The sequence below is a fragment of the Siphateles boraxobius genome, unplaced genomic scaffold (assembly GCF_051911475.1).
Source record: "Siphateles boraxobius isolate OS27281-9 unplaced genomic scaffold, OSU_SipBor_1 50, whole genome shotgun sequence".
NCBI classification, from domain to species: Eukaryota; Metazoa; Chordata; class Actinopteri; order Cypriniformes; family Leuciscidae; genus Siphateles; species Siphateles boraxobius.
Window position 1 is genome coordinate 1,757,746 of NW_027509142.1, and position 60,948 is coordinate 1,818,693.

Genomic DNA, 60,948 nt, shown 5'->3' on the forward strand with positions numbered 1-60,948 from the left:
GTTCAACGCATTCACATGGTCCTTGCTTGCTCTGTAAGATATGACATACTCGTATGCCCTCAACATCTCATCATTCTTTGAGAGGCCCTCTGTGGCACAGCTTTCAGTTCTGAGCAAAGGTTTGCTTTGTGACACAAACCCAATGGGTCTCTCAGTTCCATCTGCCATACGATGTGCTAACACGGCTCCCACAACGTACGCTGAAGCATCACAGGAAAGTACCACCGTAATTCTTTTTTTTTTTCATCATTGTGTATTAACACACAGTTAGACTACTGCATCTCTTGCTTGTTTGTTCATCTTTCCAACACCAGGGGACGTCCTTCAAAAACCTGTGCAACAGAGCAAACAGTGTTGAGAGGTTTGGCTCTCACCAGAACCGGTTATAGACATTACAGAAACAGCTCCGTTACTGACAGTGGTGTTGGTGCATCCTGTACTGATTGAACTTTTATAGGAATGGAATGAAAATCACTTTATGTCCCTGGAAAATTACTTCCTTTTTCCGAGAATTTACACTTTTTACCCTTTTCAACCGCAAACCATACTTCTCCCACTGCTGCAACACTTGATCCAGCATCCTCAAATGCTCTTGGCAATCTCGTCCTGTCAACAAGATATAATCCAGGTATACAGTTACCTTTGGGATGTCTTTCAGGACCCCTTCCACAGTCCTCTGGAAGATTGCTGGACTGGAAGTACTAAAAACGATCACCAGTTCCTCATAACCCTTTGAATCCTGCTCTCTCAGGAATGAAGAAATTCCTCATCGGTGTGTATGTCTGCGCTTCAACACAGCTCAAAAATATGGCTTGTTTTTTTCTCTGATTCCTCAACATCATTTTGCCACGAAAATTTTTTTTCAATATTTCACAATACTCCTCCCATGATTGTGACTTATTATCAAATGTAGCCACGGATCCCACCATGCCATTCATCGTTCTGTTCAGTCTGTACTTCACCCGGTAGCTATTAGATTGCATCTCACCCCGTCCACATCCTGCTTTTCTCTTGCACTCTGGAAACAGCTGCTCCTCAATTCTGACTTTCTCTATATGTTGTATCTTAGATACAAAGGAAAATTAGGAGAGAAGGCATCTTGATGGTCTCTTTTATTTAGGACTCATCTCAGTAGCCAGCAATACACACACACAAGTACGCTTACACTGTGTTTTTCTCTGCTTTTAACAGTGCTACAGCTCACAAACACAATGTGCCACCGCCCCCCATAACATTGACCTTTATTTTCATAAAAAAGGCTTATTTCTGCTATTGTAGGCTCATTTTGTAAATGTAAGCAATTCATTTGGACGAGCGCAAGCTGTGTGCCTGTAAGATGTTACAGATGTACCTGATCGGCCAGCATCGGCTTGAAGTCGTGCATCTTCGGAAGCGGAGCCGCGTGCAAAAAAATGCCGTGCAAAATGTCACATGCCAACAGAATGATACATTAGCCGAACTCTGTCTGTCTTACGCATTGTTATTTTCCACAAACCATATTATAGACACGTCTACAGTTTTAAGATGATCGCGGAGCAAGTGTGTGCCAAACCATGGGTGGAAAAGGGTACGGTTCGTTTTATTTTACCGAGAACTGTTACACCTCTAATGGTTAGAGTTATTAAAATCATAAATGAATGCTGCTTTGGGACATTACTTGTCCTTATCCCCAAAGCCCTCCCCTACACTTAACCCTAACCCTACCCAATAAACACTTTATTCCCACTTTTCGAATATTCTTATTAGGGCTGGGAAAAGATTAATCGATTAACCTTTTGACAGCCTGGATAGACAGCTGACAGGAGGAAAGAGACCCCAATGGGGCTGGTAAGGTTTAGTTAACCTTGTCGGCAGTATCCAGGAAAAAGTACAAACTACTCCTGCTGTATCTAGACAGCAGCAGAAAATTGAAGGGTTAGTTAGAGAAAGGAGACAGCTGAGGAAGCAATGGAAAAAAGCAGAACAAAGTCAGAAGGAGGGACTCAATCTCTTACAAAGGGCCATAAAAGATAAGCTTGCAACATTACGCAGAGCTGAGCGTCTACGGAAACGCTACAAGAAGGAGCGTGCGAGGGCTAATTTCTATAAAGACCCATTCAAATTCGTAAAGAAGTTATTCACCAGTGAGAAGAATGGCACTTTAAAAGCATCTAGGGTTGAGCTAGAGAGATATTTGGAGGAAACGCATACAGATGCAAAAAGGCATGAGCCTATGTCAATTCCGTCAGATATCCCACCTATCAATCCACCAGAATACCAAATGGAGGTCTGTGCACCTAAGTGGAAAGAGATAGAGCAGGTTGTGGGAAAGGCAAGGGCTTCATCATCCCCAGGGCCTAATGGAGTTCCATACAGAGTGTACAAGAGTGCTTCAGGAGTTCTACGAATTCTGTGGAAATTGATAAAAGTGGCATGGGAAAAGCAGGTTGTACCTAGAGCATGGCGCCGAGCAGGTGGAGTCTTTATACCTAAAGAAAAAGATGCTACAAGCATCAGTCAGTTTCGTCCTATTTCACTATTAAACGTCGAAGGTAAGATTTTCTTCAGCATTATTGCGCAGAGATTGTCAACCTACCTATTGAAGAATGGCTTCATTGACACTTCAGTTCAAAAAGCGGGCATTCCAGGATTCTCAGAATGCTTAGAACACATCAATGTTATCTGGCAACGAATTCAATCAGCTAAAAAGGAGAGGAAGGAGCTCCATGTGACATTCCTGGATTTGGCTAATGCATATGGTTCAGTGCCACATGAGCTTCTTTGGGCAGCATTTGATTTTTTTAGAGTACCAATGTCAATAACAAATTTAGTGAAAGCCTATTTTGGAGATTTGCAATTTAGTTTCTCAACTCCAAAATTCAGCACCGCATGGCAATGCTTAGAGGTTGGAATAATGGCAGGATGCACCATTTCTACACTGGCTTTTACCATGGCAATGGAAGTAATCATTAGGGCATCAAGATGGGTAGTAGGGGAGAGCGCTTGGCTTCTGGGATGCGACTACCACCAATCAGAGCATACATGGATGACATGACAACCATGACTACAACAGTAGCCTGCACTAATCGGTTATTGGGGAAGTTAATAGATACTATTGAATGGGCACGAATGCAATTCAAGCCCTCTAAATGAAGGAGCATCTTGATAGTTAAAGGAAAGGTAGTAGATAAAACATTCTTCATTAATGGTGAGGCAATACCAACAGTTTCTGAGAAGCCAGTGAAGAGTCTTGGGAGATGGTACGATGGGGATCTAAAGGACACAGTTCGAGTGGGAGAAGTTAGACGACAAGCAGGGGAAGGGTTGAAGAGCATAAACAGCTGTGCTCTACCAGGCAAACTAAAACACTGGTGCTTTCAGTTTGGTCTACTGCCAAGGTTGCTGTGGCCACTGACTGTGTACGAGGTTTGTTTGACAACAGTGGATAAGCTGGAAGCGTTAATAAGTTCATACATCAGGAAATGGTTGGGAGTTCCACGCTGCCTCAGCAGAGTGGGACTTTATAGTAATGGAGTATTGCAGCTGCCAGTCTCTGCTTTAACCGAGGAGTTTAAGTGTGCCAAGGTCAGACTGGAAATGACTTTAGCAGAGTCACGCGACAAATGTGTAAGGGAGGCAGAGAAATCTGTAGTAGAGGCAAAGGCTGACCTTCAAATTGGGGATATTGTGGGACAGGTACAGCATGGAAGAGGGGGTTTTGGCCTCAGTTTAGCTCCTCCTAAATGGCACATGGCAGGCCCAGTTCAAAGGAGGAAGCTGGTAGTCAACGAGGTGTGAAAGCAGGAGGAGAGGATGAGCTGTATAAGGGCCATTTCCCAGGCCAAGCAGGGAGAGTGGATGAGATGGGAGAGTGTGGAACAACGCAAAATGGGCTGGCAAGACCTTTGGTCAATGGAAGAGAGTAGGATCAGTTTCCTTATTAGGTCAACATATGATGTCCTCCCATCACCGCAGAACCTAAACCTCTGGGTAGGAGAGGATCCCTCTTGTCCTTTGTGTTCATCACCTGCCACATTAAGGCACATTTTGACAGGATGTAAGGTGGCTCTTAGCCAAGGTCGGTTTACTTGGTGCCATGACCAAGTATTGCGATGTTTGGCTTTAGCATTGGAAGGCAAGCGTAGTATGATCAATAAGTTGCCGCCTGTTCTAGCAAAATATTACACACAGAAGACAATATTCCTCCGCCCAGGCGAGCAACCACCAAGAAAAGGTGCTAACACCAATTCTTGCCCAGGACAACTGGAAGCTGCTAGGGACTGGAAGATGCTGGCTGATCTTGATCAACAGCTTATTTTTCCACCTGAGATTGCCACCAATAACCTACGACCAGATATTGTTTTGTGGTCTGGATCAGCACGCATTGTTCAACTGATGAGTTAACAGTGCCATGGGAGGATGCAGTAGATGAGGCATACGAGAGGAAGAAACTGTGGTATGCTCATCTGGCCACTGAAGCAGAACAGCGAGGATGGAGAGTCCAGGTTTATCCAGTAGAAGTGGGTTGTCGAGGTTCTGTGGCACACTCTACAAGCCGGTTCCAGACGTCGGATTCAGTGGCCAAGAGTTGCGTCGCACAGTAAAGAACTTATCTGAAGCCGCAGAAAGGAGCAGCAACTGGCTGTGGTTGAGACGGAAAGATTCTAGCTGGCTGTGTACAGGCCGCCATGGTACGGTTTCGTAGAATTCTTGAAAACTTGAAGAGTCTGTTGGTTTATTTGTATAGGTTGTATAGCATTTACAGTCATTACGTTCCTGTGTATATTGCGTGAATGACGGGTGGTTGGGCAGATATTGTGTTTTGCGGTAGGTTGTATGCCATACGGAACCGTTGCCACTGAAACTGCATATTAACGCACCAGTGGGGCTCTACAGCCTTAGTCAAACGGGTTGGCGCGTATGGTTGGGTTGCGGAGAGATTGTGAGATTGTGGTTAGGTCTCAGCAGCAAGAGGGAAGTAGAGGTCAGTAAGCTGGGCTGAGTTGAGTGGGGGACGGAGGGGGTTGACTCTGGGACGCCAGAGTCACTGTCGAGCCCTCTTGAGGTGTCGTGGGCTAGTCGACGAAACAATGAGGACGGAAGGTGCCCACTTGAAGACCCTAGAGATGTCCCCTACTCGGCTCAATCCAGACGGTTGTCATGGGGGGACCGCACTGTGGTTGCAGCCGTTGTGTGTGCTGACACGTGTTAACACTAGACAGAAGGAAATTTACATCACCATATGGAAAAAAGCGTAAATGGATGGAGAAGCATAGGTTACTCTAAAGCTATGTCTTAGTTGGTGCTTATCTTGGCGAAAGCCGAGTACAAATCAGCATGAAGTTTTAACATCTACTCTCGTGTAATGGAAATCTTGTGTGTGCACTGTGTGTAATTATTTTGTATATATATATAAATACACACACATGCATGTATATATTTGCATGCATGTATAGAAATATTTCATGTATATACTGTATATATTTATTTATAATTTATATTATATATAAATATAAATATTTTATATATAAATAAAAAAAAATCTTATATGTATACATATATGTGTGTGTATTTATATATATAAAATGATTATACACAGTGCACACACATATATTATGTAAACACAAACTTTTATTTTGGTTGCGATTAATCGCGATTAATCTTTTCCCAGCCCTAATTCTTATTTAAACTAAAGACCTCTCCGAGCTAATGTGTAATGGGGACATAGACTCTCCTGAATTTCCTTAATGGCTTTATCTTCATTTGTGACAAGTTAAATATGACAAGTAAGGCCGTAATGTCCATGTGAAGTAATCGGGGAGAACAGAAACAGGTGTGATGAACTAATTAACAACCTAGGAGACTAACTAGGGAACTAAGGAAAATGGGAACACAGAAACAGAGCATACATGTCCCATAATATAAATCATAGGTGAATTATTTATGATTGCAAATTTTTGCTAAAATTACTAATACTGTTACTTCTAAATGTATTATATTATGTAACAATGTTGTTTTTTCCAAGGTCGTATTGCACGGACATACAGTGAGAAGTGTCTGGATATACTGACCGGACTGCTCACATTGAAACAAGATCACATCACTTCAGGTATGAGAGAAATCTGAGCCACACCTGTGCATGCTTCTGGGGTTTTATATATTGTAGGTAGAAGATTGTTTACCTACGGCCCATCCCCCCTAAAGGAAGTACTGTGTGATTAACACTGTTTGCTTTCCACAAACCTTTTAGCGGGTGCTTTCTCCAGCCTGGATAAAAGCTTTGTTTGCTAACAAACATGATCAGTTCACAGAATCAACCCGTTCTCCTATCGTACCTCTAATCTGTTGCTTTCTGCTTCCCTGCATGTCTGTTTAGCCGTGATCCAGACGTTCAGGGATTTGGTGTGGTTCTGTCCTCAGAGTACAGCTGCTGTTTGTCAGACCGTTGAGGCCTGTGTTGACAGTCCTCAAGATAGTGAGGTGAGATCATTCACCTGCTTTCTATTTTGATCTGACACAAGCTGAGCACCTTATTCTGCTTTTCCTTCATAATCCCATCCAACTCATCCATAACAAAATGAAAAAAATATAAGCGTTTTAAAGAAATGCATTCATTGGCAAATTATTTATTTGTCTGCTAATATAATTTTAAGAATTTCAGCATAAGCCTTGTAATCAAAAAGCTTTTAAGATCATGAGATTAATAAACTAAACACTCAGTCAAGTGGGTCCAAACTTTTCAAACCGATGAATCCTGGTTCACCATTAGATTTAAGGGACCCTAAAAATGATGCTGTAGGATCAGTTTCATACACTACTATTTTAAAGTTTGGTGTCAGTAAGATTTTTTTCTTCTTCTTTCTATTCATCAAAGAATCCTGATAAACAATTATCATTAGTTTTTTTCAAAAATACTAAGAATCACAATTTTGATAAAAATCTTAAATGTTTCTTGAGGGTCAAATCATCAAATTAGAATGATTTCTGAAGGATCATGTGACACTGAAGACTGGAGAAATTATGCTGAAAAATCACAGGAATAAATTACATTTTACAACATATTACAATAGAAAACAGTTCTTTTAAATTGCAGTAATATTTCACAATATTCACTGTATTTTTGCTCAAATAAATGTAGCCTTGGTGAGCAGAAGAGACATCTTTCAAAAACATGTAAAACCCCCAAACTTTTGAACAGTAGTGTATATATTGTTGAACATATGATAAACATCTCATTCTCCTCAGTTTTGCATCTTAAGCGTGATTTATACGTCATCCTTACATGATAGCACTATATTCTTTCACCATTTATAATAAATGGTCTTTATGGACATATAAAGATTTTAAAATATAGAGATTGTAAAGGTTTTGGGTCAAACTAGTTGGGAGCAGAAAGCTTAGTTTTGCTAAAGTTTCAAGTTTGTAATTATTTATATAGCACATTTAGAAACAGCAAACATGTCTGACCAAAGTGCTAACACAAGACAAACTCACAATGAGTTAAAAGCAAAAGAAAAAAAGTAGGTTTTAAGAGAAGATTTAAAAACAGTGCCGGTCTGATGTAAACTGGAAGGCTGTTCCACAGCCTAGGGCGGGCAGTAGCAAAGGCTCTATCTTCTCTATGTTTTAACCGTGATCTGGAGACAGACAAAAGTCTCTTATCATCAGACCTCAGGTTTCGTGTGGGGTTGTGTGGACAGAGTAGCTCAGACAAATAGCTCGGTGCCAGATTATTTAAGGATTTAAAAACAAAGAGAAGAATTTTAAACTCAATTCTAAAATGCACAGGTAGCCAATGCAGTGATTTTAATATGAAACATTGGAGACGAGCAATAGAATATTTGGGCATGCCATAGTAGAGAGAGTTCAAACGCAATGTAATGAGCGCATGAATAGCAATCTCAATGTTTTATCAGAGAGAGAGAGAGGATTTGACCTTAGATAGAAGACGTAGCTGGAAAAAACAAGAGCTAATCACCGCATTTATTTGTTTTCCAAATTTGAGGTTCGGATCCCAGAAAACACCTAGGTTCTTAATGCACGATCAAGGAGAAGGAGAAAGGTAATCCAGGTCAATGTTGCTGTTCCTAAAGTTTTCATGGGGGCCAAAGACTATAACCTCGGTTTTAGATTCATTCAGAAATAAGAAATTTTGAGAAAACCACATTTTCACTTCATCTAGGCATGCAAAAAGAGACTTCAGAGCAGCATGTTTGTTGCGTTTCAGAGTCAAATCAATTTGGGTATCATCTGCATAGCAGTTAAATGATATACCATGCTTTCTGAAAATGGAGCCCAGAGGAAGTAAATACAGGGAGAAAAGAATGGGTGCGAGAATTGAACCCTGCGGCACTCCACAGGAGAGTTGAGCAGGCGAGGAAGAAAAATTACCCAGTCTAAAGGTGATGATACACAGGGCAACTTTTTGAGCAATGTTGCTGAGCAAAGTTGCTCAAAAAGTTGCCCTGTGTATCATCACCTTAACAGAGAAACTTCTATTTGTTAAATATGATTTAAACCAGCTGAGGACAGTTCCCTGGATGCCCACAGAACATCCTAAACATGCTAAACCTTTACAGAGCACTGATCCTATCACATCTGGACTATGGAAGCAAAGTTTATGACCCATATACAATCACATATCCGGCATTTAGACTCTGTACCTCATTAAGGCGTATGTCGCAAGGCGCAAGAGTCCTTCGGATCATCACCGATTCAAAGTCTGTTTGTAGAGGTAAATACATTTCTCTGCAGAACAGATGCTTCAAATTAGTTTTACATGCAGAACACTAAAGCTAAAAACCCACAAACACAATGCAGCCTATCATGCGGACTTCTGAATATTCATTTTAGAGTCGACATGAAACGGAAGTTGTGAAAGACTTTTCTTTTCTATTGTGATTAATATCCGAGTGAAATGGCTTCTTGAACGAGAACAAATGTAGGGCCGGAGCTTGATTTTGTCCATGAGGAATTCATTGGATGGTTATGGTTTGTTAAAGAGCGGTGCATGGATTACGCATTTTTGTATGGCAAAACGCGGAAACGAGTTAGCATTTCAGCACTTCCGGTTCCATTGTCTCGAAGTCAATGGGTTTTTTGAATGGGTTTTTTGTCAAATGGCTGAAATAAGGTCTGTGATGAACACAAGCTCAAGATACTTTCACCTTTTATTCTACGACATAAAACCAGTATCACCCCACTCATGATTTATTAAAGCTGTGGTTGCTAACAAGTGGCTAAATGAGACTAAAGAGGCTGTCAGGGACATTAAACGGCATCACGCCGAACAGGGAAACTCAGTTTGCTTTAACTGCCTCATTGTGCTGATAATCGCGCTCTTACAAACTATCCTGTCGGAAGCTTAATGGTTGTGACCTTGAAGTCATGTGACCATTGTGCAGTTCGTTTCCAGCGTACCTTTAGATTTTTACTTCTGGCGAGTGACAATTATTTTGGACAAAACGTGTTAGTCTCTTAAACTTTTGTTGATCACAGAGCTATTTTTTGCTATAATCGAAAAGCCTATGGAAAAATCCTGTTGGGTTTTTGTCGAGGGAACCAGTCTGAATTGGCCTACAAATGTATGTCATCCCTGCACAACTCTATTGGTGGTTCTCATGTGAGTGACAGGTTATTAAGGCACATTTTTAAAAGCTACTGAAATGTCCTAGTTGAACTAAGACCTAATCCTGGCTTAACCTATGCCCTGTCTGTGAAACCAGGCCTTTAACAGCTGATCTAAACATCCTAAAATAAAAACGTTTCATAGAGTTTTCATTACATATGCCTGACCTATCAGAGATCAAATCCTTCTGTCGTTTCTCACAGGGAAAACAGGCTCTGCTATGGCTTCTGGGAGAGCATGGTGAGCAGATCAGTAGCGCCCCCTATGTTATGGAGGGCTACATAGACGGGCTGAAGACAGAGCTGTCCTCGGCGGTGAAGATGGAGCTGCTGAGCGCCTCCGTGAAGATGTTCCTGTGCCGTCCTGCTGAGACGCAAGACATGCTGGGCCGTCTTTTACATTACTGTATTGGTGTGTAAAACATGTTTATAGATAATTTAGTCAAATAGAAGCACCATTGGACAACACTAGTTGTGTTCCTCTAGCTGAACACAAAAACACTCTCTCTCTCTTTTTATATATATATATATATATATATATATATATATATTAGGGGTGTCCCCGACTAAGGATTTTCATAGTCGAATCAGAATCGTAAAGTCTTCCCTATAGTCGACTAATAGTCGAATCGTGTGTGGGGTTGGGGAGGGGGCGGGGCTTTAACATTTTAAAGCCGCGATGTACAGAGCATCACAAAAAGATATAGAAAAAAATGTAGAAAAACATTTCGGATCAATACAACTAAGAAATAACATAAATAACTGCAGAAAGGCCACACTGCAGACAGGATTTGCATTTCACATTCAAATCAAATTAAATCGGCTAAATTGCCTGTGCGAGCAGGCTCTAAGTACCTACAGAGCGCAACATCTATGCACCGAAAAATAATCAACAATTAATTTACAGAATTAAATTAGAACAGAATATACCTTTCTAAAAAAAAAAAAAATGAAATAACTCTGAAACAAGTCACAAGATGCAGAACAAATGTGTGCAAAGTGCCTAAAGTGCAGGGGAACATATATTCAAAACACAAGCCACAAATAGTTACATTAGATTACCCTGAGTGATCAATAAATAAAGATATTATTAAAATATTGAAAGTATAGCCAGAATGGTCAACCTTGTCTTTTTAACTGCAGAAACAACAATAAACGCTGAACTCGAAGTGACAGTTTATCTAAACATGTTCACAGCATCCTAAAATCAAATTAGAACCGGCTGAAATTTTTTGAAATCACTTGTAAAAATCTAGTCTTTCACTCTGTCTGTGTCTCTGTGTCCGTTTAAGTCTTTTCAAATTGTGTGCGCGGATAAAATACATTCTAAAACACTTAACATGAACGTTTAACGTTAAACGTTTAACGGCTTAATGTCCTAAGACAGTTATATCAAAAGATCAAATTGTATACACACCTTATTAATCAAGCATACTGTATAGCCTACAGAAAAGCAGATGAGCCCAGAATATGAACGCAACGCGTTTAATTAAACGCTAATTTTCCTCCCATTGAAAACCGTTATTATAAAGAAAATGCTTTACGTGACTTTCTATAGGAGGAACACGTTGCGTTCATATTCTGGGTTCATTTGCTTATCTGCACATTGTACGGTTTCTTAATGAGGTAGCCTACTATACATTAATTAAGCCATGTAAAAGTGCCCTAGCGTTTTAAAAGCTTTTTTCACGTTAAGCGTTTTAGAATGTCCAGAGGAAACTCAACTGGCCTGCAGAAGTGCGATCATGGTTTTCCTGATGCTAAATCCAGTTTGGGAAAATATCCTTTCTGATGGTGTGCATCCACTCTTTAGATTTTCTTATCCCAGACATTTTTAAAGATTTAAATCCCTGCCGCCAAAACGCTCCTCTATCGGTCACGTATCGAAAGTGAAACTTAAATCTGTCACGGGGTGTTTGGATTTATTCATGGACGTTAAAAATATTTATTTAAAGCTTCTTCCTTTGCACATTTGTATTTACAACATTATCATAATAGGCTCCTATATTCACGTATTGACAGAAAACCAGTAGTTCTATGTGAAATGAGACATTGAGCACACTTATAACCTCTGCGAAGATTCGACTGTGAGATTGGTAGTCGAATCAGGCTCCTCCTATCGATGCATCGAATCTTCGACTGTTCGGGGTCACCCCTAATATATATATATATATACACACACACAGTGCCTAGCATAAGTGAACGCACCCATGCTAAAGTTGACTAAAAAGGAAATTGATCTTAATGCCTTAATTAAAAAAATTAGGAAAAATCCAACCTTTAAGGACACCAATTTTCTTTGTGAATGAATAATGTATCATAAATAAATAAATGTTCTTCCTTAAAATACAGGTTGCATAAGTCAAGACACCCCTATGTTAAATTCCCATAGAGTCAGGCAGATTTTTATTTTTAAAGGCCAGTTGTTTCATAGATCCAGGATACTATGCATCCTGATAAAGTTCCCTTGGCCTTTGGAATGAAAAATATCCCACATCATCACATTCCCTTCACTATACCTAGAGATTGGCATGGTGTTATTTCAGTTAGGCGAATAACTGGTTTGATTTGCATTGAGAGATAATCTTATGGAAATTACCCCATGCCAATATCTAGGTATTCATCTTTAGCATGGGTGTGTTCACTTATGCTAGGCTGTGTGTGTGTGTGTGTGTGTGTGTGTGTGTGTGTGTGTGTGTGTGTGTGTGTGTGTGTGTGTGTGTGTGTGTGTGTGTGTGTGTGTGTGTGTGTGTGTGTGTGTGTGTGTGTGTGTGTGTGTGTGTGTGTGTGTGTGTGTGTGTGTGTGTTGTACTACTGTTCAAAGATTTTGATTATTTTGTTGTTTATTAAAGAATGTTCATCAAACCGGCATTTATTTAATCAAAATATAGTTATAATGTAAAGTAACTGTATATGTATTTTAAAATATAATTTATTCCTGTGATCAAAGCTGATTTTTCAGCATCATTACTTCAGTCTTCAGTGTCACATGATCCTTCAGAAATCATTCCAATATGAGGATTTGCTGCTTAAGAAAGATTTCTGATTATTATCAATGTTGAAAACAGCAGCTGCTGCTTCATATTTTTCTGGAAACTGTGATAAATTGTTTTCAGGGTGAAAAAGAAAACCATGATACTGTTCTCGTTCTAGTTAATGTTCACAGTCTGTATGATTAATCCTGAGAAACTCTCACTTTACTTTTGAATACCTTTGACACATTTAGTCAAGAGCTTCTTGCTTCTGGGATTCACTTACAATAATTTTTGTCCCTTCCCAGAGGAAGAGAGCAACATGTGTGTGCGTGACCGGGCTTTGCTGTACTACAGACTTCTTCAGCGTGGAGTTGAAGAGACTAGGAAAGCTGTAACTGGACCCAAATCCGATCCGTCCATGAGCGTTCTCACTGGTCGGCAAGAGGAGCCCATCAGTCTATGGGCCTCAACCTTCAACACACTGGGTCCGCTGTCTGGACGGGATTTATGCCTTCAAACTGTTATCATATCAGCCTCTGAGCAGCCGTCCAGCAGTGCAGAGGAGGAGATGTTGCCAGGTAAGCAGACATCATTTTGTGTGATTTTTATATTGTTTTTTTATTAATTAATAATAAAGGCCTGATTAAAGATGGTGCGAGGACCCTCTTTGAATTGCCTCTTAAAATATTTTTTAAAGAGGACCTATTATGCTTTTCTTTTTTTTTTACATTTACAACTTTCTTTTTTTTATTTATGTTTTATTGCAGACATACAATCAGCAATTTTATGAAATACACATATCGACCAAAAAAAAAAAAAAACACTTTCTTTCATGCTTACAACTTTCTTTAGTGTGTAATGTTGCTGTTTGAGCATGAAAAAGCTCTGCAAAGTTACAAAGTCCCTCCAGCGGGAGTTATTCTCTATATCAGTAACACTGTTTCTGAACTCCCGGAAACTCCATCCAATAGTCTTGAGTTTTCTTCCGGGAACAAACACGTCACAATATTCCCAATTTAAATAATACCCGCCAAAGGCATATGCAAAATAAAGGGGCGGGGCCTGATTGAGTTACTTAGTTGTGTGTTGAAACCATAGAAGAGCATTTCTGAAACACAAAGTGGGCTTCGTTTGCAGCCAGTCGATGAACTGCAGGTTAAACCACATCCGTGTTGGTTTCAAGAGAGAGACCGGAAAGTTGACGCATAGTTTAAACTCATTGTTATGGTAAGGGGCGGGACCTTTCTAAAACACATTCGAAGCGCTTGACCAATCACAACACACTGATCCAGCCGACCAATCAGAGCAACTTGAGCTTTTCAGAAAGAGGGGCTTCATAGAGACAGGAACTGAACAGAGCGTCACTTACAGACTGGGAAGAGAGGAGCTGCAACAATGACAAATTTTTTTAACATTCAAGCATGGAAACCTATTCTGATAGACCCAAAAACCCAAATCAAGACTTTGTTGGGCATAAAATGGCCTCTTTAATTTTATTGACTTTTATTTATTTATTTTTACATCATTTTAATTAATTGTGATTGAATTAAATATAGTTAAATGATAATATTCTGCATTTCATTTAAAGTTTTATAATAAATTGAATAATAATACAACATCATATTACTGTCTCGCCCTCATATAACCTTTCTCTGACTAACAGGAAGTAAAGATGTAACCCTCTCCAGCCCAAATGACACAGAAGAGGAGATCAGTCTATCTCTGGGTCCTCCTCTATCCCATGAAACCTTTGAGAAAATGTGGTTGGACTTGGAGATTCTCCACAGACAAACTCTGGGTTTCCCTCGACCCAAAACCGCTGCGGATACTTTACAGGCTGCCTTACAGCTGGTGAAGATCCAGACTCTGGCCTTCACGCCGGGCGACACTGTGCCCTGGAAGGCCTACCTTTACACCAGGGGCACCGGGACCCTGATCCTCGCTGAACTGTTGCAGGAAGACCCGGAGGGCCCCGGCAGCGAAGGAAGCTTAGTGGTATCTGTCAAACAGCAGCCCGGAAACCAACACACTATCAGAGGTTTTGTAGCGATAATCAAGAGTGTGTTGCAGACTCTTAATTTTGATTGTTTATGAAAACCATTGATGTATTACCATGAGGACAATGAGGACAATGCACAGTATACAGTACCTTCTACACAAATCATCTAATGGTCTTTCTGAACAACAACAACAACAAAAAAGTACAATAAAATAGTAGTATGCTGTTGGAATCTACAGACAATTAGTATTATTTTAGCACTACATAACATTGGCGTACACGCATACACATTCAGCGCACATGTGGTGAATTAAAACACACGTCTCTTTGGAGGTATGAGGAACTTCATAAATCAATATATATGTAATATTTTGTGTTATTCACAGACTAGTCAAACATTATAAATGTGTGTTATTCTTATCTAGCTGCTGTCTTATCTAGCAACCAATATCATAATTGTATCTCTATCTCAAGTTATAATCTCTTGCAGACAAAGCAATGTGAACTGTAATGTACTGTAACATAAAGCCAAATATTAAGGTTTGGGTAGATTAGATGGTAAGTAAACAATCAAACTTTGACAAGTGCCGAATAGTTATGGCGAGGCGACTGGGTCACAGTGTCTCTGAAACGGCAAGACTTGTGGTGTTTCTCCAGGCCAGCAGTGGTGAGAATTTACCAAGTGTCCGAGGAGGGACTAACTACAAACCGGCGACAGGGTGTTGGGAACCACACACACGAGGGCAATGAAGGCTATACCGTCTGGCCCGAGCCAACAGCAGCTCTACTGTGGCACAAGTCACTTCATTTTAATAATGGTTATGGGAGCAATGTGTCACAACACACAGTGAATCACACTCTGCTGTGAATGCATTCGCACATTTAGGGACCGTCTCTAAAGTTGCATAAAACATTGGTATACACATTTCTAACTTCAATAGCAAACTTCAATTTTGTGAATAGATATCAAACATCTAAAAGGTGCACATTATGCCTGACACCTACATGAACACTTTACAGTTGGTTTTATGACTGTAAGTCGTTCTCTTAAATGTTATTGAAGTTAGAATTGCCTAGAAACAGTTTGACTATTTTGGAAGTGAAATTTGAAAGGTGAATATGGATTAGTGCTTTTTTTTAATAATGAAAATGTGTTTGAAATGTTTTGATTTGAAATATTCGCAGCTTAAATATTCAACCATGCTGAATTTCAGCCCATAAAAATTTCAAGCCCTAAAAATGCAATGCATTAAAATGCAAGCATGGTTAATGTAATGCATATTTTTTCCAAATAGTGCAATTCAATAGAGCTGGGTTATTTTTTTTTATAAAAAACTCGATATTCGATTCGATCTGAACTGTAAATATATTTTAAAAATATTTATATTTATTGTATTTAATTACAATGAAGCAACTTAAACAAAATTGCAAAGGCAAACCCTTTCTCTAACTGAAAAGTCACTGTGCAGTGTGCAACAAAGATTGTTAAACATCCAAATTATTTATACTGTATTTGGATTGAGCTAATAAAACAACAAAAAATCCTGAGATAACTCTTAGTTGAATTGGGGAGGGGAGGGGCAGAGGGCTGCGCCGCAGGGAGCGTGCTACGGAAACCCTGAGGAAGATTTGGTGAATGCAAAATGTACGCTATTCTGAAGAGGGGAAAAAAAATATCGATTTTTTGAAAATATGAATCGATTTGACCTACCAACTCGATTTTTAAAGCAAATCGATTTTTTCCCAGCCCTACAATTCAACAGGCTTTTTTGTTTCAAAAACATTTGGCATTACTTTACTTCCATAATTTGACCTGTAGGCCTATCGGATTAAGGTTCAACACTACTGGAATTGCTCGCCAGTTCAGTGCTGAATAGTGTAAGGATCTGTCTGACTCACAGTTTAAGAGAATTCAGACTGAAATGCCACTCTTGGTCGAGCCAAGAATCAAAAGGGTTGGCTAACCCTTGCTGAGGAGCAAGTTGTGTGGACAGAGGAGAACTGTCCAAAGTTCATTTAGTGATGAGAGGAAGTTTAATTTCGAGACATCGTGTTCAGTATCAAACTGGGGAAGACTGAACCCAAAGTTAGTAAGAGGTCAGTGGAGGATGAAGTGCCATGTTTTGGATGATGTTTTCTCCAGAAGGAGTCGGCTCTTTTATACAGCAATGGCAGCTGGTGAATGCAACTGTTCATCAGAACCTCCTTCGGCAACATGCGGTTCATTCCCTGCAAAAATCTCCCAATCAACCCTCACTTTAAATGCAGGACAATGGCCTCCTCTCGTACTGCAAAACTGGGGTAAAGTGGTTCCTTGAAGCTAAGAACATTGAAATAATGAAATGCCCAGCCCAGAGTCCTGATTTAAACCCGACTGAAAATCCTTGGCGACAAAGTTATGGCTAAAAAACTCACTACAGTTACCAAACTGTGGAAGAGACTCAGATTAGCCTATATTATGTAGACGCAGAGTCAATGTAAAGTCAAATGCTACTGTACTTAATCATATGAAATTCACAATAAACAGTACAAAACCTTGAACAAGGGAAACATACATTTCTCTTTATGGAAACCAGTAGGACATTTAAAAATATAGTATGTAACATAGTAATAAGTATAAATGGTTGATAATTAAAACACAAACTAACAACAAATAATCAACTTAAAACACAAAAGCTTTTGACCCTTAACCCACTGTATCATGGCATTTCTGCAGACCACCCTGTCATCCCAGAAAATTAAATGTTTATGATTAATATAAATAATGTCTTTACTTTCATCATAATATATATAATATGTCTTTAATCATAATATATATAATAATACATGAATAATCATTATTCATTATTAAGGCAAAGAATACAGAATCGCATTGTAAATTAAGTAATCAAACTGTCCACAGGAAAATCAAATCTATGAAACAAGGAATGACAACAAATTGCTCAATTTCTAGGCTAACAAATTCCAGCTTAAATGATAAAATGAGAAACAGATTCAATATTGTTAGCAGATAAAAGCTTAATATATAAATTAGTTCACCATATTAGGACAGTAATATAACGACAACTCACTATTCTCTGTTGTTCTGTTGTCAGTTTTGTCTTATTGGTTTCAAAGCACGTTTCACTCATTCAAGTCTTTGCATTGATTAAACAGCATATATCTGACATTAATGCCCATCTGTGACTTTAATTAATGTTAGACAGCATCTGTAACAACAACGCATTTGTGAAAATGAAGGAAATAATATTAGCTAGAGCACAGTCAAATGGGAAATATTTTACAATACGGTTACACATTTAGGCTAATGTATTTTCAAAATAAAAAAAAGAGTTAAAAGTAGCCCATTTGATCTCACTACTTTAATTAGTTCGTTCAGTGCATAGTCTGTATCTTCTTTGCTCTGGGATTTTTCCCACTGCATGAGAACATGTGGATGTGGATGTGGATGTGGTGTGAGAACAGCATCAATCGCGTGACTTTCACAAGGCTTTTCTCTGAGTCTGAGACCCGGTGTTGTGCCGAATTTCGACCCCAGGAAGTCAGTACCTGATTGCCTAATCCTAACCCACCCCTAATCCTAACCCCTACCCTACAACTAATCCTAAACCTACCAATGCTAGGGGGGTAGTAATTTGGCGAGGGTCAAAATTCGGCACAACACTGTTCAGGTTCATCACAGTCTGTTCACAAATGTGTGCCTCTAGTTTTATTAGCTTTTCCAAGCAAATCAATGCAGTTCAAATTGCTGTACCGAAAAAAGAAACAATTGATCGGCTACACTAGTTAGTATAAAAATTAAACGTAAACAAAAACGGTTGACCAAGATCACACCAGAGCAGTGTAAGAAAGTGATGGGTGGAGGTCTATAGCCTACAGTTCTGCTTTTTTTGACAGCTGTAAACCTCAAATGTTTTAGTTGTAATCTTCTTTTGAGCTACAATGGTTATGTGTGTGTAGGCTATGCAGATCTGAACACACAGGAAAGCTGAAATCTTCACGCGGATGAGTCAGTTTTTCACAGGGGGTGTAATTTGCGGGTGGGACATGTCCCCACCACTTTTTGCCAGGGTCGATTGTGTCCCCACCACTTTTGAAACATCTCGCAGCACGGATGTACCAATACAAATAAATAAAGCATCTCCGGTTAACTCTAGTAGAGCATTCATTCCGTTCGTTTGTTAAATAAGAGGCCATCTGAAATGTGTTGTTTTTGAAATCAAGTGACCAAGTGCTCGTTGATACAGACACTACAGTCTTCACACAGACGCGCGCTTCAATCCGTTGCGGAGACTCTCTATTCGTTACGGTGAAATCACAAAACATAATGCACAAAAACGTGTCCCTGCTTGATATAGTATACAACCACTAATAAACAATCGGTTTGGATGAGGAAAAAAAAAAAACTATAGCCTACTACTTAGTGAGGATTAGAACCCAGAACCTCTGACACGCTTGGCAATCTCATTAAACGACAAATTAAACACAATGTAGGCTACTATTGTACCCTATAGGCTACTATGTCTACACACATGTCCCACCCACAAGTTACGCCACTGTGTTAACAAATGCTTTTGGCTGCCTCGCCTTCTCTGAAACTTTTACTTTGATTGGCTGCTTGTAGGCTATTATGTTAAAGGAATACATTTTTTTTTTAGTTCATTTCTTAATAGTTGTAGGCCTATCATACAGCCTGTGTTCTTCTTTGTGCATTGGAACAGTGGGTTTCCGTTGAGGCAAACATGCTCAGCTCAATAAATGCACGAGGCTTGAGACGCTAACAGCAAATCATAAACGGTCAGCCATTTAAAATGAAAGATGAAGGTTAATTGTGATAGTAATGTTGTAGGCCTACAGTATAGGGAGCCACAGGATCTTTAAAACCTAATGTTTTTCCTATCAGTTTCCATCCCTTTGTATGGAAATGCATTGATCTAGTTCAGTTGTATAGGCCTAACTATAACTATGGTGTACTGACAGTATAGGTTTATATAATTAGTGTATTTAATTATATAATTAAATAGCCTATGTAAAAAACGTATAGATCATTAATTTTTTTTAAACTTTTATAGACCCCAAAAACATTTTTCAAATTGCCAGACATTATTAAATATATTGCTGTCAAATATGTAAAATAAAGATACAATTTTATTTGCCTTTAGAAGAAAATACATATTTTAAGATTACCATAAATTCACTTAATACTGTGGTATGAATTAAAAATGAAACATAGAAACTAGGAACAGACATCTCATTCTCATATTGTGTTTACTTTATACACACTATTTGCATAACATTATAGGCCTACATGCAAATATAAGCCAAAGCATAAGTAAAAGTAAACATGCAGAAAGAAAGTGTTTTAAAGGGATGGCTTTCTTTCTTTCTTTCTTTTTTTCTTATTGTGGTTAATTTAGCAAAACTAAAGTGGTGTGTCTGTATTCAGTATTTCGACACAAATGTGCAGTAACACAATGTAACAAATAAAACGTGTCAGCTATTTATTTATTCATTTAGACTAGGTACCTAAATTCAGAAAGCCAGCGTGGATGTAATTATGATTAAAGGGAATCTACATATCAAGAGATCAATACTCGTTTGAAACTCGTTTGATTGACACATGACACCATCACTACCAATCGATATGGAAATGGCTTCATGGCCATAATAGCCGGGATAACATTTAAACGCATCTCTCCTCATGACAGCAGCGCTTGGGCAGGACCATCAGTTGGATAAACACAACACAAGAAAGACCATATTAAACACGAAGAGTGACTCAACCACACTAGGAAGTGATCTAACTCGTAGACAGAGACATGCGTTTTCTCTAACGTTATAAAATATCACTTTAAATGTTTACTTTTACTGCTGCATAGGCGATATAAAGGTAAGTGGATTAAATACATTTGTTTGAACTTTGTGTCAAAGCATATATAGCCTACACTGCTTAACTGGACAATAATTTGGAAACATTGGCGTTTTTGGACTTTTCAGTTTATTCATTTTTTTTTTTTTTTTTTTTTTTTGTGGTATAGTGGATGCGTTGAGAATGTTCGAATGGAAATTGTTGTCATAATAGGTGCGTTCCGGACTTTAAATGCTTTTTTTAATTTATTTATAACGTCATATTTGTAGGCGTTTTCTTTATAGATAAGAAGAACAAGATAAAATCGACCGAAATGACAGATGTTTATACTGCTATTATACTAGGCTAATATGCAACTATAAAATGTACTGTATATAGCCTAGGCTACGTGGCTATTTCGAAATATTTATTTTGGTTTGCTTTTAATGTGTAGCTACATTTCCTAATTATGGTCTGGTTCGACTGTTCCTTTCACCTACAGGCTATAGCCTACGGGTGGGTCCTGTAAAACCGGGTTATAAACAAAACAACTACCCTAACTTGTTTGCATTGTAAATGGAGTTTTAAGGAGCGCAATGTCAGTGAGTCAAAATAAAACCTGTTCGTGTAGCCTATAACCTAGTCTACTCTTCATTTTTTCTTTGAGCTGTAGCCTACAAACTATGTTTCGGTAACCATGCGTGCTTTCATTCAGTGCCAATACTATAATAGTACAAGTGTAGAGGCGAAAGTTTGCTCATGAGGAAACAGTAAGTCATGGTTTAAAGAAAGGCATGTTTCAAAATGTATCAGTATAGCCTCAGCATGCAGTTACAACTCATAATGGCAAATCCTTTTTCTGCTAAACATTTAAGGATTCCTTTACAACAAAACCAGTTCTCTTTTAGGATTGTTAGGCTACTTTTGCTTTTAGAACCATGTTTTTGTAAATTAGGGTTTACAAACTCATTTTACAAACTAGAAGTCATTAAAATATATCGTGACAGTTCAACTTGTATAGTTAAAATTACCTTTCAGACTTACAAGCACAATGAATCAGTGAAAACAAGTTAGTAATTATTACAGCCATATGCTATACCTGAAATACCCAGGGAAGGGTCACTGCGATTTTGCCAAGTAAGACATGTTCCTGGATCAACATATTTTGTTGATCCTGGAATAACATTCCTGTCCCAAAATGTAGTCCTTACCCTGTCTCTATCCCCACCCCTAAACCTAACCCTACCTATAACGTTTCCCTAAAATCAGAGGGAAATGATAGGTGAATAACACTGATGTAGAAGCACTTAAACCTAAACTTGACATAAACTGTAAACTTGTCCCTCAAATCTGATCGGTTGATCTGAAAGTTGTTCCAGGATCAAAAAACATGTTTATCCAGGAACATGTGGATCACTTTCACCCTGTGTGATAAATGCAAATGTGACAGGCTGTCAGTTTGTAAACGCCCTCTCTCTCTCTCTCTCTCTCTCTCTCTCTCTCTCTCTCTCTCTCTCTCTCTCTCTCTCTCTCTCTCTCTCTCTCTCTCTCTCTCTCTCTCTCTCTCTCTCTCTCTCTCTCTCTCTCACACACACACACAGTTCATTATTGAACAGGGAAAATCCATGGAAACCACATAATTCTGAATTCTACAGAATAAATTTAAAAAGTGATATTAATTACACAACCATGAATTTTGAAAAACATTTCTACTAATTTGTAAAAAAAGGCCTTATGTTAGCTAAGCTGATTATGCTAAGTTAAAAATATAAATAAAAACGTTTCCATCAAGTACAGTTTATTTCTTCACCAAATATGAATGATTTTTCGAATTATATAAATGTATCAGCTTTAATGCACTTAAACAACATGACAAAAAGAAGTATTGAAAAATGGATCATTTAACTTACAATCTGCAAAGGAGTGGAAATATAGACTATGTTAAAATACGCCCTTTAATGTCAAATAACTTAATATAAACATAGTTTATAAAAACAAATTCACAATCTGTAATTTTCTGATGCTGTTTGGATGAAATAAAACAGCCACAGATTGTAACGGTTTGGGTTTTGTTCCTTGTTCCTGTTTCATGTGTGTCATTTGATCCCCTGTTCAAGTGATCCTGCCATGTGTTCCCTTGTCTGATGTGTCATGTTGTTATTGGTTCATTGTTTAATTGATCACATGTGTCCCTTGTCCAGTAATTAGTGTGTGTTGAATGTTTGTCCAGGTTCTTGGATTCTTTATGTTTGATTATGTTTTGAATTAAAGTTGCATTTGTGTTCTCTAACAGCCTGCCTCCAGTAGACCTCATTACACAGATGTAGCAGCAAACCAGTGTTGGGGTTAATTCACTTTCAAAAGTAATGCGTCAGGATATTGTGTAACTTAGTTTTTATGGAAAGTAATGCGTTAGCTTACATTTACGTTTTTGTGATCTGAGTTGGGCTTGCTAAATAAATGAGAAAACAAAGTAACTTGCGTAACTTCTCTGAAAAATTAACTCACATATTTAGTTGTAAATGTTAAAATAAAGCATTACTTTACTAGTTACTTGGAAAAAGTAATCCGATTACATAACTTCAGCAAACACTGGGAGCATGTTTGCGTTTTCACTGGCCATAAATCTATCTAAAGTGTGATGTCCCTATATGTGACTTTTTTTGGAACCAACACCCCAAATTTAGTAAGAAAATATAGTATTTTATTGAGAAAATATGATGCAGGGCGGTGTAATACATATTATTTTCATGTTCACAATATATATATATATATATATATATATATATATATATATATATATATATATATATATATATATATATATATATATCTTTACCCTCTTCTTGCAGCTTTTCCATGCCCTCTGTTTGACCACTTACTAGTTTGAGAAGCACTATTTTGCTCTTCTAAATGACAGTGTTGAATGTGTCAGCTGAATGCTTCATAATCGGACATTAATTATTCAAACTGGGTCATGTGAATAATTGAGCAATGCAGCTACTGATCAAAGACAATCAAACATGTGGGAAAAACAGCATTTGAAGTGACGTGACACAAGTAAGACTTACTACAGTATGTGTTTATTGTTGGTGGTACAGTATGTAAGTGCATATGTGTCTTCAACAGAACAAGGTGGGTGATGAGATTCTATCTGAAAAAATGGGTCCTTGTCGGAGCTGGTCTTTTCATTTTGACCAGCGTCTACATCTACATGCAGAGAGCAGAATCAGGACACCTCAAGGTAAACTTGTGCTAATAGCATGATTATTATAGCATCATTATTTTTTCACCCTCATGTCATTCCAAACCTGACTTTTTTTCTTTCGCGGAACACAACAGAAGAAGAATGTTGGCAACCAAACAGAATCCATTGACTTCCACTCTAGCCTATGGACAGAAAATATCCGTTTATGTTCCACAGCAGAAAGGAAAAAATGTCAAACAGGTTTGAAACTACAAAAGGGTGGAGAATCTCTGAATCTTTACTTAAAAATGGTTGATTCTGTTGTATGATTTGTGTCCCAAATGACACACTAAACATTATGCACTTATACTTTGCACTGTGTAGTGTATGGATTTTATTCGGTTATTCTGTCAATCAACTCTGATAGTCCCTCCCCCTCTGTAACACAAGGACACAGACAGTGTCAAACATTCTGCATTTCGTTTTTATAAGTTCATCATCCGGGTATTTAAAGGCGCTTTTTGGAGTTTTCAGTATGAACACGCTCACACTGTTTAGACTGGCACAGAATAATGCACAAGTACGTGAATTGGGTCACACTGTTGCACACCAAAAGTTGTAGCCTACTAGCAGTTCAGTTTCATTGCAATGCGTGTCATGCTTGTTTCCTGTTCATTTCAGGCATAGCCTACTGTTTTTCTTCATCACAGCAAAATGTTTCCTAGATGATATACATCATGTTTGAAAGTGTTGTGATCAAGCGGCAACCTTCCAAATAATAATAATTGCATGAATATTTAAATCTGTTGCATTTCACAGGTAGTTTAAGACTGGATTTAGATTTGTAAAAAGTACCGTAAGGAAATAGTAATATTTGTTATGTTTTAAAGGCTGTTACAATTATGAAAATATGACATTTTTTGGTGAGTATATAATGTAATCGATTTCTCATAATGTAATTTTTTTTATTATGAGCTCAATATTTTATTACTTTATTACTTTGTGAGAAAATTATTACATTATAAAAATTGTATTACAATTAAAATGTAATACTTGTTACATTATGTGCAGTTATTACATTATGTGCAGTTATTACATTATGTGCAGTTATTACATTATGTGCAGTTTTTACATTATGTGCAGTTATTACATTATGTGCAGTTATTACATTATGAGTGATTTCCCCTTAGCTTGAGGGAGTGATTTATTTGAGGATGTTGCATATAACACTTCTCTTAGGAAACCGTTTCGTGATTCATGACAGAGATTCAGGATATGTCAAATTTCTGTTGTTGTCACGCACAGTTTATTTGTTAACGCAGATAGCGGTAAGTTTTCACAGAAAACAACATAACATGGATAACGAAATCAAAAAAGAAAACTAAATATGAAAGAGAAGGACCAGACGAGATGGATAATTTATTAATTTACTCACCCATAAGACTTTCCTTCATCTTTGGAACACAAATTTTAATATTCTCTCATCATTTCTGTCTATTCATGGATGGAAAGTTATCAAAGTAATATATATGATTCAAGCTGTTTCGGAAGTTCAAACGTGAGTGCTTAACGTGCAAGAACCAGTGAGGTTTGTTCTTGTGTGTGATGTGCACACACTTGGGCTTCTTCTGACCATATTTGATATGTGCTATCTATGTTGGTTGATCAATGTATATGTGAATAGACATCTAAATGAAAATTAAGGTTGGAAAATGACAGGGGCTTTATGCAACACATTGTTTATTAGGAGATTACTTAAGCGAAAAAATAGATACTTAAGGGACATTCTAAGGTTTTATGATGTTTCACTTATAAATTCCCTTAAGTAACACAAGGGTTATTTTCTGCGACACTCAAAAGTTTAAGGGAAACATACTGTATGTGTGATCTTAAGGGAAAATTACACTTAAGGTGCTTTATGCAACCGGGCACTGGACCTGGGTCTGTTTACACAAGACTGGTTTCAATTAAAAACTGTGTTTTTGCCGTTCATTTACATGACATCTGTGTTTTGGGGGATTGAAAACACAAACGTTTGAAAACAAGTTTCAAAGTGCAAGTTTTTTAAAACGATACCGTTATCGTCTCTGTGTAAACTACAAAAACAATAGGTTACTATCGTAACCCCGGTTCTCTGAAACATCGAGTGGAGAGATCCACCTATGGGAAGGGCATCCGTACCTGACCTCTGCAGAAGCATCCAATTGCACCAAGTCTGGCTAGACAGACAGAAGCGCGCAGCCAATGCCAGGTGAGGCCACACCCCCTCACCTAAGGGCATATAACATCTGGGCGCGCTGCTATTCCTCAGTAAGTATATTCGCTTCTCGTGCAGCAAGCGGGGCAAAGCTGGTGGATCTCTCCACTCGATGTTTCAGAGAACCGGGGTTACGATAGTAACCTATTGTTCTCTTTCATCATCTCGTGTTCGAGATCCACCTATGGGAGAGACATGGACAGCTCCCCGATTGCCCAATACACTCACAGTGAGGTTCTGAAAGCCAGAGAAAGACGGTCACCCCGGGGAGGCGGTGCCTGACACGTCCATTAATCATGAACCTGCAAAGGTGACGCCACACCGACTGCTGTGGACACGCAGGACATGAAGCATGCATGAGACCCATACATGAAAGTACCCCCAACCCACCAAGGCACATAAACTAAACCCATAACGGGAAGTAAATGTTTGGTGGCAAGAATGAACATGACCAGCCGGGCCATTCACTCTTATTGGTTTCAACAGGGTACAGGGAAGAGCTAAGAAGACCCAACCCCTAAAACCGAATGTGCTACCGAGGTTCTGGTGACATCCAGCCGGTAGTAACGCACAAAGGTATGAGGAGAAGCCCAACTGGCAGCGGAGCAGATGTCCTGCAGTGACACTCCCCTAAACAAAGCCCAAGAGGCGGCTAAGCCCCTTGTGGAATGAGCTCTGATGCCCCTTGGGGGCTGCACTCCCTTTGCTTCATAAGCCATAGTTATAGCGCCCACAACCCAATGTGAGAGGCGTTGCTTCGATATGGGACTCCCTCTGTGCGGAGGGGCCCATGAAACAAAGAGCTGGTCGCTCTTCCGGAAAGCGCTGGTCCTGGTCATATAAGCCTGTAAAGCACGGACTGGACACAGAGCATTCAGCCTCTGATCCTCCAGAGAGGTAAAAGGTGGAGGGTGAAAAGCGGACAGCTCCAACACCTCCGAAGTGAACGCAGGGAAGCACTTCGGCATGAAGGCCGGGTTAGGCTTAAGGGAAACCTTATCTCCACTGAGGGAGAACTTAGTGCACGAGGGGTGAACCGAGAGTGCATGTAGCTCACTGACACGTTTGGCAGATGCCAAGGCCAAGAGCAAAGCTGTCTTGAAGGACAGCAGCTTAAGGGAAATACTCCCCAGGGGCTCAAAAGGATGTTGAGACAGTGCTTCCAGCACCATGGAGAGGTCCCATTCCGGAACAGTTCTCCTGATGACTGGCAACGAGCGGCGTGCACCCTTCATGAATCTGCGGATTAGAGGGTGCTGCCCGACAGTAGAGCCCTCAAAACCCACATGACAGGCTGAAATCGCAGCCAAATAGACCTTAATGGTGGAAAAAGACCTCCCTTTTTCCATGAGGTCCTGAAGGAAACACAAAATATCAGGAACTGAGCACTGATAAGATGTGAGACCGCGCCCATCGCACCACCCTTCGAACACGTGCCACTTACAGCCATATAAGGACCGTGTAGAGACGGCCCTGGCATTCTGAATAGTGGCGACCACACGCGGCGAAAGCCCAAGTGCGTTCAGGTTCGTCCTCTCACGGGCCAGGCCCAGAGAGCCACCCTGTCCGGGTGGGGGTGGTAAATCTCCCCGTTGGCTTGGGACAATAGATCCGTGCGAACGGGAAGGCGCCACGGCTCGGCGTATAACAGAGGAATTATCTCCGCCAGCCATGGTGCCTTGGGCCACCTGGGTGCTATCAGAATGAGAGACAGGCCCTGCTCTCTCACCCTGGCCAATGAGGGAATTATCAGGCACAGGGGAGGAAAAGCATACAGGAGCACTCTGGGCCATGGGTGGGCCAGTGCGTCTACCCCGAGGGGCGCGTCCATGTCCCTTAGAGAGAAGAACATAGGACAATGGTAGTTTTCGCGCGAGGCGAATAGATCTACGCTCGCCCGTCCGAATCTCATCCATAGCATTTCCACTATCTGAGGGTGAAGACGCCAATCTCCGTAGATTGGGTTTCCCCTTGATAGCAGATCCGCACCTCTGTTCAGAATGCCCGGAACGTGAGTTGCGCGTAACGACAGGAAAACCCGTCTGCTCCACACCAAAAGCTTGTAAGCTAGAGCGTGGAGTTTCGACGAGCGCATGCCGCCCTGACGGTTGATATAAGCCACAGCCGTGGTATTGTCGCACCGTACTAGAACGTGATGTCCCTGCAGGCGAGGCAGAAAATGATTCAGAGCTTTCCAAATGGTTAAAAGCTCTAAATAGTTTATGTGCGCTGAACGTAGTCTGTTTGGCCACAGACCGTTCACCGTTCTGCCCTCCTGGGTGGCACCCCAGCCTGTCAAGGACGCATCTGTCGTCACAACTTTCCGCATCGTAACCGCCCCCAGAGGGGTTCCCCGTGCGTAAAAGTTCTCGCTCTCCCAGTGGCGCAAGGTCGCCGAGCAGGCGCGTGTCACTGTTACCGAGCGGCAAAGGTCGCGAATCGGGCTGAAATGTAGTGACAAGACCCATTTCATGAACGCCCTCATCCTCAGAAGTCCCAATGGCACAACTTGGGTGGATGAAGCCATGAGACCCTGTAGCCTGAGACATGTGCGATATTGCACTTTCGCCCCTTCTCTGAACTGCGTCAGACAGTTCATCAGAGAGCGAACGCGCTCTTGAGAGAGGCGCGCTCGCATGGAGACCGAATTCAACTCCAAGCCCAAGAAAATGACATTCTGACTGGGCGTGAAATTGCTCTTGCTCACATTCACTTGAAACCCGAGCGATGTGATGTGCGCGAGCACACGGTCGGTGTCCTGCAACACCTTCTCCTTTGATTCGGCTATGATGAGCCAATCGTCTATATAAGTCAGGATTCTCAGACCTGATATTCTCAGAGGTGCTAAGCCCGCCTCCGCGCACAGACAGAAAGACCGGGGACTCAAACTGAGTCCAAACGGAAGAACTGTGAATTCGTAACATATGCCCTGGTAGGCGAAACGAAGAAACTTCCTGTGCGGAGGATAGATGCTTATGTGAAAGAAAGCATCTTTCAGATCGACTGATGTGAACCAGTCGTTCTGTTTTATGGCACGGGCGAGTGCGCCTTGTGTCAGCATTCTGAAATTGTATTTCCTCAAATGTTTGTTCAACACTCGAAGGTCCAAGATAGGGCGGAGAGAGCCGCCTTTTTTCGGGACCAGAAAATAACGGGAATAAAAACCCTGGTTCATCAGATTGGGAGGTACCACCTGAATCGCTCCCTTGTTTAAGAGAGATGAAATTTCCTCTTTCAGAATGTGAGAGGCGTTCTCTTCCGTGTGAGAAAAGAGAATGCCGTTGAAATGCGGGGGTTTTACTGCGAATTGCAATCTGTAACCCTGCATTACTGTACGCATCACCCACTCGGGAGCTGAAACGGTTCGCCAAGCCGCTTCGTGACTCGCGAGAGCTCCCGCTCGGGCCAGAGCGGAGCTGTGTGAGACCGACAGGTTTATTTGTGATGCAATGGCGCCATCTAGTGGGTACACTAGAGGCGACATGCAGGGGTTCGGAGGGATTTCCTCTCTCTGCAGTGAGATGAATTCTCTCTGCGGAGAGAGGTTTTCCCGCCGAAACGAATTCATTTGATTCGTATTTTTTTGTGTTTTGTGTGTTTTGTGTTGGGCAAACACTGGGGCCGAAGCCTTTATTGAGAGAGTGAGGGGAACAGAGTGTGGGCAGTGTGGTGTCACTGAGCTTAAACTTTCCCTTACAAAGGGCCCCCTGAACGTGGGGGGAAAACACACATCTCTCGAACACACGAGCTGGGCAGTCTCGTTTACACACGGAGAGCTGACCCATCCGCGGGACCCCCTGGGTTTTTTGGACGGGGGTCCTAGAAGAGGAGGGGAGTCCGAAGGGCTTGCGGCCCGTGAACATGGACTCGAAGCCCCCATCGGCTGAACATCAGGCAGGCCGCTTGCGTTTCGAGTCGGTGGGGTTGGAATTCGCAGGTCTCCCGGCCGCGGCCGCGGCGGGAGCGGGCTTACCCCAGTGCTTGTGTGTAGGTGCTGGGTTATGTTGCCGAGGGGGTGGTTTGTTGCGGGGCTTTTCTCTGCCCTGATGAAACTGTCGTCCCGTGGCCGGTGGGTTAGGCAAACGCACAGGGGGCGCCTGGCGTGGGACTGACTTCCTAGGAAGGCAAAGTTTGAAGGCCTCATCCTCCTTTTTCTTATCGTCACACCGTTGTTGCATCAGTGCGACGGCGGGGCCGAAGAGAGCCCGGCCGGGCTCCACCGGCGCGCCCGCGATGCGCCGTTTCTCACTGTCAGGGAGTCCCGACAGGTTCAGCCAGAGCGCGCGCTCTCCGACCACGGAAAGCGCCATGGAGCGCCCGCAAGCTTGGACGGCCTGCCGAGCGTTACGGAGGACGAGGTCGTTCACCGTTAGGATCTCCTTCCACAGGGTTTCAGAAGGATTTCCCTTTTCCAATTGTTGCCCTAACTCTTCAAGGATCTCCGCCTGGTAGGCGGAGAGGAGCGAAGAAACGTTAAGGGCCCTGACAGCCACGGCCGAGGACTTATAAGCTGCCTGGTGAACGGAGGCAGCAAAACGGTCCATCTTGTTGGGCAAGACCGGCTTGGGGGGAGCGAGCAGCCCGCCCTGAGCGGGGTTAAGGTGCCTGGCGATGGAAGGTTCGACGGTGGGAGGTTCGCCCATACCGTGCGCCGCCATGTCCTTAACCTCGAGTCCCGTGAGACCGTGTTTGAAGTCGAGCGGGTCGCTCCAATAATTTCTCATGTGCTTCGCGCACGCCGGGAGGATGGGGAAGAGTTGTTTCCTCGGGCCGGGAGGGGGTCCCAGCACTTTCCCATCATAAATATCCCTCTCCTGGTCGGTGGCGCTCTGCGGTGCCGGCCATTCGATGTTGAGACGAGCGGCCGCTCGCTCACACACTTCCAGGAGGATGGCTTGAGGCAGAACCGCGTGGGCCGTAGCCTGGGGAACACCAGAGGGCGGGATGGCCTCCTCGTCCTCTGAAACCCCAAGAATGGCCGCATCCTCCTCTTCGCCAGAACCGGGCAGGTCGTGGACGAGAGTGAGGTTGTCCCCGAAGATGTCCTCCTCGGGGAAGGCGGGATTGGGCTGGTCAGCCCAGACGAGAGACGTTGCGCCCCGGGAGGCCCCCGGTAGCGCGTCGTCATCACCGTGTCCCCCGTCCGAGTCAGAAGGGCTGAGCCCGGTGCACTGTGTCACTGCCACCTTAAGACGGCGTTTTAGCAGCTTCCTAGGCAGCAAGAGGCAGAAACTGCAATTCTCCGGGTTTTCAAGGGCTTCCCGAGCGTGCTTAAGACCCAAACAGACCACGCAAAGCTGATGAAGATCCTTAGCTGCGATGAGGGCACCACACGCGGCCGGGCAGGCCCGTGACATGCTATCCCCTGGAGAGGCTGCAGGCTTAGACAGTGACATACCAGCGAAGAAAACGGAGAAATCCGTGGCGGGCAGCCGTGAGGAGAAACGGTGAAAATAGCGAGAGCGTGGGCGGCTCCGAATGCAAAGCAGCAGTAGTTGAAAAATAAACAACTGTCACGTCCGGCGGAGGCTGATCTGGTCGATATGTCCTCCTGAAGACACGAGGTGAGCAGTGTAAAAATCCAACCGAGCTGTGAGATGCAGAGATCGCGAGAAGCGAATGTCAACTGAGGAATAGCAGCGCGCCCAGATGTTATATGCCCTTAGGTGAGGGGGTGTGGCCTCACCTGGCATTGGCTGCGCGCTTCTGTCTGTCTAGCCAGACTTGGTGCAATTGGATGCTTCTGCAGAGGTCAGGTACGGATGCCCTTCCCATAGGTGGATCTCGAACACGAGATGATGAAAGAGAACATGATTTTGTGAAAACGGTGATGTCATGCGCATGCCTATTACGTGTTCAGTCTATAGGAGCGTAGTATTTCTTTACAAAGTGACATCGCCATCTACTGGCCTGGCATAAATAATACAGTGTTTTTAGTCGTTTTCATGGATCCGTGTGAACGGGAATCATTTTGACAATGTTGTCGCCTGTATGCAAAAAGCGCAATGGAAAAACATTTGTGTTTATAGTACATCGTTGTCGTGTAAACATGCCCTTAAACCGCCACTGCACATGACAAATAACAGCCAATGGATTCTTCCTATTGAAATGTTGTATAATGTGTGTGGTATCCTTACTACAATACTTTATATTGGATTGCAATTGAAATTGAAAGTTCAGTTTTTGTGGATACACATCTTTTGTGTTCAATCGGCACGACACCACAATGTGTGACCCCCTGTTGCCGATCTGTTGTGTAGTGTGAGAAGAACAGCAATCTGACGACTTTGAAAATCATGTTGTGTGTCAGAAACAGATCATGTAGTGTGTACTCACCTCAAGCTGTGTTCACACTGCCAGTGACTTTGTTGCTGCATGTGTCTGGCGGTGAGGTCACTAGTGGGCGTTTACATTGTCTAGTAAAGTTTATGAATGACAATTCACTGATCTTATTCCATGTTGTAGACACTGAATCAGTTTTCTTGCAGCTAAAAACAAACATTTTGGAGGGAAAAGACTAAAAATGGAATCAGTACATAAACTGCGTAATATTAGAGATGAACAAGAAATGGCAAGTGCCATCTCGGCTGGAAATCGGGTCGTTGGAAATCTCCAGCTCTCCATTGAAATGAATGGGATCATGTCACGACTGCGTGTCGCTGGCAGTGTGAACGGGGCTTAACACTATTAACACACTGTTGATGTAATATGATGAAATAGACCTGCACATTTTATGTTTTATGTTTAATTTTTTTGCTACAGGATTCAGTGAACTGGATTTGGGATAGAGAGACTTGGGTTGAAGATCTCCAGAGCCATTACCTGCATTTCAATGTTTCCATTAAAGTTCTGGCAGGAGACCTCCAGCAGTCCAAGAGTGAGTTTATCTATTCACAACTAGCTGAGGATTTACCGGTAGAAGTTTTGTTTAGATACAACAGATTTTGAAGATAATGCTTGAAAATCACTACAGGAAGTGCAATTGAAATGTATGTCCATAATTTTAATTTGATGTAGTTCTTTAACTAAATTACTCTTAAAATAATCAACATATTTATGTAGAATAAGTGCATAAGTGCAGCTTGTGGAGACCATTCACACAAAACATCTGCAATACTTTTAAACTGATGATTAATGTGCATGTGCGCCAGGCGGATGTGTTCTTTTGTTTCATCAGTTCTTAAAATAACTTTTCGAGCTCCATTCCGGACACTGATTGCCTGACTGTTTCTGCAGCACTGCATCCTGTGTTAGCTCTGCTAGACAGGAATATTTTTTGTTTTTCAGTAAAAGGGAGTGTTGTATTGAAAACTATCTATATATATATCTTGAAATACCAGTAAGATATACACTGTCGGTCAAAATAACTTCTAACTTCTTCCCCCCGCCAGGGTTTTTTTAAGTTGGCAGCCAGCGCCAGCATTTTTTATCATTTTCACAAAACTTGCATGGCCCCCAAAATATTCTGTTGTATGAACAGTCAATATATCAAAAGAAAGAACAGACTATTTGCTTTAATTTTTTTTTTAATTAACTCTTGAATGTGGGCAGGGGCGGAGTGATAACAAAGAATCTACCGGGAAATTTCGTAGACCACCGGCCTAGGGGGGTATTTTTTGGTAAAAAAAAAACAAAATTTTTTTTGCGAAAACCCTTGCAAAATAATTTTAATTAGATTAAGAAAGCCACCATTACTGGTCACATCTATGGTTAGATTGATTTGTTTAGATTTTCTCTGGATCGATATTGTCCCCCACCACTTTTTGAAACATTGAGGCACGGATGTACTAATACAAATAAATAAAACATCTCCAATTAACTAGCAGAGCATTCATTTAGTTCGCTATTAAATAAGAGATCTAGCACTAAAATGTGTGTTTTTTTTTTTTAAATCAAGCTGAGCGCTCGTTGCTGCGGCGATAGGTTGTCATGGATACAGTGTTCTCTTGTGGCGTGCGGTGCGCAGTCTTCACTCGGACGCGCGCATCAATCTATTGCTGTTGCGAAGACACTCTATTCATTTAGTTGAAATCACAAAATAAAATGCAATTAATGCTCAAAAACGTGTACCTGCTTGATATAGACTGTAACCTCTGATGAACAGTTTTGATGAGAAAAAAAAAACGATACGGGTGCGGACTAGAACCCGTAATCTCTGACACGCTTGGCAAGAGATCTACCACTAGACCATTTAAAGGGTCATGAAACCTTAAACCAAAATTTCTGAGATTTTAACAGAGGTATGTGTGTTGAACACCATTGAAGACAATGTTAGCATCTGTTAGATTTAATAGTAGGGGGAAAATGGTTAAATTTTAGTTTTTTTCCGCTATTTTTGTCTTCCAGGTTTAAAATCTTCTTCGTGTTCACGTCACAGGCTGTGACTGTTAGTGCATTGATGACTCATCGGTGTCTCATAATTATTAATGAGACTGAGTTTTCATATCTTATGAAAAGACACTGTTTCTTAATTATTCATGACACCACGTGGATCTTTCCAATGACAGACATGTCAAACTATGATATCGCGTAGTAGATGAGCCAATCATCATGTGCAAGTTTTTGTTTTCGTGGTGCAGAAGTTCAAGTGGGTTGAATATGTTTCCCCACGATGATGCCAGGGCTAGACTGGCTCCGGGCGGTTGGCCATCAACCATGGACACATCTAAATTATATGTGTGCAGCAAACATTTTTTGAGGATTTCGAGAATTGGAGAATGGTGGACTTTGGCCTTGTTGACGACCAATGCAAGTTACGTATTGCAAGTAATGCGGTACCAAGTCCCGAGGACTTTTCTATCCCTTTAGAGGTATGTGTGTCTAAAATGTAACCCTGATCGTTTTACTTGCCTTTTGTTAAATAAGCACTCGTTATTAAAATTTTAAATATTTTTGATAATACCTCAATTGTATGCTTAATTCGTGTAATTATATATATATGCCATTTACCCCTTTTCCACCAAAGCATTTTGAGAGCCGGTTGGGAGCCAGTTCTTTGTGTTTCGACAGCCAAAGAACCGGTTCTCGTCCAGGAAAACTGGTTCCAAAGCGGCACCAACTCTTTGCTGGACTAGAACCGTTCTTTTACCACGTCATGCTTACGTCGGGGGCTGGGGGCGGGTTTAGATGTGTTCTAAACATCTTTTCTGACCATAATATAGGATCGCAAAGCCAGGAAAAACATTTGCAGAAACACGATGTAGTCCGCCATTGTAATTGTAATGCTTGAAGTTGGCTCAAGCGTTTCTAGTTTTTTTTACAACATTTTTTTTTTATTGAAAACATTATGTAAGCAAAGAAGAAAACAGTCACAATATAGAACAAATAAACTGAAAAAAAAGACACAAGACAGGGGTACATAACTAATCAGAAAAGATTAAATATCAAGGAAAATATTTACATATTTCAATTTGTTTTTAAAGCCTTCTTGGTAGACGAGTTAGAGATAATCCCAAAGTAATGATGTAGTTGCAAGCGTTTCTAGCTAAGACGTATAGTGACGTACACAGTGACGTAACAACGTCGTTCGATGCTGGGCGCTCTAGTCAGTGGAAAAACAAACCGGTTCTGAGAAGGTTCGCAAGTTGAACCAACTCCGAACCAACTTTGAACCAGCACCAGTTCCGAAACAGTTCTTTGTTTAATGGAAAAGGGGTAATTGGGGTTCAGGGGTAGATCTAGGCTATGCACGGAACTTTTTTTTTAAGCGGAAAATTAATTATTTTCAAATATATGCATTTATAGTGTGTATATAAACAACTATATATTTTATAATGACATTATAATTAGATGTACATTAATATGTTTTAAATAGAATTACGATTACTGTAGGCTAATATATGTTGCAGGGCATTCAGTTACTTTTGAAAGGACAATAATAAAGTGTTAGTGTATTTCATTAGACTTTAACTTTGCCAGCTATATAAAAAATGTCCTCACGTTTTACCAGTGATTTTTAGTGACAGTCGATATGCATGGGCCACTGGCTGATGACAGTTCCCCCTCTCCCCTGCCGTGCCACACCACACCCACTCCCTCCCTTCTTATCACAGCCATCCACGCCCATTTAAGTTGCATTTTTCAAAAAGTTTGTGAGCTAGACTTGAGCTGAAAGAAGGTATCATGACCCTTTAAGAACTGAAACTGAATTTGCGGATCGATGCATTTATTTACGGGTTGAGCACAGAGGCTGTACAGTTTGACCAGCGGGCAGTGGCCGCACACCAGGCCCGCTGGATGCTGTTGCTAAGAAATTGCAATGTATAGCTATTATCAGACCGGCTCTCGCGGCCTCGAAACACTACCGGCCCACCGGGAAAAATCCCGACTCTCCCGATTGCCACTCCGCCCCTGAATGTGGGTAAGTTTCATTGAAAAAAGCTACATTTTGAACAAAAGGTTGAGAAAATCACATTGTCCGGATCGGATTGAGAACAATGATCAAAACACAGATGGAGTAGATAGAGTCCATCAACACCCCAAAGCTTCACAGTCCTGTAGCTCGTCCTGGGTCGACATTTCATTCAGTAACATTAAACAGTTTTGATTTATATGCTGTTGAATGTCTGGCCCAGTTTACACCTGGTATTAAGATGTGTTTCGGTCGATCGGATCACAAGTGGATGACACTAAACAGGTGTAAACGGGTCTAAAACGCTTCGAGCTTGTCCACTTTCCACCACTTCCAGAGGGAGTTGAAAACACATTCGACCGGATTGCTTTCGTAGTGTAAACGCTCATGTGGACGAATGTGTTCAAACAGCCACAAATGACCATTTACTGTCCGCATACTGACCTAATGAGTAACATTATGAGAAGAGCTCTAGCCAGACGAGATTCAAACTGTCGGCTAAAAACCCAAGTTTGGTTTAAAGATGAAAAATGTACCAAGCACAATGTTCTCTCACCATTCCTGATTTCTAACACACACTCGCAGTGTTCAGTTGGTGTTTCAGCTGTCAGAGCAGAAACTAAAGCTGCTGTTCTCTGTGTGTTTTTCCGTCGTCTCTGGTCGTGTTCATATGTTAAACTGCACAAGCTTATTTCAACCATTAGATTGAAAGATCTGAGAAAGCCCATTCATTTCCCTGCCCATAGACCGTCCCCTCCAAGAAATCAGGACAGAAGTGGTTGAAAGTGGATAAAAGAAACGTATTAAAACACCAGGTGTAAACGGGAATGTCTCCCTCTACTTGTGATCCGATCGACCGAAACGCATATTAACACCAGGTGTAAACAGGACCTTTGATGATCGCGTTAGTTTACATGTGTATAAGCAATGCTTCTGTGGCTTGTTTCTTCTTCACATGTGTTTTGATCCGGAGATTCTGCACTCTTCCAGAAGATGCGTAATAGCGCCTCATACCGTATAACCATGAAAACATAGATTGCTGGAAAATTCCATCAATAGTGTGGAAAGATTTAAGACTTTGTGAACTTAATGAATCCCAGTAAACAACTTTGTAGTCACATCCCTGTGGTTTCATCCTTTTTCAGAGTACCTAACAGTGGGCCTCTCGTCTGTGAAGAGGGAAAAGGGCAGTTATCTTCACGACACTCTTCGGTCAATCTTCACCGAGTCCTCAGAGGAAGAGCTGGATCAAATGGTGGTGGTCGTCCTTCTCGCTGATTTTGATTTGAGCTGGATCCGGGAGACCTTACAGAAAATCACAGATGAATTCCACCTGCGCCTGTCGAAGGGTCAACTGCTTGTTATCCACGTCAACGAAGAGAACTATCCTCCCCTTGCAGGACTGAAGAGGAACTTCAACGACGCTCCCGACCGCGTGTCCTTCCGTTCGAAGCAAAACGTGGACTACTCCTATTTGCTCCATTTTAGCAGTAACCTCTCCCAATACTATATCATGCTGGAGGATGACGTGAGCTGTTCGAAGAACTTTCTCTCCGGTATGCGTGAGCACATCAGTTCGATGAGCAACTCGAAGTGGGTCACGCTGGAATTCTCCAAGTTGGGCTACATCGGAAAACTCTACCAATCCAGAGATCTGCCCATTCTGGCCCGTTTCCTTTATAATTTCTACCAAGAGATGCCCTGCGACTTCCTGCTGTCGCATTTTCACAGATTATTGATGCAGGATAAAGTCATTAGTTTCCGCCCATCTCTGTTTCAGCACATGGGCACTTACTCGTCATTTAGGGGGACATACAATCACCTGAAGGATGAGAGCTTCGTACAAGAAGTTGCTGATAACCCTCCAGCAGACATTCGCACGAACATTGAGACTTTTGAGACCAATACAGCCGAAAAGGCTTACAGTCAAGATTCAGGCTATTTCTGGGGCGTGTCCCCTATTGGCTTGGAAAACTATTTTTTAGTGGTATTTCATGAACCGGTTCTTATTTCCCGTGTCCAAATACAAACAGGATCAGATGGAAAAGATCAGCTGGTCAATGCTGATGTGGAACTTGGGACAACTCTGGTGAAAACGGAGTCTGCGGTGGATTGTTCAGGATTTCAGGCAGTAGGTGTTCTTCAGAAAGGACAGTTTAATGAACCCGATGTCCAGAAACTTGTGCCCGCAACAGTGGCATGTTTACGAATTCGAGTCACAGCACCCCAAACGGACTGGGTTATCATAAAAAGGATCCAGGTCTGGACTGTTAAAGCTGAAAAAAACATGAGAAAAGCGGTTTCTAAAGCTGTTCTGCAGCAGAAATGAATTCTTTATCATCGCTGATGTAGATTTGAATCTTTAAAATCTGTGTGTGAGGATCAGGGATATTATTATAACTTCAACTAAAACTAAAAACTTTTGAAAAAACTGTTAACTGGAAAAAAATATTTTATTTCAGCTAGTTGCCAAAATTTCTCATTTTCCATTAGTTACTCGATTTACAAAAAAAAAAAGTTTAATTAAAATTGAAATGAAAACACAACAAAATTACCAAAACTTTAACTGAAATTAAAATGAAAACGGAAAATATAAACATAAAATACAATTCAAAATATTAGTTAAAACTATAATAATTGTCTTTATACAGCATAAAATAATTGTATTAATCTGTATTTTGATTGTGTTTTCAAATAAAAATATTGTAATAAAGCAAAATTGAACAGGATCTTCAAACTTATGTCAGAAAATATATGTTGAATTAAGTTGATTTTTCTTATCCCATTCTAAAATATTTTGTTGTTGTTTTAAATTAATTTGAACTTAAATACCTTACATTTATTTTAATGAACTTATTTTTAACGTGGAATTAACTGCGAAATTTTCTTAAAACAACTGGAAAAAAAAACCCTCAAAAGATTCTTTTGATAACTTTTTGCAAGGTTTCCCAAGATAATACATATTCATTTTCATGCAAATAATGTTAGTTGAACAGGAGTTTAATTAATTAATGAAGAATTTAGTATTTTGTCTGAAGAATTCAGACGAAAGAAGAATTTAGCCTCTGGTCAATCTGCTGCCTTTCATATAAGTTACAAAATGTTAACATTTAAATAATAAAAGTGCCAAAAAAAACCTCTTCAATTAATATAAATAAATATCAAAATATGAAGTTTGAAATATGAAGGCCTGGTTATGTGGTTGAGTGGTGAAAGAGGATACCAAGAAGTAAAGAACATTTTACAGTCAAAATATTTACATTTACAAGCCTTTATTTAAAGTGAATGATTGTTAGGAATATACTGCCCCCTAGGTGTAGTTGCCTTGAAATACATTTTGAAATACTATTTTGTAATTTCATGGCTTTAAGCAACAGTAAGGGGGAAGTGCAGATACCACACACACACACACACACACACACACACACACACACACACACACACACACACACACACACACACACACACACACACACACGCGTACGTTAGGTTTCCATGTGTTATGGGGACCGGACCTTCCGCAGACACAATGATTTTTATACTGTGCAAACTATATTAATATACACACACACACACATTTTAAATGAGCTTAATTTTGTTCAGTATTTGGTGAAAGGACTCGAAGACCTAGATTTTATATATTTGTATATTTTATACCAAAGTGACATGTTGAATTCATCATGTTTCTGACAATCATATCAGCATGTGTGATTTATCAAACTAAGCCTTACAAACAGGTTACTAATGCTCGCTGACTACTGTATGTTACCTCAGGGACGATAATAAGAAAGAACTTCTGTATATATAAATGTTATAATTTTGAGATAACTGCACAACTCAATTGCATGTAGGTTTGTAGGTTTGTTGCACAATTACATATCACCGGAAACGAATCTGTTTCATATGTTTGTTCTATAAATATAAATGTGCTCTTTTTTGTTTCTATTTGTTTGACTCATGTCTATGTACACGTTTCATGGCTGTAGTTTCACTTTAGGATGGTACTCCGCTTTGCATTATGGGTCTACTTTGAAATAATGAACTGTTAACTGTATGTGTTGTGTTTATGTATGGGTGGTCTTTAATGAACTGTATATTGCACTATTTTATGTACTGTAAGTTATATAGGATGTCCAAAAATCTGGATCCATAGTGAAAACACATCTATTTTGCATTTTTATAATTTGAATTAACAACATTTGTTGAAAATATTTGATGCTACAGAATAAGAAATAGTCCTCATTCAATTTAAAATTGAATGTGTCTTTCTTTTCATCCCCTCCCAAAAATCCTAAAACATACTGTTTATTTCCAGGGTTAAATGAGGTTTTAATTATTACAGTGTTCTCTGACTTTTGGAGCCCAATTTAGATACATTGTATATTGCACTAAATAATGTAGTAGTTAGTTTAAGTGAACATAATTAAAAAATTATAAATAATAATGGAAAATATGCTTTGCGTATTCTTCAACACTAGCCTCAATGAGCGGTCGAAGACACTCCTGCCTGTGGAGTGGGTGCTGGTGCAGTGTGACCGTTTACCATCGTTTGCCTTGCAAATGAGGACAATGCCAGCCCCTCTCCGGACCCAAATCCCAGTCACCCTTCAGCCATGCCATCGGCGGATCAAAAGCCTGAGCCCACCGCTGACTTGGAGCCCAACATTCCAGTCCCAAGTCATCTCAGTCTCTGCTGGTTCAGTCCAGTCTAAAGTCGTCTCAGTCTCGACTGGTTAAACCCAGTCCCAAGTCGTCTGTGTCGCCATTGAGTCAAATAAGCACCGTCTCCTTCATCATCCAGACCCAAGCCTCCTTCATCACATTGGCTCTGCCCAGCTCCAAGTCTCCTTTGTCGTGGAATGTCCCTCCTAGCCTCTCTCTGCCAAAGCCATCCAGTTCCTCACCCTCGTCTCTGCTGTCTCCCTTCAGCCCCTCAGCTCCTCTAATGGATCCGCAGTGCTGCTTGTATCCACCTTAGGCTTCCCAGTCATCAGCTCCGCCTTGGTGCGTGGATCCCTCAACACAAACTTAAGCCTCAGAGCCCCAGACTCCACCTCAGCCCTCCGACCCATCGACTCCACCAGGGCTCCGGGCTCCGGGCTCCATGCTCCTTCGACTCTAAACATGAAATGTTGTCCCTCAGGATCTGCAAGGCTCCCTTCTGGCTTCACCTTGGTCAATAGTCGCTCTGGCTCTGCTTTGGACTTCCGAGCCATTAGCTGCACCTCAAACCTCCATCCATCTGGTTCTGCTGGGCTCCTCCTTCCTTCCGGTTCCTATAATGTCCTCACTCCCACCTTCTCCATCCTGGTCTGCCGAAACCAAGTCTCCACCTTGGTCACACACGCCTATGGCTCCACCTTGGCCCTCCAGGCCTTCAGTGTCACCTTGGTTCTGCATCTACTCTGCTCCACCTGGTTCCTCTCTGGTCATGTCTCCACCTTACTCTGTCAGGCTCCTCATTGTAATGGTTTCTAATTAGTTCTCACCCGTCCCCATTAATGATCTTCATCTGTGTTTCTTCGGTTCTTTGTCTCATGTTAGCGTTACGGTAGTTGTTATCTTTGTTAAACAAACTGACACTTGTACTAAAGATTTTATTTCTGTATTAGATAGTTTTGGTCCTAACTCAAAATATTAATTTCCCAACTCATAATAAAGGCCATGTTTTAGATTTAGTCTGTTGCTTAGGAGTGACACCATGCAATTTTAATTCCACCGAGCTTACCATCTCAGACCATAACATGTTTTTCATTGATATTATTCTGCCACTCCCAAATTTAAACTTGAAGCACTTCATATCATTCCGAAATATTAAAAACATCTACCCAGATGACCTTAATAGATTTTCTATCACAGTACCTCTGATTTACATAGAAGCAGACGCCTCCTCCCTGGCTCTTTCCTGTCGTCTCCCTGGAGCGGTCCAGTCTAATGGGGCAGCCAAAACCAGTGAGCACCAACTCGTTATCCAGGTCGCTCTCATTTTAGCCAAGTCTCAGTGATCCCCATCAGGTAGCACTCTTTGATCTCTGTTCTTACTTTTACCAAGCTCTCCAGCTCGTCGAAGTTGCGTCTCAAGGACTGCGCATTAGATAAAAACACCGAGGGCAGAGGAGGCAGCCGGCGTCGGTCATCAAGACAGAGCTTTTTTACTCTACTCCGGTCAACATGGAGAGGCACAAAAATCTCTGCCGGTATTGTGAACGGTATCTCACCCTCCGTTGAAGAACGTAATGACAGGAGAAGCTCTCTGGCAAACACAAGACGATATCCATGCTGCTGAACAGCCATCGCCCCTCGACAGATGCAGCAAACCAGCGTAGTGATAAAAACAAGTGAAAAGAATTGCGAAGACGACCCCGGATTCCACATCTCTGCACTCCGTCGTTATACACACATGCACACAACGTTCAAAAAATCGCTTAAAAACATAAACATAAAACCTAAAAACCACATAAAACAACCAAAGGACGGTGCTTGCTGTAGTGGGTCGCACTCAATGGAGCACTCATACCCTTTCGCCTTCAGAACTGCCTTAATTCTACGTGGCATTGATTCAGCAAACTCTCCATCAATTCACATCACAACTTAAAACACATCCGTTTAGATTAGTGTATCCTACATAAATTTCATCATTCCAACTTCATTTCCTGGACTTTTATGTTTTTTAACATCTTGACTGAACTTATTATTTTGATTTTACAATTGATATCATTGTTGGGCTTGTATTAATGTTCTGTTTATTTTTGTTCTTTAAGGTGTCCATGAGTGTCTTGAAAGGTGCCAAAAAAAATATTATTATTATTATTATTAATGTCTACATGCCTAAATGAATTAAGTTGTTGCCATGTGATTGGCTGATATAGTGAGTATATATATATAAATGTGTAAATATATAAAAATATATATAAACTGTATATACACTCACCTCAAGGATTATTAGGAACACCATTCTAATACTGTGTTTGACCCCCTCTTGCCTTCAGAACTGCCTTAATTCTACGTTGCATTGTTTCAACAAGGTTCCCGTTCCACCACATCCCAAAGATGCTCTATTGGGTTGAGATCTGGGGACTGTGGGGGCCATTTTAGTACAGTGAACTCATTGTCATGTTCAAGAAACCAATTTGAAATGATTGGAGCTTTGTGACATGGTGCATTATCCTGCTGGAAGTAGCCATCTGAGGATGGGTACATGGTGGCCATAAAGGGATGGACATGGTCAGAAACAATGCTCAGGTAGGCCGTGGCATTTAAACGATGCCCAATTGGCACTAAGGGGCCTGAAGTGTGCCAAGAAAACATCCCCCTCACCATTACACCACCACCACCAGCCTGCACAGTGGTAACAAGGCATGATGGATCCATGTTCTCATTCTGTTTACCCCAAATTCTGACTCTAACATCTCAATGTCTCAACAGAAATCGAGATTCATCAAACCAGGCAACATTTTTCCAGTCTTCAACTGTCCAATTTTGGTGAGCTCTTGCTAATTGTAGCCACTTTTTTCTATTTGTAGTGGAGATGAGTGGTACCCGGTGGGGTCTTCTGCTGTTATAGCCCATCCGCCTCAAGATTGTGCGTGTTGTGGCTTCACAAATGCTTTGCTGCATACCTCGGTTGTAACGAGTGGTTATTTCAGTCAAAGTTGCTCTTCTATCAGCTTGAATCAGTCGGCCCATTCTCCTCTGACCTCTAGCATCAACAAGGCACTTTCGCCCAAAGGACTGCCGCATACGGGATGTTTTTCCCTTTTCACGCCATTCTTTGTAAACCCTAGAAATGGTTGTGCGTGAAAATCCCAGTAACTGAGCAGATTGTGAAATACTCAGACCGGCCCGTCTGGCACCAACAACCATGCCACGTTCAAAATTGCTTAAATCTCCTTTCTTTCCCATTCTGACATTCAGTTTGGAGTTCAGGAGATTGTCTTGACCAGGACCACACCCCTAAATGCATTGAAGCAACTGATTAGATAATTGCATTAATGAGAAATTGAATCCTTTAGGTGAGTGTATATATACACACACACACACACACACACACACATATATATATATATATATATATTAGTGCTGTCAAACGATTAAAATATTTAATCGCGATTAATCGCATTAATGCCATAGTTAACTCGCGATTAATCGCACATTTTTATCTATTCTAAATGTCCCTTGATTTCTATTTGTCTCATTATTTTTTCTAATTTTAATGCTCTTATCAACATGGAAAAGTGGATCAGCAGTAAGTTTGTTCTTAGCTGTGGTATCCCTGTGTTTCTGTCTGAAGTCATCCATTGTAGAGCTTAGATCGGGCCCAAAAAATCAAGCCCGACCCGAGCCCGTGCGCATTGTGTCCGAGCCCGGCCCGGCCCGACACATAAACTGTAATTATGAGCCCGAGCCCGATTTAAACCTGTCCATTTTTTTAATATGTGGGTGGGTCGTTATAACTGACGTTCTCAACTACTTTCTATGTTACTTTCTCCCGCCCGCAACATTTTTGTCCCGCTCCCGCCCGCAAATACTCTTTTTTTTGTAGGCTACCTCCAAATACTTTCGCCTACGTGTCGCCACCATACACATCAGCATAAATGCTCCTGATAAATTATTTGTTATTAAAGCATTAACACACAAACCACTGTTATAACATAAAAGCAAGCAGGCTACTGAGTGCATGGTTTGGCATGACTGAATGCGAGCAAAGTGCGCTCTCTTTATAATTCCTAAAAAGCTGACATCAGTTCATCGCAATCTCACACATCTGTTATTATCAATGAAGCTGACTGCACAATGCATCTTCCATAATATATACACTTTGTTTGTTATAATTTGAGGATTTGCCAGCATACAGAATTCAGCACTGAACAAAAAGTCTGCTTTGAGCGGTGAGGGGAGTCTATTTTAAATGCTTCTGATTGGCCATTGCGTTCAAGAAATCAACACATATGTCTGTGATTGGCTACATCCCTCAACGCTGCAAACATGTTATAAAAAGAAACTCTGGCCTGTAAATCGTTTCTATTTTGTTTTAGTTGTTCTTGTTGCTTTTCTGCAACATATGAATAAAAAATTATTAGTTTTTATGTTTTATTCATAGATATTTCTAGTTTGCGGGAGTCCCGCGAATCGTTTTATGCTCCCGTATCCGCACACAGAGTGAGTGCATTACCGCTCGAGCCCACCCTCGCACTCGGCCATCAAATCTAGTCCCGCGCCGCACTCTATTGCGTTGAGCGTGCACGTCTCTAGATCGGCGTCTCGCGCTCGCTCCATCCACTCAAAACGTAACGTTAGCCTACTACTCTTTGGCCGGCGCGCAAGCCCAAACAAGTACGTGCGCCGTGCCTGTTCTTTTGTTTCCGGTCTAGCTATCCGGTGTGATGTTGTAGTTTTTCTAACGTTACTAGTTGTTGCAACAGAATGTGAAAAAAATACAAGTTTGCTAGGGCAAAAAGAGCGTTAATCTCGCGATAAAAAAATTGACGCCGTTAAAATGTGTTTGCGTTAACGCCGTTAATAACGCGTTTAACGCACAGCACTAATATATATATATATTCACTATATTGTCAAAACTATTGAATCATTGAATTCAGGTGTTCCAATCCCTTCCATGGCCACAGTTGTATAAAATCCAACACCTAGGCATACAAACTGCTTCTATAAACATTTGTGAAAGAATGGGTAGCTCTCAGGAGCTCAGTGAATTCAAGCGTGGAACCGTGATAGGTTGACACCTGTACACAAGTCCCTTTGTGCAATTTCTTCATCACTAAAACTGTTCCCATCTGCATCCCACTGTCAGCTGTTAGTGGTATTATAACAAAGTGGAAGCAATTGGGAACAACAGCAGCTCAGCCACGAAGTGGTAGGCCACGTAAAATCACAGAGCAGGGTCAGCTCATGCTGAGGCGTACAGTGTGCAGAAGTCGCCAACTTTCTGCAGAGTCAATAGCTACAGAACTCTAAGCTTTGTGTGGTCTTCAGATTAGATCAAGAACAGAGCATAGAGAGCTCCATGGAATGGTTTTCCATTGCCGAGCAGCTACATCCAAGCCTCACATGGCCAAGTACAATGCAAAGCGTTGAATGCCGTGGTGTAAAGCACGCCACCACTGGACTCTAGAGCAGTGGAGACGTGTTCTCTGGAGTGACGAATCACGCTTCTCTGTCTGGCAATCCGATGGACGAGTCTGGGTTTGGCGGTTACAAGGAGAATGGAACATGCCTGACTGCATTGTGCCAAGTGTAAAGTTTGGTGGAGGGGGGATTATGGTGTGGGGTTGTTTTTCAGGGGTTGGGCTTGGCCACTTTGTTCCAGTGAAAGGAACTCTTAATACTTCAGCATACCAAGACATTTTGGACAATTTCATGCTCCCAACTAGAACAGTTTGGGGAGGGCCCCTTCCTGTTCCAACATGACTGCGCACCAGTGCACAAAGCAAGACATGGATGAGCGAGGAACTTGACTGGCCTGTACAGAGTCCTGACCTCATCTCGCCCAACATCTGTGCCTGACCACATATGCACTTCTAGAAGAATGGTTAAAAATTCCCATAAACACAAATGCCCATAAATTCCCATAAACACACATTCCCATAAACACACAAATGCCCTTCCAGAAGAGTTGAGGGCTGTTATAGCTGCAAAGGGTGGGGCAACCCCATATTTAACCATACGGATTAAGATTGGGATGTCATTAAAGGTCATGTGCATGTAAAGGCATAAACATTTGGCAATTTAGTGACAATATCCCAAAACTTTTGGCAATATAGTGTTTTATATATAGGTATTAAATCTGAAATAAAACTCCACATTCACCTTTGACCTCTGACCTTGGCTGAAACAGGCTCCTATCTCAGCTATCCCTCAGAAGATATGGCTGAGGAGACATCACAAAAAATAGGGATGGGTCATGTATCCCCGTGACCTAGTTTTTCCTGGAGCAACCAGCATGTATCACGTTGCCCTCTAGCGTTAACTTATATGTCCCATGTTCAACGTGACCAGGTCGGCTTGCTGGCGAGACACTGTGAATGTAACTGATTGCACAACCATATATTGTCCTCCTGGAATCCTCTGTGCGCCCTAGATAATCTTTAGATTATAAAGGGCTCAAATATCATCCTAATTATATAAACTTCGCTAACCCCGAAAGTGTAATTATTGAGGCTGACAGTGCACTAAACATAGACTGATTCAGTTACAGTCACCTGGAGTCAATACTGGGGTCAAGACAAACTCACACATCACCCCATTCTGAGGCTTTTTTTTCTCCTGCGTTCTGTCAAGTATTATTGCTCGGTTGACCTGAACAAGTGAATTAAACTGTCTTCCTTTTTTAATATATATATTTGAAGGTTTCTTTGCAGGTAGGTCAACTGATTGATGGAGAGCTGTATTGATATAAGAGACTGAACTTCATTTGGGATTAGGAACTATAATTTCCAAAACAAAAAAATAAACCACTACTACTATTATGGTTATAATTCTTATTCTGATTTTAATGCCTGTTTTTTACACAATGTTTAAAGTGCCAGATCGAGTGAAAAAAAAAAAACGCTTTTATTTTGATTTATTTTGCTAAGAAATTTTATTGTGTTTTCTACCCAAACTGAATATTTTTCAGTGCAGATTTTTGAAATTCTAATCAAATTAATAAATAAGTCACAAGAATATTAACCTCATACTTTAATATTTAGATTTTTTTAGGCTATTAAATGATTTTTGAGAATTATATTGCAATGTGTATTTTATACATATTACATATTTAAATGAGTGTAATAAAAAAGAACAACCTGAACAAAACATTATAAAATGCTGAATTCATCATTATTCTGCTGCATCTTACCCATTTATATACATCACAAGTCTGATCGTTCGACCGATTGAGTTTAACATGTTTCCTTTCAGGTGTCACGATGAATTATGTAATGAAAACATGTACAGATCTAATGACAGGAGAACCAGGGTTCATTTAAGTGCTAAATGGTTTGTGGGATTATTATCTTTTTCTATTTATTAAATATACATTTAACCTGACTGATTCATTTATAAATCAACCTGACTGTAGCCTACACTACACACAAACATTTTACTTTTTAGAAATTAATAATACCAATTTCAAAATCAACACATTATTTTACAACACATGCATTTTAAAATTTTTTCCTCTGACCTAATTCAAACTAAAAAGATATTTGTGCGGTTTCAGTAACCTTAAGTTCACATTTAAGGCCTTTAAAGACACATTTAATATAATACAAACATTATGATAATGTCGGTTAACATGATATAATGTTTAATAGTTGTTAAATGTACATCCAGAAATACTGTAAAATGGATGTGCAGGACTTTTTTAGGGTAAGCTAATGTAGTTTTGAGTATTCTGTCATATAAATAATTCAATGAGTAATATTGATTGACACTCGTGTCCTTATTACAGTGTAATTATACATGTAAGTACTGAGTAATATTAATTAACTACATGTACTTATAGAGTTAAGGTTGGGGTTTGATTGAGGGTTAGTTGCATGTAATTATGCATAATTTATAGTTATTACTACAGTAACTACATGAAAAACATATAACAATGACACCGTAAAATAAAGTGTTACCACAATATTTTTTTTGTTTTGAATAAACCCAGTATTTATTTATCTGTAAAGCATACAACATGTTTAATGAGGTAACATTTTTAACATTTTTGTATTAGCCTACTCTCTATGTTTGACTGTGAAAATATAATGAAACTCTTTGAAAGTCTTTTTTTCACCTTTGAGACTAAGTTCTGAGACGTGGAGCAGCAGTCGCTGTTGCTATAGCTGCAGTTTGGAAGCATGTTGAAGCCGGCACATGTCCGGAGCTTTACTGAGGATTAGACATGGAAGACACTGTCCAGGTGAATGACGCAACACGTTGAACAGCCGCTGTCTCCGTCTCTGCACAGACACATTTACCCAGCAGAACTGGGACACTGCAACATGAAGACAATTGATCAAAACCAGCATAAAGACGATCAGTTCGATATAGACAGAAAACTGTTCGAACGGGAAGCTCAGCAAACACACAATGTAAAAGGTGTAATTGTGCAGATGTCATCCAAAGAAGCTATTTCCAAAGCTATTAAAAATGTTGTTTGCCAGTGTCTAATATCTAGACAATGTACAGTCTTATCAAATCATATTTTGACTTTGAATAAAATAGTTTTAAACAATAAAATAATTGATTTATTCCATGGTCTGTCTAAATACTCTGATTGGCTGGAATGTGTGCACTAAACCTGTTGAATGCACAGGAACACTATTTTTGAATGCAACAACTTGGATGTTTGAGTCATTTCAACTTAAATTACATTAAAAAAAAAAACGACTTAAAAAAATAAGTTGAATCTTGAATAACGTAAAAAAAGTTGAAAATTGCTAAACTTATTTTGATGTAAATGTAAAACCACATGTTGTCATAACGTATTGATCATCTCATTTTTTACAGTGATGTCACAGTCAGTTTAATCACCATTCTATATTAATGCGCTGTTTTCATCATCCATCCATCCATCTATATATATGTATATCAATGCTTAATGTTGATGTGTTTTTGTCATCTACTTTTCACATTAACCATACTTATAAAGGGAGATTATAAACTGTTCTTTTTTTTTTTTTTGTATTTCCAGTATCTAATCAAATTGTTAAGTCATGTTGCTACATAAATGAGGGCACCTGAAATAAAATGCAAGATGTTTTCCTTGATTGCCTGATTAGCAATTCCAGCGAACACTAGTTGTTACATGAGGAGCCGCTGGAGCGGGGCAGTGGGTGGACGTTCACCCGGGTGTCACGTTGATTTGTGGAGGACCCTCCCTCCCTGCAGAGCCAGATAAAAGGCACACAACAACATTTGGGATTAGTGTGAGTCTAAAAAGCAAACGAGGAACTCTGACTAAAAACAAAATTTGAGTGAAAGGAGGACTTTTTGTTTCATTTTTACCCTTTTTATATGAAGGATTCTCAACAGCATTGATCAGAACACTGTGTTGAGCTGGTTTTGTATTTCGGACAGGTGCTGGATGAAGATGAGGATGTTGTTTTTCTGCAGTCTGCTTTTCCTGATGGCAGGAGATGTTCTCCTGGCCTGCTCTCTGAAGAACTACACGCTGTACGTGGAGAGACACGAGTGCGGTCACTGCATGGCCGTCAACACCACCATGTGCAGCGGAATGTGCTTCACACAGGTACAGTAACAACACACACATCCACGGACATCTCAAAAGATATGAGAAAGAAAACACACCGGTTTCATGACCATTTTTTACCATAAAGAGCTCTCTCAAAATATTCAGAAATCATTGTTATTTTGGAACATATTGAATTTAATATTGAATATATTTAAATCATTGAATCAAACAAACAACTAATATCTTATTCATATCATTTTATATGAAAATAGCTCTGTTTAATGTATGCTTTTTGTGTTTGCATCGTGCGCTTAAAAGAGATAAAAATAAAAATAGATACATATGGTCACACTTTACATTAGATTAGGGTCCAATTCTCACTCAATAGTTAGTAAGTTTAGGTATTGTGTGATTAAGGGATGTAGAATATGGTCATGCAGAATAAGTACATACAGCCAATATTCTAGTAATATGCATGCTAATAAGGCAACTAGTTATTAGTGAGAATTGGACCCTAAACTAAAGTGTTACTGAGAATATTACTCATAAATGACTTGTTTTGGGGTCATAACACACACTGCATATAGACATTATGAACAATTGTCTCTCATTAGTTATATTTCTAAAATGTTGCTTGTGAAATAAATCAGGTCCTGAATCAATTTGGCCCTGAGAAATCAGCATGAATCAAAGTCTCTGAAATACTACATAATATATCCCGTGAAACGAGATAATAATAATGTCCGGTGTGTTGTGTATTGTGTATGTGACAGGACACGAACGTGAGAGGATTTGTGGGCAAGCGTTTCCTGATTCAGAGAGGATGCATGCATCGTTCTGTGGTCTATGATTCTGCCAGGATGCCCGGCTGTCCCGTCCACATCGACCCCCTCTTCTTTTACCCGGTGGCAAACCGGTGCCGCTGCACAAAATGCAACACTGCCAAGAACGAGTGCGTCGACAAGCCACGTCACATTCCCAGCAAATGTCCCGAGCACCTGCGAGTCTGAGGATGAAGAACGAGGACCGTTTCTTCTGATAACCTTTTCTGTGCTCTGCTAGAAAGTGTTTTTGAATATTTATATATATACATTTCAGCTATGACGTTTTGATAAATGAGTGAATATTGCAGGTGACAGAAGCTTCTCCTGCCCGCAGCTTTTTCACTGTAAATATCTGCATTAACCAGTCTCTAGGTCTCATTTACTGTAACTCCTAATATCATTCACTGCTTTTTTTTTAAACAACCAAATCCGTTTTATAATGGAATCAGCAAAGTGTATAAATAATGTTGTGGAAACTGAAAAATAAACCAATGATCAAATTTGGTCTGATATTGCCATTTTATGAAAATTGCAAGCAAATTTGGGATTCGTGTGATTTTTGGTTTTACAATCGATGTAACCATCCCCATAGGCTATAACTATAAATCAGAACAGATACTAATAATAAAAAAAAGCTAATTAAATGTATGGTCATAACAGTATGAAACATCAAGTGAAGTTTATTTTTCAGTTTAGAGTTTTTTTTTCAGTGAAAACACCCCTGTTTTTGTCATACCTTTATTGTTTTTATATATACTTTTTTATTTATTTATCTAGAGTGTTTAACAAAAGAGAAAGAAGACGTTTAAAGATTCTTTGGTGAATTCATGGAAAAATCCAAAAAATTCATAAAATGATAACCAAAGAGGAGCAAGCAAAACTACCATTGTCATTTTTTAAATAGTCATCTAACAAACAACAGCGATTTTGTGCAAAATCACTTTTGTTTGCATGTTGCATCGATTAACGGTTTGACATTAAAGTCAAGAATTCGCACATTAAAAGGGAAAATGTATTTCTGTTAAGGAGTTTTATATACAGTTTTGCATGTCAGGGATTGCACTTAATTTCTCCATCTTGCCATACTGATTTTAATCATCATGATTTATAAATGTATTTAATTAACAAAATATATAATTAAACTAATATTGTAATTTGGTTAAAGTTAAATAAATACGTTACTTCAGTCAACATTTATAAAAGTACAAAAACTAGTTTAAATATGCCATTATAAATTAATTCATTTTATAAAGTTGCCTGTTGCTTTTTCAAGTATTTCATGTTCACTGTTCCTTTAAAAGTAGTGAACTTAACTGAAACAAAAATGTTTCCCTTGTGAAAAATAAGTACTTTTATAAAGTGTACTTATTACGCGAGTAATGTACTTTAACATAATACACTTGAATTGTGAATGTTTTTGAAAGCCGAAATCAAATGCATATTAGGCCTATTTGTAATTGGATTCACATGTATTATAGTTTCAATTAATATTAAATGTAATTAATTGAACTTAAGAGTGATTTTTTTAACCAACTTAAGTGGGACTTGTATATGTAATTTCCTAATTACTTCCATTGTCTTTGGTTAAAGTTTGGTTAAATATGGTTAAAGTACTTCCGAACAAGCAATTCATGTGAACTAAAATACACTTTAATGTTGGTTAATTTACACTATTATTTAATTAAAGATATTTGTAATTACATTGTAGTGTAATAATGCAATAGTGAATATGCAATTAAGTATATTTAAAATGTATTTCAAAAATCTATTAAAGGGTATTTTAATTAAACACACTAGAATTTTTAAATTTTAGTTAATGTTTATTTCATTAATATTTACTAATGAATTATTGAAATCAAAAGTTGTATTTGTTAACATTAGTTAATGCACTGTGAACTAACATGAACAAGCAATGAACGATTGTTTTCTATTAACTAAAGTTAACAAAGATTAATAAATACTGTAACATATGTATTGCTTATTATTAGTTCACGTTGGTTAACACATTATCTAATGTTAGCAAACGAGACCTTATTGTGTAAGGTGCTACTAAAATGCATGACTTAGAAGCTCTCAAACATTACTCAGCAGAAAGGTTTCTTGGTCACAAATCTTACTCTAGCGTTACATTGAATGTAAGTTCGACAAACGAAACATTTTACCACAAACGCTCCTGAGATAAGCGCATGTTTACCATGTCAAACTAGAGAACTCCAAAGAAACAGAACAGCTTGTGACAAGCTTTTTTAGTAATACATAAGAATAAGTGCATCAGGAGTCCATCAGTTTAATTCAGTGTGAAAAGATGGATCTCAAAATCACACAGTTTCTCTGAGAAGTATGCAGAAGATGCCGGAAAACTGAGAACGTGCTTTTCTGAACATTTAAACTGCTCAAGATGAACAAATGACTCATCACTAAACAAAAAGAATGATCCAGTTAACCACACACAGTTTTTAAGAATCAAATCTATGTAAACTTTTGAATGGGTTTCATTTTAATGATCTCTCTTATTTTGTTAACATTATCAACATTTTGCAGATTCTGCACGGTGTGTGTAAACTAACCAACGTCCTAGTAGAAAACTGGCAGATATTACATCACATTTTCCACCAACACCAGGATTCACATCCTCCATCATCCGTCGTCTTCACTGACACTGGGCTTTAAAAAAATAAAAATAAAAAACTTTAATAAATGTGTTTAGTCCTACTGTTATAGATAAATATCCCAAGACCAATGCAAGTTAAGAAGGATTTTCCTGTATTTACTACGACTGGCACAGTAATGCTGCTTCCCTCTTCCTTTGGTCTGTTACCTGTAAATATAGGATGTTTAGACGGGGATCTGTCAGTGGAATTTATTTCTTGCAAATGGAAAAGGTCATCCAAAGCATTTAAAAAGACTTGATCGCAGTGCTTTAGCTTATAGTGTGTGATGGCTGGGCAAGCAGTAATGACATAACTTCACTGCTACACTCCCTCATTCACACTCTGAACTACATTTCCCAGCATCCCCTCATGGTTCTCACCTGCACTCATTCAGCCGCACCTGCCACTGATCATCACTTCATTAACACACACATATAAACACACACCTCGGTCACCGACGTCATCTGGTCTAGTTTAAAGAAAAGACTATTCACCGGCTTTCCTAGCGCCAGAGTCTCTTCTACGATTGTTTCTACTTCCTCGTGTCTCAAGCGTCTTCAGTCGTGATTTACCTGTTAACTATCTGCTTTCCATCTGCTCATCTGCTGTAATAAAGTCTATCCTTATTTCTGCTAACCATCTGTCTGAGACTGATATTCCAGAACAATCACCTCATCAATATGGGGTTGTGATTCCACACAGCTTGTACCGTATCTCCAATAAGTCTTCTGTACTGATCCTGCACAATGAATAAATCCAGACAAGTACAACATCACATATTACAAACACAGAGTTAACTGTATGTCACACTCTTCAAATGCAAAAAGGGGAAAAATACTTATTATTTTTATAAACATTATTTCTTGAGGTGGGTGATATGATTATTACTTGTAATTATATTATTGATTATATGGATTACATATTAATGTCTACGAATGTCAGATTTGATAGGGTCTACTTTGCTAACCAGAGATCAGAAAATTTGACGATCAAATACAATGAACGGCTTTTTTTCTTGGTGTCTCTGTTCATATGTTTCCGTACCATTGTCATTACTTTGTTTTACTCTAAGTAAAACTTAATTACAAATTTTACACGTTACAATAAGGTTCATTAGTTAACATTAGTTAACTATATTAGTGAGCGTATAATGATGATTGCACTTATACAGGATTTATTCATCTTTGTTAATGTTAATTTCAACATTTACTAATACTTTATTACAATATTGTTAACATTGGTTAATGCACTGTGAACTAACATTAACAAACGATTAACAGCTTTATTTTTATTAACTAACATTAACAAAGTTAAACACATACAGTAACAAATGTATTACTCATGGTTAGATCATGTTAGTTAATACATTAACTAATGTTAACTAATGAACCTTATTGTTACCCAATTTTTTTGCACTTAAGTGTGTTAAGAAATATAGTTATGAAAGTGTACTTTCTTTAAATGGTCTTAAATTTTAATATTATATCATCTGCAAACACAATTTTTACTTTTAAGATTTGACGTACTGTACACTACAAGTGCACATTCATTAAGCACACTTCTTTTGCACACTTCAGTGCTTCCAGATAAGGCAACAACGATGAAAATAAAATTGGAACAATTTTCACTCAAAAATTGGAACAATTTTCAATCAAAAAATAATAGTAGTTTCACAAAAATTAAACCTGCCAGAGAAAAGCTTACTCTTGTAAAATGTACTCTAATCATTTTTATTTACAACATTTTTTTTACAGTGGATAGTAGAAATCCACAATCATGTGAACTATTAAAAGTGAATTTGATGTAAATCAATTTTCAAAATCAAAATTAAATATATTAATTTTTTTAGATTTCAGTACAATAAAATTTGAAGTATACAAAATACTGTATCAACACGATACATGTTCTTCATGTAACTGACACTTCTCCCAAATTATTCAATAAAAGTAAAAAAATTATGTATTATGAAAGGAAATAATTATGTTTAAAATATTTTATTAGAGTCAATCAGGTATAACATTCTGGACACGTATGAGCATGTTTTGGAAGAAATCTAACATTCTTAATTTTTATTTAATTAAAATTTTCCCCAAAGATTTATTCTAAAACTTAAGAATGCACTCAAATGTACTCACCTAAAATCCTTAAATATGTATGTAAGTGTGTGTGCAGTAGTGTGAGTGTCTGTTTGCATGCTTCTACTGTAAGAAGATCCTGCTCCTCTGATTGGCCGTGCAGTCAGTCCTAGCAGAGACACACAGTGACTCCTAGGAGGGGTTTCTGTATATAACCCTTCCCTGCTGCTTTACACACTGACTGCTCCTCTGTCTACCTCAGTCCTCAGACCAAACCACAAACCTCTCACCATGGCTCAACAACCAATCAGGTATGAAACACAACCACTGCATTCAGTAAAAACCCTTTTGGTGCTACGGTATTATTGTAAGTAGTCTGAACCTGTTGATTTGAACTCGTGTCAGTCTGACATTGCCTTGCTTCTTTGTCATTTATCTTTACCTTCAAAGAAGTTCCTTGATTTTGTATAAATGTAAAATGGAAGAACGGGAATACAATGACTATGATTTTTTGGGGGGGTATTGATTTATTTATTCGATCTCTTCTGTTGTTCGCAAGCCTCCCTGCCAAGCTCATCAATGGTGGAGTTGCAGGACTGGTGGGTGTTACCTGTGTTTTCCCCATAGATCTTGCCAAGACAAGACTCCAGAACCAAAGAGGAAGCCAGCGGGTCTACAAAAACATGTATGTTTTGCATACCACATTTATAACATTTAGTTTAATTTAATTTAGGAATTTGTGTTTTGTCTTTTCCAATCCACTTTAAACTCTACACCGAACCCTTATTGCAAGTTCACTCAACCTTAAACAAGAAAGCATTTTCTTTGAAAGAGAGTTCCTGGGAGAAAGTAAGATAATTACTTGTTATGGAGGTCGGAAAACTCGTTTTTCTTTCTCAGAACACAATGTGAGTGTAAGGCGTGAAGCTTATTCAGGCTTCACTATTGTTTCAGAATGGTGATATAGCTCATTAGACAATAACAGGTCATTTTTATTGTGATTAGGATGGACTGTCTGATAAAGACTGTTCGATCTGAGGGATACTTTGGAATGTACAGAGGTAAGCAGTTTTAAGTTGATCGAATTTTTAAAAGAAAGAAAATCTCTTGTTCTTCATTTTTTACTAAAATCTAAAGCACTATAAGGACATTTTCATAAAGCAACATAATTTGCATGTCAGCACTTTATACCCTTTACATAAACCTTCCCGAGGCAATGACTCAAAATGATTTGGCTGTAATGGGTGTTGGTCTTGGCAGCATGTGTTTAAATACAAGTAACTGTGACTTACTTTTAGATGTTTGATATACCGTAGTAAACATTTGAAGTGGATCAAAACCTTTCATCAAAGTTATACATGCATTTTTATACACCCATTCTTGTCTTAGGACAACTTTGATTCACTTTTTTTATCCACTTCAAATGTTGACTACTGTAGTTTGCAAAGTTTTGTATTTGCAAACAACTCTTACAATATATTTTATAAGAGGATCCGAAGCAGGAATTATATACTTAGAACAACGAAATTAAAACATCTCTTTAGTGGTAAATATTTTCATAGATCGACTCATAAGTTTTCTTCCTACAGGGGCAGCAGTCAACCTGACACTGGTGACTCCTGAAAAGGCCATCAAACTGGCCGCCAATGATTTCTTCCGTCAGCGACTCAGTAGGGGAGAGTACGTTCCCTCCGCTTCTATCAAGAGATTGCACTGTACTTAAGAATAGTTACATGAAAAGAGGGTGAATGATACCCACCTGTGTTTCAGACTCAAGCTGAGCGTGTTTCAGGAAATGCTGGCTGGTTGCGGGGCAGGGATGTGTCAGGTTATTGTAACAACCCCCATGGAAATGCTCAAGATCCAGCTTCAGGATGCAGGACGACTTGGTGAGGCATAAATACTGACCCAGGTTCACCTTCTATCATGATGAATCTACAATTTTCAATGACCTTAACAGTCATCAAATCAGAGAATATTTCATCACGTAATTCATGTACCTAAACATGTTTCCCCAACACACTATATGATTTAGTAGACTTGCATTGGGAAGGAAAATATCTGACCGGCTGTGCCGTTTTTTCCACATTCAGTGGCTCAGCAGAGGAAGTTACCCATGCTCCACACTGTGAAACTTGGAACGGCCAGTCCAGTCCTGAACTGCTCCTACAGTGTGGGTCCTGTGTCTTCAACCAGGAGAGTGTCGGCCATTCAAATTACCCAGGAATTGCTTCGCACAAAGGGCATCCAGGGACTTTACAAAGGACTAGGTGCAACCCTCATGAGGTAAGACTCCATCCTGTAATGTAAACGAGCAATCCACTCCAGTCAAAACTGTGGTTGGGGCAAACAGACCACACGCCTAAATAATAAGCATTACAGTACCACTAGCCTAAAAGCCACAATAAATATTGGTGTAACACAGGGGTGTCCAATCTTGCTACCAGAGGGCCACTTTCCTAGAGTTTAGCTCTAAACACCGGGACACACCAAGCTGACGGTCGGCCGTTGGTTACAATGTCGGGCTGTTTTTGAGTGTTGGTCGGCTTTGTTTTTTTCACTGTTCCACACCATTTGCGGTCAGGGTTTTTTGGGCCGATTCAGCATGTAGAATTGGCATCGGTCCGTCAGTGAGAGAGAGAACTCTGATTGGCTGTTCAGTGAACGATTCAGTGCACAAGAACAGAGACAAAAGTGATGAAAGGAACAAAGAAGTAAAGACAGACTTAAGGATGTTTTAATTTGACATAATCTTACCTGAGCATTCAAATGCACAACATGAGCCAAGTGAAATGAACAAAATGATCAGAGTGATTAGTACTAAAAATGGTAAACTGGGACTGCTTTGTTAACGGGTTGTATATCTGCAGTCCTAGTGTCAGTTTCCCTTTTTGAATGACGAATATAGACTATTGACACCAGCTGATGTAGAAATATACAGTATTTACTTACACGCAGGGGCACGCTTTAGTCCTTTCGGTGTGTTCAAGGGCAACTTTTGGGCTGAGACGACAGCAGACGAGAATCGACAACACTGTCAGCTTCCATCGCCACTAGTTCTTTGGTGTGACCCGGGCTTCACACATATGCCTGGAAGTTTTGTTGTGATCCTGAAGAACTTGGTCATCTGGTTCAGGTGTGTTTACTTAGGGCTGGAGCTAAACTCTGCTGAAAGGTGGCCCTCCAAAAGCAGGATTGGACATCCCTGGTCAAGTTGAACTTGTCCCTAGATCAACATACACGTTTGTCCTCGAACAACATTGCCATCAAACAATTATGGTAGAGCTAGAGCCTTCAACAACTTTCTTAGTAGCCTATCCTTCCTCTCAGATTTCCAGGGTAGGTTGGGGTTAGGGCTATAAATGACACTGATCAAGGAACTTCCAACAAGGTATCTCTCTAAAACAGACCTTGGGTCTTCTTCTTGCAGGGATATCCCCTTCTCTGTAATTTACTTTCCACTGTTTGCCCACATCAACCAGCTGGGCAAGACATCTGAGGGTGACGATGTGCCTTTTTACTGGTCTTTTATTTCGGGCTGTGTGGCTGGATGTACAGCGGCTGTGGCAGTCAGTCCTTGTGATGGTGAGTGTTCAAGATTGGCTGAACAACATGTATATGAGCAGATGTTAGTGTATGTGCAAAGACTAAGGTTGATCCATCTCTATCCAGTGGTGAAAACCCGGCTCCAGTCACTCAATAAAAGTGCCAACGAAGACACCTACAATGGCGTCTTAGACTGCATCAGGTATAGTATCCAGTAACTTGGATACCAGACATTCTGGGAAAGAGAATTAGTAACCAATTTGGTTCCTCTTCTGTATTGTAATGATGATTCTGCTCTTTCTTCCTACAGAAAGATAATGCGTAAAGAAGGGCCAACTGCTTTTCTGAAGGGTGCCGGCTGCAGGGCGCTAGTCATCGCTCCACTCTTCGGAATTGCTCAAGTGGTTTACTTCATCGGTGTTGGAGAGTTCCTCTTAGGACAAACCCCATTCAACCTTTACTCTGTCTAAACATCTTCACACTATGAAACCAACTGAATTAAACTTTAAAGACCAATGCAGCCATGATGCAACTAAATGTTTGAGAACAAACCAACCTGGTCACGTGACAATTTGTAATATTTTATATGAGATGGTAGTATCGTTCAAGTCGGGGTCATACAAAAACATAAACCTATTTTAGTAATCTGGAAGGTTACATGATCAAAGTTATAAGACATAACATGATTTCGCCATCTTGTTCAAATTATTATGTGTTGCCATGAATGTGTGTTGAAACAAATGTTTTTTTGGAGAAGATTGATAATGGCTTAAATGAGTTAACTTTTATGTCTTTACATGCTATCTTTAGCATATTCAATGTGCTTATTCAGGAAGCTATATCATTGCACATGATTAGGTTTCTTTTTCTATTGGAAATGTATGGTCAGAGACAGTCAGATTTATCCTCAGTGAGGGTTGATTTGAAAGCGTACAGTCATGATTCATGGACTCAAAGAGCCAGAAAATCTTGTAATATCTTTTTTTTTTCTATACACATGTCCTCCATTAACAGTTCTGTCCTACCTTTCTTGTAATGTTTTGAATATGCACAATATTATGGAGGCGCTGCTGATTAATGTGGACATTAGCATGGAGACATATCTATGAGGACATTGTTATACAATATACATGACTCTAAGAGACAGAGATGGGAAGTTTGATTCCTGCTGAAGTGAGGTGAGTTTTACATTAACAGAATTAAAAGACATTCTGTTCAACCTAAACTTGTTAAATTGTCATGATTAGAGCTTTAAACAGGTCTGTACATATCTTGAACCATTTCAAGCAGTTCACATGTTCAGAAATTTGGATTTGTTTGGGATTCACACATTGAAATAGAAGAAATATGGAACTGAACAATGGTTTGACACAAGGAACATAACCTAAAATCAATGTGTGTTTTATTGTTAATTCCACAATGTTCCCAATTCTGTGGTTAATATGTGCAAATG

At 39.8% G+C, this 60,948-nt stretch overlaps 4 protein-coding genes across 5 annotated transcripts in view; all 4 read left to right on the plus strand.

Annotated features, from left to right (window-relative positions):
* ap4b1 (adaptor related protein complex 4 subunit beta 1) overlaps window positions 1–14,816 on the plus strand; it is a 24,644-nt gene extending 9,828 nt beyond the window's left edge. For both annotated transcript variants that reach the window (XM_077204687.1, XM_077204686.1), the window contains 5 exons: window positions 6,005–6,088; window positions 6,356–6,459; window positions 9,811–10,018; window positions 12,887–13,159; window positions 14,245–14,816. In XM_077204687.1, coding sequence (XP_077060802.1) covers window positions 6,005–6,088; window positions 6,356–6,459; window positions 9,811–10,018; window positions 12,887–13,159; window positions 14,245–14,675 — 1,100 coding nt within the window. In that variant the 3' untranslated portion in view covers window positions 14,676–14,816. The remainder of the gene's footprint in view (window positions 1–6,004; window positions 6,089–6,355; window positions 6,460–9,810; window positions 10,019–12,886; window positions 13,160–14,244) is intronic.
* A 5,408-nt stretch (window positions 14,817–20,224) lies between these two features.
* Window positions 20,225–40,674, plus strand: LOC143712708 (alpha-1,3-mannosyl-glycoprotein 4-beta-N-acetylglucosaminyltransferase C). The gene is made up of 4 exons (XM_077204696.1): window positions 20,225–20,470; window positions 23,558–23,672; window positions 32,635–32,749; window positions 37,369–40,674. Exons 2-4 carry the CDS (start codon window positions 23,571–23,573, stop codon window positions 38,550–38,552), a joined length of 1,401 nt encoding a protein of 466 aa, XP_077060811.1. The 5' UTR covers window positions 20,225–20,470; window positions 23,558–23,570; the 3' UTR covers window positions 38,553–40,674.
* Window positions 40,675–50,140: 9,466 nt separating this feature from the next.
* Window positions 50,141–51,638, plus strand: LOC143712671 (thyrotropin subunit beta). Its single transcript, XM_077204606.1, has 2 exons — window positions 50,141–50,456; window positions 51,173–51,638. Exons 1-2 carry the CDS (start codon window positions 50,292–50,294, stop codon window positions 51,407–51,409), a joined length of 402 nt encoding a protein of 133 aa, XP_077060721.1. The 5' UTR covers window positions 50,141–50,291; the 3' UTR covers window positions 51,410–51,638.
* A 4,470-nt stretch (window positions 51,639–56,108) lies between these two features.
* slc25a55b (solute carrier family 25 member 55b) lies at window positions 56,109–60,720 on the plus strand. Its single transcript, XM_077204700.1, has 9 exons — window positions 56,109–56,260; window positions 56,509–56,634; window positions 56,955–57,010; window positions 57,539–57,629; window positions 57,720–57,838; window positions 58,043–58,235; window positions 59,380–59,534; window positions 59,622–59,697; window positions 59,806–60,720. Exons 1-9 carry the CDS (start codon window positions 56,241–56,243, stop codon window positions 59,963–59,965), a joined length of 996 nt encoding a protein of 331 aa, XP_077060815.1. The 5' UTR covers window positions 56,109–56,240; the 3' UTR covers window positions 59,966–60,720.
* Window positions 60,721–60,948: the final 228 nt, after the last annotated feature.

Bases quoted from the DNA above. Each gene is read 5' to 3' on its own strand.
- slc25a55b (XM_077204700.1), top strand. From the start codon at position 56,241: ATGGCTCAACAACCAATCAG. The intron at 56,261-56,508 runs GTATGAAACACA...GTTGTTCGCAAG, and splicing joins ATGGCTCAACAACCAATCAG to CCTCCCTGCCAAGCTCATCA. The intron at 57,011-57,538 runs GTAAGCAGTTTT...TTCTTCCTACAG, and splicing joins ATACTTTGGAATGTACAGAG to GGGCAGCAGTCAACCTGACA.
- LOC143712671 (XM_077204606.1), top strand. From the start codon at position 50,292: ATGAAGATGAGGATGTTGTTTTTCTGCAGTCTGCTTTTCCTGATGGCA. The intron at 50,457-51,172 runs GTACAGTAACAA...TGTATGTGACAG, and splicing joins GCGGAATGTGCTTCACACAG to GACACGAACGTGAGAGGATT.
- LOC143712708 (XM_077204696.1), top strand. From the start codon at position 23,571: ATGAGATTCTATCTGAAAAAATGGGTCCTTGTCGGAGCTGGTCTTTTC. The intron at 23,673-32,634 runs GTAAACTTGTGC...TTTTTGCTACAG, and splicing joins CAGAATCAGGACACCTCAAG to GATTCAGTGAACTGGATTTG. The intron at 32,750-37,368 runs GTGAGTTTATCT...ATCCTTTTTCAG, and splicing joins AGACCTCCAGCAGTCCAAGA to AGTACCTAACAGTGGGCCTC.